General features: G+C 33.8%; 1 protein-coding gene across 1 annotated transcript; it reads right to left on the minus strand.

Moving 5' to 3' along the window:
• Positions 1-223: 223 nt before the first annotated feature.
• Positions 224-24,257, minus strand: LOC124369413. The gene is made up of 3 exons (XM_046827421.1): positions 24,153-24,257; positions 6,504-6,651; positions 224-507 (listed from the first exon to the last, which is right to left on the minus strand). Exons 1-3 carry the CDS (start codon positions 24,255-24,257, stop codon positions 338-340), a joined length of 423 nt encoding a protein of 140 aa, XP_046683377.1. The 3' UTR covers positions 224-337.
• Positions 24,258-72,089: the final 47,832 nt, after the last annotated feature.

Raw genomic sequence — 72,089 nt, forward strand, 5'->3', positions numbered from 1 at the left:
GATCTCAAAATGTAACCTGAGGTGTACAGAACTTAGAGAATAATATATGGAAAAGCTCTAGACTTAATTTTGTTTCACCTTTCCTTCTTCCCCATACTGGAAACTTATGGTCTTATTTTGTAAGATGGGTTAAAGGTATTAAAAAGGTGACAAGATTGTGTGAAGGTTAGGGTGGAATTGGGGTTGAAAGGTTAAGGTTTGACTGATTGATTGTTTAAATAAATTTGTACACTATTTTAATTATTTATTAAATATATGAGATCATTACATGAATTGATATAGTTTTAATTGAATACACAAAACTAAACTAAATGTATGAACATGCTCCTCCTAAACATTAGCTTTCTATCTGATTTATAACGAAGACCAGAGTGGACCAAGCACCCCAGGAGAGTCCTGCCAAAGTCCCAGCCAATTCCAACAAAAAGTACTTTACTGAAGACAGGAAGAGCTCACAATCAGATTCATCAGGGCAGATTCGATGTACTCTCAATATTCCATCTTCACCTGTAACAGAATCGTAGATACTTGAATAGGTTCTTCAGTTTTATGGTATCTGATTAAATATAAATGATTTGTGTTAGGATAACATGTACCGAACTCTAATTCAATTGGGCCCAGTAGTTATCCCAATGGGACATATTCATATACACATCTATCTTATATTGGACATGGTAGGAAGCCTCTCAAACAGCTGCTGAAGCCAATAGAGAGCTCAAACATAAATGGTCCAAGTAACCGTATGCATAAGTGGCAAATAACTTAAATTTAATTCCCAGAGGGCTGAATTATTTCAAGTTGATAGCCTGTGTTATTACCCAACAGTTCCCGATTCACTCCTTGTGCATTTCCTCTACCCCCTTTTGAACATAACTTACAGACCTTCGATAGAGGATGGAGGAGAAGCAAAGGAAGTATTGGGTACTTATGAGAAATTACACATCTTATCATATTCTAAGAAAATTTCTGATCTTTGGAAATTACATCCTACATAAGGCCATGACTCACCTAGAAAGGTAAGTATATCAAACAGTGAAAAGGCATTTTTCAATTTATTACTACAAGTATATTATAACCAGATACGCAATGACAATTGTTGGCAATAAGATGGAGTGAATTAGTGGAACTCACTATATTTCTTAGTCAGTTTGAACAATACATGAAAATACTACAAAAATAAACAAATCATAGAATTAGATTTGAATTCTATGGTCACTACATAACAGGAACATTAACCCAGAAAGAAAGATCTACAAAGCCCAACTTTCTGTTGTTATCGTATCTAATAAAGTACCTAATAATCTAATAAAAAATGTTGTTAACTTTCTTTAGTTTTAGGTTAGGGGTTTAAATGTCACAGAAACCGCTGGAAATATATTTACTAAAATTACATTGCATCTTCCTTATACATTGCTATAGTGTTTTGTCAACAGAATTTTAAATATTTTTATCGAGGTTCTATATAGTTTTTACTTTTGAAGTTTTCGAAATATACAGGGTGTCCTACGAGTAACCCGACAAACTTCTCAGGTTTACTCTCATCAAAATAATAAAAAAAGTTCATATAAACATTTGTCCGAAAATGCCTTTTTAGCGAGCTACGGCTAGCGAAAAGGAATAAAATACGCTTCAGACCTGTAGGACCACCCATTTCTGAGATATCATACAAAATATGCAAAATTTGGTCTTGAAAAACCGGCAAATGGATCGGTCGAGGTGGACCACCTAATTGGCTTCTTAGGTTCCCTGATTTATCCTTTAGATTATTACCTTTGGAGTCATTGAAAGCAATTTGCATACGCAGAACCAGTTAATTCCAAAGAAGAATTATTGAACAGAATTTTAAACACTTTTGAACTACCTTGAGAACGACCGAGATGCTATCAGAAAAAGCTACACATGGTTTCGTTAAAAGTACTACATTGTACATAAATTATCAAGGAAATCACTTTCAACACCATTTATAAGGTGTTGAAATTGGAATAAAAGATCAGCACTTAAAATGTTTTGGTTTTACGAAGAACGTTCCTTTAATAAACAGATATTGCATTTTTTTATTTTATTTTTGGGATGTGTTTATTTAATTAAGCATTAGTTTCTTAAACTTTGTCTTTGTTGATTATTAGCCTATTTTACATTTTTATCTTCAGAATTAAATTCTCTAAATGTTTTAGTCAAAAAGTTTGTGTGTTTATTACCCATTTATTGAAGTTATTGTATTTCAAATCTAAACAAAGCATGTTTCTCGAGACTGAATTTTGCATATTTTGTGTGGTATCTCAGAAATGGGTGGTCTTACAGGTCTGAGACGTACTTTATTAAATTGTTAAGTTCATTTGACATTAAATCCAATAAATTTAACAACTATCTCAACGCCATAAAAACATCAGTTTCGCTTTATTTCTGTCCTTTCCTAGAAAATGAGGCAAAATTTTTGCTGGCTATAGCTCGCTAACAAAATGTTTTCGGACATACGTTTGTATCAACTTACTCATGGGACACCCTGTATATGATTTTAAATTTATGTGATTTGTCTAGTATTTTGAATTTTGTAAATAAATAGCAATGGAAAGAATTTAGAAATGTAACATTTAATTAACAGTGATTCAATTTATGGTGGTAGTCCTGCAGTTGAAATTAGCATTAAAGGATGATATCTACCTATAATAAGATTATAGTATACACAAACTTAAATATAATTGCTCTTGAATAAAAGAATATATGGTAGAAACATTGGAGAAGGCTTTAAAATCTGAATGGCTGTGCTAAAATGTCTATATATTAAAACACATAAACTACCAAATAGTCATAGATACTGTCAAACTTAGATAACTAAATACCCATGGTCGGCTGAGGAGATACAGGTAAGTTTGGATGACACACCTCTTTTCTCCCATCATTAACAGATTGAGTGTATAAATTGTGCCTAGATAATTTTCTCTTTGGCATTAATACTTAGCAAGCCCAGATACTACAGCCAATTATTGCTTTCTCTAAATAACTTCTGTTACTCCTGAAGCATCCATTCTGTTTGACAATTAAGTCTGTCAGAGTGTCCACATTGAGCCTAAAACCAATCTACCTTCGAAAACCAGAAGGGTGTGTAGGATGGGAACCTCAATTATTTTCTGTAATCCTCCAGTGGTATTTTTGTATCCCAGCTGCCTAAAGGTAAGGGTATTCCTAACATTCACAACAGCCAGTTCCACCCTTGCAACCACCTTCATTGTACAGCGACCGTTTCGTTCATTGTCTGTGTTCGTCACTATTTGGCTTAGCATTGAAATTTATGGTGGTGATCAGCTCTCTACAAAAGGAGTGAAGAACATCCTCTGGATTTGTCAGCTGTCCTGGATATATTCCAAGCTTCTGTTGGTCATTAAATAGTAACTGGTGATGGTTATCTCTCTGCTGTTCACTTTAACGAAGCCCCTGGCACTACCACGACCTTTGTTGAACACCTTTTATGTTCGACAACAGTATCCAGTTTGGTACCTTCTCATATTTTAAGTAAGCGAAATGGAAAAAAGAAAAAGTAAGGATATGAGAATGAAGAGGGATTGAATGATAAGATGAGCGTTACTATATAAGAAATTTATCTTTGCCTAACTCACCTGAATTCTACATGTAAGAGAGATGGAATAATTACCTGACACCACACACAGGTGTGATTGTCATTTTATTCCACCTGCTGAAATTTATTTAGTCCCTCTGTTCTTGGTCGGATTAAACATAAGAAAAGTTGACACTGCCTGCTCCAGCCGATCCTGAGTTTCTAAGGCCTTAGCTTAATTTAGCAGATGAAATAGGATCATTATCAGAATCCAAAGAATCACAAAACAACATCCTTAATGAATCAAAACAAAAACCATGAATCTGATTACCTCACACATTGAGCCACATTATTGAAAGCTCAAGCACAAACACAGTATCCAACCAGTGGCAAGTAGTTTTGGTAACATTTGTGTATGAAATTTGACCCAAGCAAGCTACCTATTACTTGTGCATTGGCATTGGGTCCTTAATTATGATTTATTTTACTTCAGAATAAAAATTAGCAGATAGCAGCCCTACTTAAAAAATGTATATGAAACAGATTGTAATTATTATTTTGTCTAGAACAACTAAGTAATTCAATGGCTACATTTTTCTTTTGGATTTTGGTATACATTTTTATTAGAATGTGCAAAAGAAAGTAAAAACTAATGATAGTAATCAGTAAAATGTTGTAAAAAGAATTAGAAATGGCTAAAACAATGCAAAGCAAAGAGAAATATTAAAAATAAAGTAAATGTCACAAACAAAGTATAATGCAGGTATGGGAGTAAATCTGAACAGCTCTTCCACTGATACTGGACTTTCATAGTGGCTAATGGTCATATACCAAGCCATAAAGTATATGTGAAAATAATTATTGTGATTATCGAATTGATCTCTAAAAGTCATGTGTGCAATCATCTCTCATAAGTGTTAAAATTAATATAATATAATTGCATGTCTTCTTGAACTGTAGAGGAAAAACTTCTGGAAGTATTATTTGCTCTGAAGAATTGGTCTGATTAACATTTTTAATTGAGTAGCCAGTACTTTACACCAACTTGGTTCTCTAGCCTTGTAGTTATTAGTGTACAATAGGCACAATAGAAAATTCCTCATTCGTACGGTCAAGTGCAACACATCACAATAATTTCGAGCTAACTATCCTAGTGGCTGAAGTGTCAATCACATTGAATTAGTAGAATTTGAGAGGAAGCAGATGTTTGAAGGAAACGGGGTAATAATCTTCCCAAGGGCCAAGTAATATTCATGGAGGATTGGAAGGAACAATGGTGTATAAAGTCAAGAGGTCATTGATCAGCCAGGTTGATGGAAACATGTGAAAGACTGGATAGCAATCTAGAGGTAAATGTGTTCTACGTGACCCATCCTGATTGACCATGGCATTTTTTGAGATGTTCAGGAAATTCTAAATATCCTTAAGTATACTCGGGTCACAATGGCGCCAACCTTGGGAATAAGAAAAGAGAAAGCTCAAAGTAGTGGTCTGCAGATTTTCACTGGTCTATGCTCTCTGATTGGCAGGCTTGGATCAATAAGTATTTCAGCATATTTACATTTGAGTTTTTGTTGATAACCAAGAAAATAATAAAGATAGATGCGGCATCAGTGTTGCTTATCAATGACTGAACCAATTTTGTCAGGAGTCCTCTGAGGATTTAATAGGCCTTCTCATGAAGTTATGAGGAATAAGGTCCTTAGAGGGAGCAATGCTAATGCAGGTACGGTTGAGCTTGTGTGTTATCAGGTTTATTTCACTAAGGTAGATGGTGTAGTGATACATATTTTTACACCACTCAGGATTCTTATGGACATCTAACCATCTAGGTATGGGTGAACAATGATGTTCTTGTTGGAGACCATTAGTTTTTTGACCTGATGTATTGAGGTGTTATAAGTTGTGGAAGTGGGGATTTGTTACATTGCAACTTACAGGTAAGCAAAGTTACCACGGTTACAAGTATACATTTTTACTTCAATTATGAAATTCGTTTGATGTAGTCAATATTATAACCTCTGTTTTTCATTATTCTTCTTTTATCAAGACCTTTAAGATGTTATTTTACATAATGGTGTGACTGCTGAAGTTCTTTACCTACCGCTCCATTCCCATATGAGGATGTAGCGGTTTCATTTTTGTACTGAGGGGCCCCAAAAATCTCCCCCAACCTTCTCGAATAGGTGTCAATTGCAACTCAAACATTTTAAATGGTACAATCCATTGAGTAATATATACCTCATAAAGATCTCGGTGTGAAAAACCAGTAAATACTATTTTTAAGTATTCTGTGACAAAGGTGTAGTGTTTGTACAAAGGTTAAATTTTAATATCAGTTAAGTGTTTTGTTTGATTGAGTCTTATCTTAAAAATCTCTAATTTTCACCATTGTTCTTTTATAAAAAAGACCTTTAAGATAATTTTTCAGACAATGGTATCACTCATGAAGATCTGATTTTACTTATTCCTACAAATCCCCATTCCTGGGAGGTTTAAAGTGCATTAAAAATTTTAACTAGTTGGGATTTCACAGGAAGTTACATAACAAATATGAAGGTGAAAAATGTTTACCTACAAGTCTCCAACTCAACTTTAGTTTTAAATTAATTATTGTAATATTTTTAGTTAATAATTTAATCATGCAATGTTAAATCACTTTTGTTGATCACAGAATGTGGTTATTGAATGAGGTTGATGTAAATTTTCTATGTTTTATTAATATAAATAAAAGTTTTGAATGCGTTTGAAAATAAGTTGGGTTATGATTACTACCCCAAATAACAATGGGTATTAAAACCTTTTTTAGCCTATTACAATACTTCAATATATCTAGTGATCACCTAATAAGTAAGAATATGCCTCAAGTACTAAAGATATTGAAATCAGAAGTTTTTCATATAAAATTTAAAATAGGCATATGCGTACATTGGAGTAAATAATAACTTACCTTCTTCAGACAAGATATCACTGGAGGTTCTGCTGTTTGGGGTCAGATAAATTTGTATGGTAATGTTTCTGGAGAATGTTGCGTTCCCAGTAACATTAGTCTGCAGAATCAAATGTGGCTTTATTGTTATGGGCTGCCCCTGTGATTTCTGTGACAAAACAATTTTATAAGATTATTGTGATCCCTAATAATCCTTAATGAGAAATGTAATTGCTATAAGAATGTAGAGACAAAGTGGTAATTTAAATACAGTTTCATAATATTACCTTATTCATCAGAAGAATCACGAGTAATAGTAAAATATTGTTTAAAGTCTTGTTCAGTCAGTTTACTGGAGCTCTTGGCGTTGGTTGATATCAGTTTTCAGTAAAATTACTAATAATTATATCTGAGAAGTACCGAACTGAAATTATTCCAAGTGATTGGGTTTACTTGGAGTTTATAGAATTATCATAATTGGATTTTGTCTTTTCCTGTTTCAAGAAGTTTGACTTTAAGGATCAAAAAGTTAAAGGAAGAATATTGGTTGTTTGGGGTGCTGCTGTGTACTTTTTATATGGAATTTTATATTCATAAGCAAAACACCCAATCAATTGATGTTTATTTCAGCATTGGATAAACAATTGGTTGAAATTTTGAATAAGCTAAAAATTTACATGTCATATAATTTTGATTTAATTTTTAAGTTTTGAATAAACTAAGAAAAATCATTGTTTATATAAACACTTTTTTAAACAAATTGGCAGAGGGCCCATTCTATAACTGCACTTCTAACTGAACTCTAACCCAGATATATTACATTATTAAAGTTCTCCGCTTCATTTCTTCAACTTTGTGTGCTGAATTATTATGATGGAGTTGCCAATTTACTTGTTATGACATTGTGGATTTTTGTGATGAATAGTATTTCCTAAACTAACTCAAAACTAAAATGGTTAGGTTCTTTTTTTACTTAGACCCAAAGGGCCATAGAAGCGAATGTATGAGAAGCAAATAAATGAAGACTGTGCCTTTTCAAACGTTTCAGATCTGTGTTATTGTATATTGCCAGTTTCAAAACTGGAAACGAAAGTAATCACCTTCCTCAAGGATATGTATGGGAAAGGAAGGGAATGATAAGAAGGGTGCTTTTACCCACTATTTTGATTCCTGTTTATTTCACTCAACTCCCATATGTGGGAAAAACAAATGAATTACCCCACCACGTGCAGCCCCTGCAGTACTGGTGGTCAGTTTATTCTACCTACTGCTTAGGTATTTCGTTGCTTCGGATGATTCTAGTTGTAGTTTGCCTATGCTTTCGAGAAGTTGGGACCAAATTCACCGAGAACGCCATCCTCTGAAACGACTAAAATCTTGCGTAGTGTGCACAATGAAAAGACTGTGTTATTGACATCAGCATTGGCATTGCACTTCTGAGGCGGAGCTACCGTTAATGACTAGTTATTTTTATGATAATAAATCTTAATTCCTTTTAAATATTAATGTACACTTTCACACAGAGTCATGTCATGAAAATGATAATCTGTTTGTTTTATTACATTATTCTTTCAATATTTAAGCTAATTTTTATTTGGTAATTTGACAAGGTGTGGCCATGTTAATTCAAATAGTGGTTTATCCTGGCTTAGTCATTTTATTAGTTATCATAAAAATAGTACTCTATTTAATATACAAGAACTATATATTTTGTAAGTAGATATTACTTAGAAATACTAATAATACATATACGCAAAAGGCAATGTATCTCAGATACGTTTTGAGGAGATTGAGGTTTTATAATGCCCCTATATTTAATCCTAATATGGACTTATTCCTCTATTTGTAATCACATGTCCCAAAAACTGTATCATATTCTTACTAAAGGTACCTTTTATTCATTTAAAGTAACACAATGCTACTTAAATCTATAGAGAATGGCTTCCAAACTCTTATGGTGTTCTTCCAAAGATTGTCCATATACTACAGAATCATATAAAAGTGTTAAAGTACCATCCAGTCTTCAAAGTATCTTCATCATTCTTTTATAATACACTCAAATGCTCTAATATTTTCCAAAAGTCATCTGAAATGGGAATTTTGTCATCAACTATTTCTTGACTCTTATAGGAGTTTTGTTTCATAAGGCAACTTACATTATTAGGCCTTTGGTCTTACAAATTTGTGTAATTTGCGCAGTGATCCACATCAAAGCTTTACTAAATTGCCAACATTTTTGATTTTGTATTTTTTCTGGCTCTCTCTTCTTAACTACAGCATAAATATGTGAGTCACCGATGTATTCTTGCACTGCCGACTATTGCTGTGTACTAACTCTGCTCCGTCACTTGCCATAAAGTTAAATCTTCCTTATTATGAAACCTCTCAGAGAGCTTAGTGTCCTGAATTCCTTTAATAATTTTGTCATAATTAGTTCTTATTTTAAATGATCAAACTTGCAATCAAATGACATTCTGTGTAAAGTATTTATGGAAACCTCCACCGGTTCACTCTTCATTTGATTTATTGTGAATAATGTGGTCTGTTCATAAAAAAATGTTACTTGTCATGTTTATTTTTCTTTAAAATGACTTCTCAAGTATTCTTTAACCTTATCACAGTTTTTTAGATCACTTCGAGAATGGTGATACCTTATTAAAAATCTTAAGCTTCATCTCCAATGTTTAACCAATGTTTTTACTTGTTCGTAAGGTGTTTCGCTTAATCTGTTCTCCCAACTCATGTGCCAAATATCCCAGTTAGGTTGTTCCTAACCAAATTGTCTATAGGTGTTTCAGAGGGTAGTTTGAATATTCCTTGTTCTTCATTATCACCTAACACTGTGGTGATTCTTCAAGTATACATTCAATTAAACATAAAATTATTACTCCATTTAATATAAAGCAACTATATATTCTTTAAGTAGTCATTCAACTGTCAATATAAACAAAAACAAAACAACTGTTAAAAAATAAACATGTGGTTGAAACTAATGTTTTTATAAATTTAATTTATACACAAATAGTGCTTTAATCATACATTAAACTGTGTTTTTAATAGTATTTTTACTCAGAATCAAAATAACTTTACATCCACTTTTATTATTACATTAATATAAACTAATACATATAAATTTGAAGCATTACAATGCATATTATCAATAAACCAGATGTTAAACCAGACAGAAAGCAGTCCTCAATAGAATAGTAGGTCCTTTCCATGAGAAAGCATATAAATCTGGATAATGATGCATTTAAATATCAGTTTGTAAATTGTAATAAACTGTAGATACAAAATAAAGAAAATTTCACCTAAATGTATATGTGCCATTATAGCTGGGAAACATTTAAATTTCAGTGAAGTAAAATTGAAATGGATTGTAATACAGGAGGATAATACAGGGCACACCCCCTGTACCCCCTGTGTGGTGTTTACATACCTTCTTATGGGGAGAATGCTTTACAGAAGGCAATTCCCTTTAGACCACTACATTCCACAATTAATTAACCTTCTTAATAAGCATCTTAAAAGCAATTCCCCAAAATTAATGCAGAATCCTACTTGTACATTATCAAGCTGTGAAAGTATCCAAAATAAACCATTTTCAAAATAGACTTAGGAAGAAAGAGCAACACCTATTTTGATGGATCTTTCTACTTTACTCAACCAAAGTAAAGCCAGAATCCAAATCCAACCCAAAAAAAGTGTAACAGTTCATCACCGGCAGACTCAGGTAGTAACTACTAGTAAATTTATGCTTAAGTCAAAAGTATTAATGAGTCTAGTTTTGTTCAGATTTTGTAGTTGTAACCAAGAGCCTACAACCTTAAGTCTAACTCAGCATTAGTTTATTTTTTTTTAAGGGTGCTAAAGATAATACTTGTGTCATCGACTTATTAAGCAATTTCACATATAAAACTGGTATTAAGATAATTTTCATATAGCAAAAACAGGATTGGATCTAACACTGTGTGATACATCCTTCACCAAGCCTGATGTGACCCTGCCACTACATGTAGAAATGTCAACACACTGCTGTACACCCTCAAGCAATCAGCGAGTGAAAACCTACACACCGTAGAACCAAAGCGGGATCCACTGTATCACAGAAGTATGTCCAATAGGAACAGATAACATCAATCGTAAATGTCTTCTGATTGGAGTGTAATGAGTATGAGAAACAAAAAATAAAACTGCTTTGTTTAGTGGCGAGAGATTTTACGAATTTTGGTAAAATCTTTCCGAGGATGTAAACTGCTGAATTAATTTTTATAAAATAGATACCTTAAGTGTGGGCTGATAGTATTCCATCAAAGATTAGAAATTTTCTTGAAGGTATGTAAAACTTTGCCTCATTCAAATTCTTCAGGAAAGTGCTCTTAAAGACATGAATATTAGATGCAACTGACACAGATCCGTCTATAAAATCAGTTAGCCTCCTCAAACAGAAGGTTTAATCCGAACCCAAGCAATTCGCTTATTAACCCGCGTATACCTGCCGCTGTAACGACTGAGAGTGGTGTATACAAGCTTTACAATCTACTTGGCTTATTACCAGAGATGATGAAAGGCAGAGAATACTTGGTTGACTGTTACGCACGAAATCGTAGAGCACACTATACTTGGCGCATACTGCTGCATACATTGTCGAACCGAAGAAGCGGCACATCAAGCGATCTCAACTGTCTCAACGTTACACTGTTGGAATTTCAGTGAGTCTTCCTTATCAAAATACATGTAATTATGTTTGAACCCCATCTCAATCTTAAAGTCAACATCTAGGGACACGTCCGTAGAACAAATACAAATCGAGATAAAAATAAAACATTGACGATGTGACGAACCATCGTGCCAATGTTACGCAACTTCCCAATACGAAAACGCACTTCAAAAACCGCCAAACTCCGATCACAGAGGCTTGTCACGTTCTCCCTAACCCATCTTGCATTCCAACTCCACCAAAACTCTAGTGATGGCTACGCGACCCACATTGCCAAGCGCTTTAACAACAACGTGAAGCACGCACAATATTGATAACTTAACTTTTTTGATAAGTTTAAACTTAAGATTATGGCTTTCTCATCTCAAACGTCGTCAAAGCCACGCTGAAGCAATTTACACCCGTAATCCGAACCACGGTGACAGACGGTGATGCGATGGTTAGACATTCGGTTGGATTTTCCACATAATTTTGTAATTACTCATACAATCATTATCGTGTGTTAATGTTTCGTAAGCACCCTATCCCTACAGCTTTCCCGAAATTGGTCAATAGAAATTCATATTTGTATTAACCATTGATTTCTTTTTCCTCGTTTGAACACGCCCGTCGATAAAGCGCTTAGCAGAATCCACCTCTTCCAAAGAACGTTCTCGTACAAGCTCAACCAACTTTAGATGTTAGTCAGGTACAATAAACGTTCAGTTTTCACCGAGTTTTCTTTTTTTTTATCAGCGGAAATCAGTCAGGATGCTTTGACACGAGAAACTGTTCCCAATAATTTTCCGGTGCTTACAACACAGAACGTGCTCACAGTATGGCGTTAGTAGGCCTACTTAATACAGGGACACTGGGATTACTAGTTTTTGATATTTTATGGGGATACCCAGACCTCTCCGGTCAGTAGAACTCTGAAAAATCCTGAAGAAATGAGGCTTTACTAAAAATACACCGAGTAACAGAATAAGTTTCAGTCACACTTGTTATATATTTTTCATGCTATGTAATAAATTGACAAGGGTTACAAAATATGTAAATTGTTAAGTGTTTACAATTCCTGTACATCTAATTGTCGGAGTCATTAGTTGTTGGTAAGGTTGTGCTCAGTCATCCTGTCACGGGACGTCGAGCAAACTATTGTTAAGTGTTTACAATTCCTGTACATCTAATTGTCGGAGTCATTAGTTGTTGGTAAGGTTGTGCTCAGTCATCCTGTCACGGGACGTCGAGCAAACTATTGTTAAGTGTTTACAATTCCTGTACATCTAATTGTCGGAGTCATTAGTTGTTGGTAAGGTTGTGCTCAGTCATCCTGTCACGGGACGTCGAGCAAACTATTGTTAAGTGTTTACAATTCCTGTACATCTAATTGTCGGAGTCATTAGTTGTTGGTAATGTTGTGCTCAGTCATCCTGTCACGGGACGTCGAGCAAACTATTGTTAAGTGTTTACAATTCCTGTACATCTAATTGTCGGAGTCATTAGTTGTTGGTAAGGTTTGTGCTCAGTCATCCTGTCACGGGACGTCGAGCAAACTATTGTTAAGTGTTTACAATTCCTGTACATCTAATTGTCGGAGTCATTAGTTGTTGGTAAGGTTGTGCTCAGTCATCCTGTCACGGGACGTCGAGCAAACTATTGTTAAGTGTTTACAATTCCTGTACATCTAATTGTCGGAGTCATTAGTTGTTGGTAAGGTTGTGCTCAGTCATCCTGTCACGGGACGTCGAGCAAACTATTGTTAAGTGTTTACAATTCCTGTACATCTAATTGTCGGAGTCATTAGTTGTTGGTAATGTTGTGCTCAGTCATCCTGTCACGGGACGTCGAGCAAACTATTGTTAAGTGTTTACAATTCCTGTACATCTAATTGTCGGAGTCATTAGTTGTTGGTAAGGTTGTGCTCAGTCATCCTGTCACGGGACGTCGAGCAAACTATTATTAAAGATACTTACTAGAGATTCAAGGTCGAAGTGTCTTTAAATAATATTCATTTCTCTTGCGAATGAAAAAAATATTCTTGTGTCAAAACCTATAACACGGAGTCGGAATAAAATTGTAAAATTTGAAACAACTTACGAAAATTAAATTTTTAGCTGATACAGATTTTTATTTTTAGACTGTGTTTTATTTAGATCCAACAAGCCCCTATAAGGAGCCTCAGCTTATTAATACTAGAGCACAATAGTTGTGTTACGTAATAAGTATTTCGGACAGTGTTGCATAGCGTTGTTCTTTCGATTCTTACATAAAAACCATTATTTATTTATCTATAAATAAATAAAGCTAATCTTTAAATACAAAAATCGAGAGTGAGTCTACTGGAGTAATTATCGTTCTATTAACTAAAATATTATATTTTAGAGTGTATACTAAATTTAATTGGAACTGACGTAAAATTTAAATAAAGTAACTAATAATCTGTGTTCTGATTCAACTAACTTGAGTGGGACCTGTAATAAAGTTTTAGGTAAACTTCAATCAGAAAAAGCCATAAAATAACGACAAAAACGAAAAAAGTTAATACATACAGTAATAAAATTGATAATTAATACCTGTAAAAATAATAAGTCAATTTTTAAAATTACGATTTTTCATGAATGAAAAAAATGGCTGAAACTAACGTCACCATTGAAGGTAAATAACAAAAATGTTTTACTGACATACAATTTGGTAATAGTTTATAAGGCACTCTACCGTAACTTGGCCCAATCGTGAATATTGACGTTCATGTGTTTTATAAATTGAAAACTGGCGCCAGAAGTAATAGCGACGTCAGGATAATGTAAAATAGCGAAAATATTGTTTGGTGTGCTGTTGATTGAAGGCTTGAGGTGAATGCGATAGTGTTAAGTTGGTCCATCGAAAACGCGGTAGAAACTAACAAGGGAAACCGGAGCTAACGTGGAAAATGTTTAACAAATGTAAAATACTAATAGATTTTAATTAGGTGTGCTATTAGTGATGGCCTAATTCTACTGAAATAGCCTGGAGAATTACAGTGAACTTCTGAGAGTTCCTTCAAATGATGTTATAGTTAAGCACATTATTTTGTATACGGTTGTACTGTAAATAACATTGTAAAGGTGTGAACATAACACCAACTATACATACATTATTAAAAGTACTTTAACTTTTCAATATTGTAGATTAACTGGAAGGCAGTTGACTAGTTGTTTCCGCAGGATGGTTCTAGCTCGTCTATTAAGAGCTATTTAACATACTTAGTGTTAAATATTAATCATTCAACACATTAGGGGGAGTTAAAAAACAGCGGTAGATAAATACAGTATCTATTATCTTAGTGCACATGATAAATCACCCCATTCCGTCGGCCAAGAAATAAACTCAACGAAATAGTGTGTTATCAGTCAATAATTTACGACTATTATGATAATAGTCATGATTACAACACGAATTTAAGCTAACTAACGTTTCAAACAGTCGATTATTTTTACATTCAATAAACATACTGAGCAACCTACTGTGTAGTAATACATGTATATATATTAACAAAACTGTAATTGGGGTAAAATGAAAATGCTAAAACCTAATCGAATGTGAGTTTTTTAAAGATTCTGTGCTAAATACGAGTTTTCTATAGGTCTGTTATTGAGAGTTCTAAAGACTCTATAACACTGTTACATTCTGTTTATATTATAATCTGTATAATATTTATCTTTATACCCCTTTCCGTATGCTTTACAACATACCCTAATTTAATTCTACGTTAGTATGTGTGGTAACATAGATTTTATAAAATTTGGCAAGGCTAGTTAATTTATAAGAGGGAAGAAGCAAATTTCAATTAGAACCTATAATACTTTTCATAATAGTTACTAATAAAATATGACTCCAGTATTTTTTCTCCTGTCTTAGGCTTATAACATTAATTAATTGTATGAGTTAAGCTCCATCTTCTTAGCCAATGATGTTTCGCAAGCCTTAAAGCGTCACTAGAATATGGGATCACCATCCCAAATCTATTTCGCCAGCCTCAACGCTCCACTTGAATATGAGAATACCATCTCAATCATGTCTAACCAGCCTCAAGGCGCCACTAGAATGTAGAGAAACCATCCTAAACCTATTTCGCCAGCCTTAAGGCTCAACTAGGACACCATCCCATACCTACTTCACCAGCCACAGCGCTCCACTAGAATATGAGAATACCATCTCAATCCTATCTAACCAGCCTCAAGGTGCCAAGGGAATATAGGTGTACGATCCTATACCTACTTCAACAGCCACAGCGTTCCAGTAGAATATAAGAAAACTATCTCAATCCCTTTTAACCAGCCTCAAGGCGCAACGTGAATGAAGAGACACCATCCCAAACCCATTTCCCCAGCCACAGTGCTCTACTACAATATAAGAAAACGATCTCAATCCTATCTAACAAACCCTAAGGCGCCATTAGGACATTATATTAGTACTGTCTCGTCTGCATTAAGGTGCCACTAGAATGTATTTTTTTTCAATACTGTCTCGCTAGTCTCAAGGTGCCTATAGAATATCAGAACGCTATCTCAATACTGTTCGCCAGTCTTAAGGTACCACTAGAATATTAGAGAATTTGTTCAATACTGTTTCGCCACCCTCAAGACGACACTAGAACATGTGGACACGTTACTACCATATCCGCTGGCATTGTCTCCTCCAGTGCTGCTGAACAGGCTGTGAGTAGTCCTGTCACGGCGTCAAGTGTGACGCAGTAAACGTGTTAAACTGCTCAGTAGTAGCTACAGTATCTAGGTCTGATACATATAGTTAGTTTCAGATCACAAACTAATCCTCAATAAAATAAGATTTGTAATGTGAACGTATAGAATGTAAAAAACTACGAATTTAAAATAACTTCCGACAAGCAAAGTAGCACTGATTTTGTGACTAATATAAACCTGACTACCACATTTGTCAATAACTTCCATACGGTTCAACGGCAGATAGCAAATTTCCATTTTTTAAAGTAATTTTTGTGTTCGCTTTATCTTCAACCTTAGAAGATATGACCATACAACACCCTCCATCAATCAGTTACATCTATTAAAATTGAATTTACTCCGTCAGTTTTACATTCTTAGCATGTTACATTCCATTTTGTATAACGATTATTCTCCTTTTTATTTATGTGAATGGTTTTCTTTTATTTCTGAAACAAGCAATTGGAATACTCGACTTGGAGCCTCTTTGTTTTCTATTCCTGTTCATAGATCTTCTATTTACAGTAAATCATTCGCAGTCCCTGCTTCTCGACTCTGGAATAATCTCCCGGATCATATCAGACGTACTCGTAGTCGGGAACGGTTTCGGGAGGTTGTTAAGACCATCTGTTTCGGACCTCGTCGGGTTGACGATTTCGTGGCATAGGGTATGGGATGATGGCTTTGTATGAACAGTGATGGGTGAATGTCCTGTTAACTTCCTTCCAGTCTTTACATTTTACATTTATTTATGTATTTGTTAATTTCACGAAAAACCTTCTTTTCATTGTAATACGTTATAAATATTATAATTTTTTAATGTACAACAGTAGTGTAGACTATAGTGGCTCTGTTTTACACTAAAATTGTCGTTTATGAATTTATGGTCGGGTGTAAGAGAGAACTTAATAGTCCTAACTTCGCCAATAGAAAATATTGTTCTCTTTGTTCAATAAATATATTTCATTATCTATTTTTTACATTTCAGGAATCGGTCTCAATTTCAGCCCAAATGATATCGTGTGTAACATTTGATATTAAAATCACTATCAAAGGCTGAGTGGCAAGCGTGTTCTATATTAAACCTTAACGTATTTACTGCAGATATTGTATAGAATAGGCGACATACAGGATAGAGAATGATGTCTTCACCTTATGCATGTGTACCAGATAAAAGTCTGCAGCATGTAGAAGGTGGAATAAAAATGACAAATTTAAAGAATAAAGCTTTCTAAAAATGTTGATACATTTGTAGTGTGTTATATATAAAACTGAAACCTGTAATATCAATGTATCAAAGGGTTCCAAAATAACCTACTAATTCACACAGTATGTTATTGTTATTTTTGAATAGTGATAAATTATGGATTTTGTAAGAAGGAAAGAAATATATTCTATAATTGTGTCAAATTAAATATTAAAATACAGTAATTAAAACTAACTCAATCGTACATAAAGATTTAAGGATCTTACCCACAAGTGAATATTTCCAAATAGGAGGAGGACTACAGTATATCTCAAAAGCCGCATCTCAGCAAAGTCTGAGGTACACTGCGGCACTATCAACACGAAGATACGTACCTGCAGGTATTACCTTGACCCAACAAAGGCATACCAGCATAACTGCTACTAATTAGGTCAAAACTGTACCACTGTATCAGGTCAATGTGTATAGAATTTTAAATTAATTTTGCCTTGACTAATCAAACAATAAAGAATTATTATTGCTTTGTCAGAGCCAAGAAACTATTCTTTGAGACAGATCTTTGTTTTGTTTTTTTTTTAAATATTTTATATTTTCACGATAACTTACGAATTTCTCTCCAAACCGCTTATTTTTTCCTTGAAAATCCTCAAAACCCATTGCTTCTACCCTTAGAACTAGTTCTAACTCTCTTGCAGAACATACCGAACTAGTCCTAGAGTAAAGACTGTACCTTGTTAAAACATAATTGAAAAACAATAGTAATAGTAATATTAATACTTTTTTTTAGTTTAGACAGAGGAAATGTTATATATTTTATAATTCGTACATTCAAGACTTTTGAATCCCCACCTCCTCATGTTGTGATAATGCCAGGGCCAGAATTAAGGAGAGAATTAGGTGACCCACGCCGATTTTGGAGGTAATATGAGTTTTCTGGAGGCACGGAAAGTTGTAAATAAAACTGAAATATAAATTTCTGAACCAGCAAATAGTGTTATTACCTATACCTGTTTCGCCACCATCAATATTTTTGTACTTATTTAGTCCTCTTAATTCTCTGGCCACAATATTCACTTGCGTGTGTTTTATTTCTATGTATTAGGTATTGTTCCAAGGAAAAGAACCAATTGAGTCAGGCAGTATTTTATAAGCAATAGTAAAAACATTTGCTTATACAATAGAGATTTTCAGTTTCAAGATGAGCTAAGTTCGTATTTGCTTGGTAGATTTAAGCGTTAAAATGTTAAACTAAAATCGGTTAACCCTATACCAGCCTATGTGGTTGGGGAGATCTTGTCATTTTAAATGTTAAAATTGTGACAAAATGTAAACTAACGAACAATGAAACTGCTAGAAACTGTAGTGTCAGACGCAAAGGACAAAGAGAAACGTATTATACCTAAATAAAGAGATGGATATGTTGTACCATATATAATTAAATATTCAAAAGGAGTGCGTTTTATCTATGGCTGTACGTCCATCTGATCTTCTTATACATGAATGTTTTAGTAGCAGAGAATGACTCTCTACCCTCGACTGAATACACTGCAACAGAGTGATTATCTTTCAGGGTTGGTTTTTAAGCTGAGTAAAGAAGTTAATATCTCTATACCAGTTTACTTTTATCTCTATTTGATGGTGTATAATATATTATTTTTTGAGATAAGGAACCTCCTACCTGAATTCGCTACCTTTTCGTACGAGGAAAACGCCACCTTGATTCTCCAAGACAGGATAACAATGACAGATAAATCAATGCTAGACACCAGTTTCTAGTGAATAGGTGGGTAAACTTATATTAAATACATGTTATGTACTCAGAGTATTTTTGTTTTATTTACTGAAAACACTAAATTAATTTCACGATGGTTCAACACCAGGTGATATTTACTTCAAAGTAACCCACATAACTGTGGGTGTGATGCATGTCAATCTACTTGTCAATATAACGTGTGCAGTCTATAAAGTGGTCGGGGAGAGTTTAATAAAAGCGCAACCAACCGATGATTATAGTATATTAATTATTGGACACAGGGGTGTGTTAAAGGGCACATTTTAACTTAAATGGCGACTGAGATATTTCCTTAATAAGCATTGTATGTGCTACTGCCTAAGCCAACTTACTTGGGGTGCTCGTATTCGATACGAATGCTAGTGTTTACATACTTAATCATGTGCAATAAGAAGTGTTCTGTGCATGCCACAGAAAAGTGATACTATGTACTTTTGTACAGTAACGCATTTTCATTCATTCTATTTAAGAATACAAATTAGTTACATTTTACAATATCCTAGTCCTGCCGATCTCATATCGCTACTCAATAGTCTATTCCAGACTATAGAATACCGTTCCGAGTTCCGAACCTTTAAGCCCTCAGACGGTGTAATACACTGTTATTCCATTGATTGATTTAACTTGGCTAAGAATTAAATACTTTGCAACCATAGCATCATATTGAGTTTGTGCAAATGAACGTCTGAATCTGTCTGCAACAATATAAATTGTTCTACCTGGTGTTGCAGGAACAATGGAATTTACGATATTTAAAAAGCAAACAAAATGATTGGTTGTTAAACAAGAGCACTTGCAAATGTGAGGATGCCATTTGATCGGAACAGTTCTCTACAACTGTTACGATACAAAAAGTCTTATACAAGCTCTCTTATAGTGCAGAAATATTCCTTGAAAATTACTAGAGAAGGTTTACATCATGGTGGGGTGCCATATTTAATAACGATTTCATGATACCAACATAACACAGCTTGGGTATCCATATATTTGTCAATGTTGAACAGAAACAGGCCATGTAACACATATTATTAATCTGTTTGTAGAATGTTTAATTGCGAGTTTCCCAATCGCAATTAGAATTAAACTGAATGTTGTAACCCTAATTGATAGCACATTATTCAATGTTTGGTTATGTATAGAGAAGTGTATAGGGAACATTTCGTAATGTGTAGTTTTATTGTTTGTGTTTTTGTCAGATTTAAAAGCAGTAATAACATCTGGTGTGTTTAACATCGTTGTTAAGGTTTTATGAATAAATATGAAACTATAGGCTATATAACTGTTGAATGGTCAGTTGCTAAGTTCAGAATTCATAGAAAATCATTTAGGAAAGAAATAGAAGAGGGCCAAACACGACACTAGGGGTAGACCAGATTTTACATTAGATAAATTTGATTGATTACACTCTTTTTGTTGTATTAGGCATATTGAATGCGATCGTAAATGTAGGACCTAAGTAATTGAAAATAGTATCTCGGAAACCAGTGTTTTCTTATTTACCAAAGAGAATTTCGTTGTCAACTATGTTATAGGTTCTGCTAAGTCCATAGAATTAATGCGCATTATAGTCAATCCTAGACAACACGCATCTAAATAAAAGGTGTAGTAGCCATGAGATTCGTAATTTTATGACCAATTATGTAATCTACCTCGCACATTCATTGAGTAGAAATTTTACAGCTGTTATTATACTCTAGGCTTTATTCGTTGCCTTGTGGAAAGTTTCCTCTATCTCCAGGAAGTAATTAAGTTCATAAGTACACGATGACGAATCTTCAAAGGATGTAATTAATATTTCAGCTGAGGAATTTTAAACCCTCAATATGGTTTCTTAATCTGAAATGTGTGGTTTCCTCCTAACCTAATAAAACATATTATTTGAACTTAAACGTGGACAATTCATCGCGAGACAATTCATACGTGGAAACTATACCGAGTAGCGAATGAATTAAGGTACTGACACAACATCCACAAAACTGTCCTCTCCATAGTCACTCAAGAGGACACCTAAACTTGATGCAACTTAATGGTAGGTCTATTACAGTGTCGTCCATGTAGTGGCCGAGTATCTCAAAATTAAAATGAATCTACTACATTCCTCACTGACTTTCATGTAATAATCACTTTAATTAATATGTGACTACTTTATAATGATGTAAAATAAAAATAAAGGAACAAGAGTACCCACGGTACCCCAAGGAGTACTCACAAGACTATGATGTGTGTGTGCGGTAGATGGAACAAGAACAGCTGTTACGTAAGGATGATGAACTTGCACATGCGCTGAATCTATGTGGCAAGGGCAGAATAAAATTGGAGTTGAGTCAGAGGGATATAGTTTGGTGTGTTCACATTCCAAACATTTAGTTGAAGTACTATTCCGTTGATAGTGATCCCTATAAGTCAACCCCCCCCCCCCCCACCATTGATATTAGTGACCCTTACGAATAATGGTATCTTGTTATACTCTCCCAGGATAATACGGTGTGTTATTGTTAGGGACTTACTATTTAGTTTGTATTATTTTCAGAATTGTCAGTTAAATAGTCGGCTATGTCATTATTTCAAATGGAAGAAGTGTTGTATGGAGAATTTCGTTATGTGTTTTAATACTATTATGTTTATATGAGATTTTTTAAATAATTTATATGCTTCCAATTACCACCTGATGTTACAGTCATGGGACTGCGTTAGTTCGCTATATAATCTTCTGAAAACCAAAAAAGAAAACTGTTTTAAAGACACTCGATAGATATCCACAACTGTATTTATCTTTAAATCAAATTTAGTTTATATAAGAGCCAGCTGAACTGGCGGCCATCTTGTTTTTAGCCCCATATGAGCAATTAAACTTCAATTACTTTTACGACCTTATTTCTGTCGTTGAATTGTGGGAGATAATTATTACGGATCCAAATGCTATTCAGTTTTCCAAACACTCGATATATTTAAATGGTTATTCAGAAAAATCTTGAACTTTTGTGTAATTAATTCATCATTTAAATATTCGAAAATTAAACACCCCATAAGAAAAAAATACTTCTAAAATCAGGAATTTAAATGTTTTTTAAGTTTAAAATTGATTTTATGGAATAAAACTCAAGGTTTACTACACCGGTCTCTTAGGTTACTTTTCGAGCCTAATTGATTAAAACCTATAAATATATAATTTAAATGTTAGATTATGTATAATTAGGGGCATAATGTGATAAAAACTTATTCTGTTTAGGAATTTATATCATTTCAGGATAGGAAACGCAATCTCCAACTGTTAAAAATGGGTGTTGATAGAACTTGAATTAGACGGGGAAAATCACGTTAGGAAAAGTGGGATTGTTGAAGTGAAAGAACCGATACGCTATCAACGGACGGTGTCCCCATCCCAGCCGTGCTATGGTTCCTTACCAACAAACCAGGAGTTCTTTTTTAATGTCAAAACGCCTTCCACATCACCCTTGCTGGTCAAAGGCTGCCTTTTATAACCTAACCTAGTTGCTATTGAGAGTAATAAATTCTGCCGTCGCGTCGCCGTTGTTATCGTGCGGCGGTTATCGCAAGATAAACGAATGAAGCAATGTCGAGCGTGGCTGCTGTTTTTATGGGTGACCGCTGAGCGATCCTGTGCTTGCAAGCAGTCCGCTTGCCCGGCCATTCATTAGTGGTGATTCGAAAGACACCTTTAAGCCGTTGGTCCCCAGGTTAAATGTTACAGAGAGCTTCTTAGCCCTAATTTCGCCTGGTAAAATAAGACATTCTTTCACTTTTGACTTTCTTTTTAAGATTATGGGCTTTTATTATGATTTATTCTAGTTGTTAAAAGCTACTTTGCCAGTTTTAGTCTCGAGTCAACTGAGTATCCGCACTTATCCTAAAAAAATACAAAAAACGCTAGAAAGTATGCTAAATCGTCCAAGAAGGTTTCAAGAGCAATGGCAGTGAGATTAGATGTTAATAATACTGATGGATAGCGACAATGTTCCCCAGTCATTACTTAACACCTTTTTATTGTATTCAGTGTTTGTTACCTGGAGCAGTAAAAACCAGCCAGTATTCCCCAAGTATAAATACATGGTTTGAAAATACACCAAACTTTCGATCAACTATCCATGTAGGACCAAATAATATATGTACCTAGACATATTATGCAAGGACCGAATTGTAATCCAACCATTAAACTCCATTTTTAGACCTACCGTAAGGAAATACCACAGCTAGCTCTCTTTAGTGAAAGCTAACAAAATAATAAATTTACTAATACCACAACACTAATAAATTTAACAATAGCCTCAAGAGCATATATTACTTTAACAATACCGAATGGTTGAGTAATGATCACGTTTTTATGTAAATAAGGTATATGTCGATAACAATTTTAGGATATTTTGCTCAATAATGCTTTACTGAATATCGACCTGTAATTCTTCTTAGTTTACAGATCGACCCATCTGAATATTGCCGATACTATTGAACTTTCTAAAGACAGGGCAGATCAATTGGTTGAGCATCTTTCCAATGAAGACAGTTTTGACACATTAGTTACACATTATTAAGTTTTTGTAATTGTAGCAATAATTTCTTGTGTGGGTCAAAAGTTTTCTGTCGTCATTAGATCTGTAATTTAAATTATTTAAGTGACAAACGAGGTAAGGAGACGTTAAGTTAATACACTCGGCTTATGGTTTTATTATTTTTTAATAAGATCAAGGGTAAAGCGGCTGAAAATAAATATATGATTTTTTAACAGTATTCATATAAATTACTCAAAAACACTACTTATAATGATTTAAAAGTGTATATTAAGGGCATTATGTTTCTTGTGTTTCATGTGTCATAACATATATTAAAAATTCGATATGCTTAACTTAAAATTGATACCAATTATCTTAACTGTCAAAACTTCCTCGTAAAACGCAGAATGATAGTGAAATATATAAAGTAAACTTTTTTTCAAGATAAGGCGATTGACAAACAATTTTTATAAAATGCCAGGAATGAAATATCAGGTGTAAGTGAATAGGGCTTAAGCGTTGGAAAAAACAAACAGAGCATATTTTCCAGATGACCTTGATCTAGAATAAATCACATTCACCACAGAGAATTTAAAATGAGCAGGGCATATTCGGAGACTTCTTATAGAAGTGTGGCGTAATGGATCCCATCTAATTGAAAATGTTTCAGGAATTTAGTCAGTGGTGTGAGTCGAATGTACTTGATCGAGACGACTTCTCAACTTACATTGCCAACTTACAGTGTGTGAACTGAGGCGAGGGTGGCAGTTACAGTGGGGAATAGCGGTGAACATCAGCTTGGATACAGCAATCGCAACATCGCGGTCGCCGAGGCGAGGAGTCATCGCTACGGCATGTCTTGGGTATTTGTACTTCCAGTAGTCGGTTGTCAAGAGTCTGCATCATCCTCCACAATGTGCTTTATCAGATATCCTTCTTTGTCGCATTGTGTAAGTGTATGCCTTTGCTTGTAAAGATCTCCACTGAATTCTCTCATACTCTCTATACAAACTGTCCTTCGACAGCTGTCGCAAACTATATAATCTTATCAGTTTGTTTATGAAGATAAACCAACACAAGTTCTGTTCGTGTAACTGCAGAACTTAGTAGGTATGACTATTTTCCTTAATCAAGCCTCATGATTTCTCCAGACAATCAATTGTTGAATGATTTGCAATTCCTGAAAGAAGTAATTGGTTTCTACAGAAACAAGACTAATCCCTTGACAGAAACTTTGTCACTATCTCTTTTAGTCCATTTATTTGATTGTCAATATTGAACTGTATAAAAATTAATAAAAATAATGTAATTACTTCTGTTCTTAATATGACGGGTATTTTCTCAAGAATTCTCAAATCTTTTGTTTTCATTCCAGACCTCAAACTGAAATTGGTACTGAGGTGTTGTATATTATAAATCAATAATTTTGTGTTTATAATTCTCATTATTTACTAGCAAATATATAGAAAAACACTTAAAGTACAATTTGAATAGGCTGCAATTTGAATTGTATATTTTTTTTGTCTTTTTGAACAATGAAAGTAAAAAATTAGTATGAGATTATTTTCCGAATAATCAATAAAAATATCAAAAAAACAATAAACTAAACACCGAACGCTTTTAGATGCGTTTAACACATATATTTAAAATCATACATTGCCATAATTATACGTCTTACAAGTTTTGAAGTTTAAACTTGTTTTAAGGTATTAATATCAAGATGGCCTCCAGTTCAGCTGGTTCTTATATAAACAAAATGAAACGTATTGTTCACACAGTTAATTAAAAACAAAGTTTTCCATTGTAAGCCAATATTTTGTAAATTTTGACCTCATTATTAATTTTGAAAAGGTCTATTGATAAGAAGAATTATCACTACATCCATACTATCTGTAGTTGCAAATCTGAAAGAACACCTTAGTTCATTAGTCTATGAAAACAAATAAGACCAAAATCAGAAATATTTCAACTATTGGCTAAGTTAGAAAGTTCCACAACTGTACATCCCGACTAGTAATATATATTGAAACCAACTTAGGAGTTGTATGTAACTGTTTGGAGAGTCAGTTAAGTATCTATGTTCACACCTGAACACTTTCAGGCAGCCAAACTGCTCAATACTCACTTCCTTCGTCTTAACTTTCTAAGGGACATTGAATTGAATCAGTCTTTCTTTAGTGTGCAAACGTTTTATTAGACATACGCTAAATATATTAGCTTCAATATTTTCGACTTTTTATCACTCTACCTCTATGTATTCCAGCTATTCATCGACATGGACTGAAAAATATTGGCCCTTGAAGTCATTATAGGGTAACACTAAACCCAAAAATGCAGGTCTTGATCAGTACTAGATACAGTGTTGCTAATTCGGTTTAAAAGTTCAATTTTATAATACTTGCCCATTTATGCACCGATCATTTTCAAACTCTACACAATTAATAAAGTAGGGATTTAAAGCATTCTGTGAAAACTAAAGCTCCCTAACAATTGTAGAAAAAATGGTGACATTGAACATTTCACCATTTTGCTTCCTATAAAAATTCATTTCTTGAATTACCTGATTTTATTACTGCGTTACAGTTTTAAAGAACAGCTGTTTAATAACGAGTCCACCTTCTATGCAATGGCGCTGTAAATAGGCATAATTGTAATTATTACAACACCGGTAATCCACACATTCTTGAACAGACTCTACTCAAATCAAAAGGAATTACTGTTTGGGCAGCTGTCAATTGTAATGGGGTGCTATCTTACAACATTTCAGACATTACAATGACTGGGAATAGGTATGAACAGGTTTGAAATGAAGAAGTCTTGCCTCATTTTACGGTTCCAGAAATGTTTCAAGCAATCTTCCAACAAGAAGATGCTCTTCCTCATTTCGCAAATCCTGTCAAGCGATTACTAAATGGCGACCTTCATGGCCGTTAGATTGGCCGTGGAAGTGATTTTTTTTAGTTTGGCCATTATCAGTGTGCCGCTGTGGATGGATTACAGTTCGAATAATTGTGCACTGTAATGGCAGGTTTTTTAATAGGCTATGTTCTAATTTTCTGATTGAAATGCTTTATTTGTCTGGAATATGATAATAAATAATTTTACAAGACTAAAAATACTGTTTTTAAATTATAGTTTTCAAAATTACACCGTTTTGTATCCTCAATTGCTAGAGAACTGAAATTTTCGCAGAATATTTTTAAAACGTATTTAATGAGTTGTGTAGAGTTTGAACATGTTCGGTGCATAAATGGGCAAGTAATATAAATCAAACGTTTAAACATCTTCTTGGGACACCCGGTACATTTAAATGTTATCATGTAATGTTAAAGGAGTATGGAATGTGCAAGCTTCGTAGGTGACTTTAAAACTTACATAATTAATCATTATTACCTATACAATCTCAGAATACAATAAGTATACACACGGTACATTACAGTGCGTACCATTCTGTCCGGTGTCTTTTCCCATGTCCATCCTTTATGCATATGTCCCCAAATGATCTTAAACTAGCCATGGAAGTCATGGCTACAATATCGTTGTTATGTAAGTACAATAACGAAATAAATACACGACGAATGGCAGTCTATCTGAAAGACGGACGATAGAGCGGTAAACAAGTTAGTCTATCCACTGGTATAGCAAATGCAGTTAAAAAAATGTTCAGTGGAAGCTAAATTATGATGGAATTCGTTGTTTTGCCCATCAGATAAATATGCGCCTTCAGTTGTGTATCTCAGAAACTCAATAAACTCCACAGTCGTTCAGTATTATATCAGCGGTCAAAAAAATCTGAGACTGGACTGATTACTAATAATATATCGCAATAAGATCTAAATAACAATATATTCGGTAATTTCTTATAAAAAGTGTTAAATACGAAACTTTTTGCTGAAAGCATCTTTTCACGCGTAAGCACTGCCAACATGTTGGAGTTTTTACATAGGATACTCTAGTCACCAATGTAAATATATACTAATCCTTGCATCTGAATCCGTGTTACAGTTTGGCTTGTTCCCGACCGTCATAATCAACGGATGATGAACATGGCATCTAGTTAATCTGAATAAAGTTTCAAACTTTCTCAAAGTCATCATTATTGTATGTGAAATTTGTGCTGATAGTGGTGGACGACAGCCAAGACAGATCTCAAAGAAGTAATGCAACAATTTACCCATCCCAAGGACAGGTAATGCAGGGCGGAGTCCTTAATCTGCGACGTCATAAGACCTGTCCGACTACTCTAAATCATTAAATGGGAATAAGCGAGTGCCCATAACTATCAATATATTATAGTTCTACTTTTGAAACTGAATATAATTAAATACCATGTTTACTAAGGGAAATGTTACCTTTTTGAGAGTAGTTTGTTTATTAAAGCGGGTTATATTTTCTTTTAATATAAGATTTTAAAGTGGCACGGATATTTTTAAAAACTTAATAGAAAAAAGTAGCAAATAACTTTAGTAACAGATGATTTACTATTGTAATAACATATGATTCACGAGTTTATAATCAGGTATTACAAACACGTGAGTGGTATACGACGGCCGGAAGGATAGTGTGACGTAATGACTGGTGGTGGGGGCAGCACTCCTGTCTGCCTTGCTCATCCATCCTTGACTCAGGAAAGGCCTATTTTCTTATGCATAGAATTTCCACCAGAGATTCACTATTCCCACTGCTGAACACAAAGAACACAATACGAAAGTTGGGCGATCTCATAATGGATTCTGCGTTTTGTGTCTGCAAGATTTATCAAGGGTCTTAAATTCTATATGTGGGTCGTGCGTATAATAATATTAGATAAAGAGTTACATCTACCATACATTCCGAGCTGTTTCGCTAATAATGATAATGATTGTTATATTCAAATTCACTGCTTGGGGATAACGTTTCTCGCACAGTAGCTTGTGTTCTAGAATTTGCAAATAGGATTTGATTACAGTTTAGTGTGTCTGGATATAGATGCAAGAAAGATAAAACAAATAACTTCTAATAGGACAGTAACATTTCACCTAGAAATGCCAAGGTAGTGTAGTTATTAGTATAAACACCTTCTTTACTCAAGAACAGGTTTGTTGACTCTAATAGAGACTTGTTTCTGATCATCACTAAAAACACAAATATTAAATGAATCAGCCATAGTTATGGAATTAATACAAATTTCTAATTTCCAATGTTCCCTCTTGCAGTTGGGTGCCAAACCCAACAGGAGCCCCACACCAAATTCTTACTTTACTGCGAAATTTACCCTATAAAAACAGAGGTAGGTCTTAGTGATTGGATAATCGCCAAAATCTGCAACCTATTCTGTTCCAGGACATGTTTCCAAGGGCATCTTAGGCCAGCACCATTAGCGAAATGTTTCCATAAAATAATGAAATTTATGGTCACAACCTGGTATCCTAAGATATGTTGGCACATTCTCCTGTACCTGCTGGTTCGGGGATTCACGAAGGTAATTGCCAGAAACTATTTTCATCTACGTCTCTGAGATATTAAATTGTTTCCCACATACTCCAGTAGGTTCAGTAATTATTCATGAAGCGATAACAATGTAGTCACCTCCAAGAAGCAGGCATTTACATATCCAATCAGTGTGATCGAGAGACCAATAACGACAGACGACATTTTGGCTTCGGTGGACAAGAAATATTATACAGTTACGGCAACGGTACGCATTTGCATGGCCAACGATGTCCGGTCCCGCTGAAAAGAAATCAATGTCAATGACAGCTCGGACCCAATCCCAAAATGCCACAGGTTAGAATTCCAGTAGAGCTTGTATACGACGTCGGAGTCCGAATCTACCGACGTATAAAACCAATTTCAATTAATTTTATGTTTGACAAATTAAACATGTTTTAATGTGACCATTACAACCTTCTACATCAATGGCGGAAAAAGATATTGCGTAATTGGATTGTGAAAAGTGATGGTTACATATTTTCTTGGTTTATTTTTGGCTAAACAAAGACACTTTAAACCACCAGTCTCCCAGTAAATCTAACTATTCGTTTAAAAACGGTAACGCAGTAAAACTATACAAATTATTTCAAAAATGGTTTTAATCCAATCTCAATTCTACATTTTAGCACTTTATCCCTTGGTCAAACAATGGTTAGCTACATAATACATAGTACATAATACAAGTACATAACACATTTCTAATGGTTCAAACTGAATACACTTTTCTTGAACAAGTCATTAGGTAAAATCGTGCTCATTCATTTATATAGAAAACTTACTTAAACAAATATATATATATATATATATATATATATATATATATATATATATATATATACATGGTATTTTTACCCACAGTTTTAAATCCAATTCTACGTTTCTACAGCACAGACATATTTTGTTGTTATGCTTTTGATTACAGGAATACTAATTTTTATATCTTTTATCATAAATACTTCTTTGTTACCTATTATTAAACCCCAAAGAAGTTAAAGCAATGGACGTACATCTCTTTGTTAAATATAATATGATAGAAATGTTTGATACCCTGGTATTTATGAATAAGTGTAAATATTCGGGTACATACTCAATTTTTTCAATACTCGGGAATTTCTCACATCATAGCTCCATTCGTTCAAGAATTTGATGGAGGGTTATGTTAAAGATTAAAATCCAACTGTAGTAACACTACAGTAACTGTACTGTACTATAGTAACTGTAGTTCTGTTAACTGAAAATTAGCAAAGCCAATCACTCGAGAAGATATAGAAATTTCATTTTTGTCTGTCTGTCCACACGATAAAGTTCGATGATGGTGAGCGTCTCTTCAGACGACAGAGAATTTGGCTGAGCGTCAAACGAACATGTTTACATTGGTCTTATAAATAACTATGATGTGAACGAGAAAATCGTAGAAAAAAAAGCGATTCTAAGCAATTTTATTACGCCTATTTTACATTATAACATCTGATAAATAACAAATGTAAGGAGGTTACTTTGACCGATTGATACGTAAGACTTTCGTTACGTTCTTTAGGATCCCTGAGATACTCAGTTATGTCAGTGTATTTGTCATTATTTCGTGTAAAAGAGTCTTTACATCATTATAGTATACTTACAATTAAAAGAAAGCATTGCATAAAAGTATAAAAAGCAACATACTGGTTAAATATATAAATTATATGCTAAGACATATACTTGGCATAAACGAGAGACATAGGAGGATTTAACTATCGAAGTGAAAACATTTATAAATATTAAATATTACAGGAAAAGATAACAAAATTGCATAAAAATATAAAAAGTAATATACAGATTAAAAATATAAATAAAATTATTTATTTATTTTTTAATTATATAAGCTAAAACGTATGTATGGCATAAGCAAGAGACACATGAGGGTTCAACTATCACAAAACAGCGAGAAAAGTTATAAATGTTAAAATTTACCGGACAAAGTTGAAATGGTTTATTTCTACTGTTTATAGACAAGATATGGTTCGATTATGAAGAATGTCCATTCATAGGATTTGATTGAGCATTAGTAAAGTCTATAGTTCAGGGTGATATCTTGAGAATGAATCGAGCTATAAACTTTTAATTTTGTGTATTTTGCTTAGTTATTACAAAGGTTCAACGCACAATTCTTTATCTGTCTAGTCCGTATTCTTATATTTATTTCAGCGCTGGAAAAAATTTAGTAAAAATTTTGAATACAGAACAGATACTTGATTTATATTTTAAGTTTCGAGTAAGCAAATATAAATAATTGGTTGTAGAATTAAAGAACTGATTAGCCCGTACACGTTTTTATGAATGAAGTGAAAATTACATGGATAGTTAAGGTGCTCAAGATTACTCTGTGTAAAACCACAGTCAAGGTGTTGAACAACTGCTTCTAACTGTGGTCATATTGCATTATTAAAGTTCCCTGCCAAATACATATTTTAATATATTTTCCTTCTTGTCTCGTTTACATTGTCCATCAATATGTAACTTCCTCAGAATAGTTGGTCTATGGCGAAAAACCATTCTTGTAGTTTAACTTATTGTAACAAATTAACGTTGGTTAATCCAATACATCAATAGTTTATGTATGTATGTATGTGTGTGTGTGTGTGTGTGTGTGTGTGTGTGTGTGTGTGTGTGTGTGTGTGTGTTTATATATATATATATATATATATATATATATATATATATATATATATATTTATATAAATTCACTCAAATCTTCACCTCAAAGAAGATTTATGGTTGGTATTCTCAGTAAAATTTGGTAGCCGGAAGTACTTTAAATTAAAAAGAATACTTTCATCTGAGCAAGACGCGGCCATCAATAGATAATTAGCAAAGTGTACATCAACGTTCTTCTGTACTATATTCAAGACTGTACCTTTTTATTGAATTATATTATTAATTTAAGACTTTGCTGAAATAAAAATATTGTTGACACATTTTCTAATTTCAGTAAAAAGAGATGAGTTATTACAAGGACGTTTTTAGCCTGTTACAAATCACATATTGTTTGATAGCCAGTTACCTTCAAATATTTCATTCTTAAACTTTGATTCTTTCTTATACAGGAGCCAGTACAATACTTTGGTTATCACAAGAAATATTTTGATTACTTATTACGTTTACGATTAGTATAATAACAACGCAAAAAAGTGTTCTAGAATTCTTTATCATATTTAGATCCATTAATATGGTGGTTTGCATTTTAATGGGATATAATTAGATTATTTCTTAAATGATTTTTATCGTTAAAAGAATGATTTTTTATGTTTAGTCTATTGCTTGGCCATAAAAATAAAATTCGTGATCTGAATAGTTAAATGTAACCTCACATTTAAATTCATTAACATCATTAGCATATTTATTGGACATAATTTAAGTATTAGTTATGCGTCCAAGTTTAATAAAATATAACTACACTTTTCAACTCTTTATTCGGGTTACATTTGACGTAAAACATTATAAAAAGGTGTGACACCTCATATTATAGTGTTTACTCTAACCACGTTATATAAGGGTATGTTGATTTAAATTAAAACATGTGCATTGCTATAATTATTAACTGCAAGTTCAATGTGTGACAGGAATACAAAGTAGGCGATAATGTGGCACTAATTCATTTAAAATAATTAAATTCTAATACCGAAGGTTAGACAGACATTCGTTAAGATGTGCAGAATTGCAAACAGGAATGCTATCCAGTGTGAATGTTGGCCTAACCAGCAACCGTACAAGTTCATGTAACGTATATGTGAAGCCCTCGCTTAGCCGAGAGCGCTGGATCTGTTACTAGACATTCCTTAATACAGTTATTGCTCCCCATATTCGGACAGTGGTCTGTCTGTTCCGCTCGTAGCTGCATTTACTCTCTGATTTTGCTATCTCATTATATATACTGAGCTCTGATGTATCCATTTTTATAATGAATTATACGGAAGTATCGTCATTAAAATGCATAATACTAAGTTGTTTACAATGTTAAGTATGGTATGCTACGCATTTGTACTTTATATATTCGTTTAGCATAAACTCGCGTGGAAAAAATACATTGTTATTGTCCATATTGTTTATTTACCTGATTTTAAGCGTTTCCAGGCTTGGGAATGCTTTTTCATAAAGGTTGTTCATAACTGCAATACATGCATGGCTAAGACGGCAATATTTTAATACCACAATTGTTGAAACCAATCCGAAAGTCATGTGATACGTTGCCACTTTTAACAAGCCTTACAGTAGTTCTCCCCTTCTCTTCTACTGTTAGAGGTCTTGTACGAATCTGGACGTTTACTTGACTGAATAAATTCTATTTTGGCACAGATTTTTATTTAAACTTTGAAATCCAAAGCGATTTTAAAATGACGATAATATACCTTATTATGTGAAAAAATGTCGTAATAACACTCGTAGTCTACTACGTTATAGTAATAGCCAGATATTAACTTGTCTCAAATTATTAATACAAGTCTTTGTATTAGTCTTACAGCACATTCATACTTGTTTTCATTTTTGTGTAACAAGTTTTGTATCCCTTTATCAGAATGATTGATTAAAATATATGTTACCTTACAAATTCGATCGTTGATAAAAGAAATCGCTGGATAAATACATGCACATTTGTGAATACGAAATAATGAACGCAATTTAATATTTCGGCTAGACAGTCATCCGGATATAACAGGATAATATACTCGTGCAGTTCGCGATAAACTTATTCGCTCTTTTATTACGTTTTAAATTACTCACACAATGGTTCTTAACCTGTTGAGGAGTACTGACGGCTGAAACGGTCAATCTGTCAAGGGTCTACTGGAGTAAGCAAAAATATCATTATAATAATTTCTTAGATTTTAAACTAGTACATTCTGTTTTCTTTTTAAAATTTTGGCAAAGTATGATAACTTTTAAAACACAGGTACATGTGAAGTGCTACTTCACATTTAATGCACTCATAAGCAGTTTCTTTTCTACTCTCTCCTTGTTGTATTTGAGGATAATCATTCTATCACTATGAGTCAGCACCGTACACCAATGAACAATGAATTGCAATAACCGAGAACAGCATATCAATGGACTTAGTGCGAGTAAAGTACAGGACATTAGCTGCACTAGGAGTCAGCACCGTACACCAATGAACAATGAATTGCAATAATCGAGAACAGCATATCAATGGACTTAGTGCGAGTAAAGTACAGGACATTAGCTGCACTAGGAGCCAGAACCTAGTACATCAAAAATTAATTGAGAATTTCACAGTCGAAATAGTAATGAAGCAGCCATAGTATATTATTTAAAACCCCATGATGGACGGTTAAAACCGTCATTAATCTTTTGGGATAAAACGGCTATAACCGTAAGTACTTTTTTGAAACAGTTTTCAGCTACTCATGAACAGGTTAAACATGTCAACATTTTTGATAAAAAACTTTATTAAGTTATAGATCTTAGTTCAAAATATCATTTCCAAGAATAAAAATATATAAAAATGTTGTTTTATATAAAATATTACAGGGAAATATAGGTGTTTCCAGCAGAAATATTTAATTAAGTTGTCATTATGAAAAATAGCGGAAAATATGATAATCATACATTAAGGTGAAGTCAATAAGTGAAGTTCTTATTTAAACATTTCTGTAAATCTTTTAGTTTTATCATATAACGGTGGTGGCATAGCTGAATGATCACCCTATACATAATACATATGTTACTGATATAATTAGACCATGTATAAGAAATGTGATAGTAATAATAGTAAATAACAAGGACGATGTTTAATTCACATTTAAACACATTATATAATAGACTGTATGTAGGGCGACCTCATAGATATTTATTTTTACGCAAGGCAAACTCATTGTGTGCTACATATCAGCAAGCACGTTCATTAATATTCTGACTGCGTTGGTGTTGTTAAAAAGACGTTGCGCTGTTCTTTTACACTAGTTTCAATTAAGGACACACGTTCGAAAGAAGATCTAATGTACCAACTGGTAAGGCAATTGTCATACTTGGCCAACTGAAGTTTGAGCCTGCTTTGAAACTAAATGCTTAATATTTCTAATAGGTGAAGACACTAATTTGGAAGATTAAAGATTTAATTTTAACAAACTCAGCAGGGATCACGTTTGGCTGGTTTATACAGTCCAGTTGAGCCTACCACTGAGCACAACAAAAACCGATGTGTCAGTTAAATCTGAGCAAGCTTATGGATGTCCAGAAGCGGCACATCACTAACCGCAAATGTTGAGATTCTGGGGAGCAAGGGTAATTTGATAGGTCTAGTCTACTGCGGGATGTGACTGTTGGAGTTGGTGGGGTTCATTCCATAAGTATCATAGGTTCTTGCTAGCCTCAAAAAGGGTGTGCCACCCTCCTGCCTACTTTGACTGGAGAGGCTAGTTCAGAGCTAGCCTCCTTTTCTTCCTAGGGGAAATGACTTTGAGATTAGTGCCCTAATTCTTCCTCTTTGGTCTCGGTAGGAGGTGGCCCCTACCCCCTAACCTTACCCCTCCTGAATATTATATCTCTCCATAAGCAGCGCTAAGGTCCTTATAGGACTAAATGTAATTACAAGCTTTTTTTTCCTCAGCTAAGAAAAAAAAAATTAACTAAGAATGAATGCTGCACAAAAAATATTCTAAATCTAAGTGCCCGTTGGTCATAACCGACTTTTTGGAAGTGCTATATTTTCTTTTACAGTTTGTACACATTTTTAGTTTTCTTTACTAAATCAAAAGTATTGTAGTTTGCAATTTTTATACAGACCCAGTTATAAAATGAAGCCAATCGATTATGTTTTAATCATATCCTTATTAATATATTTATTTGTATTAGATGAATAAATATTGCAATTTTCATAGAAAGAGTTAAAAGTGTACTATATCAATGATTCCATATCGACTAAGAAAACTGAATAACAAAATTGTATTTTAACGGGAAATAGATGTTTTATTAATGCTGACGTGTATAAATTGTGTTTCATATTGCGCAGTTGTAAATTTGCTGCAGATTACAGCAATATCATTAACAATTAACACATGACTGGTAACTAATTGTTGATATTTTGTTTGTCTTAGTCGTGTTTTAGTTGTGTTCCTAGACTTTGATGTGTTTCTTGATTTATGACGTTTATGAATCTCTGATTTGACGCTATATGCTGTTGACATCTGAAGCAAAGGACAGATTCAGTTCTAGAAATGTCGGGAAAGTGTTAATCTGTAACTACCGAAATGTTATCCTCGATCATGTTTCTGTGTTATAATCCAGTCGAACATAATTAGCATTATATAAAATAATCAAAGTCAAGTAATTTGTCTGGAAATTCACAAATCTTCATTAAGTAAAGTTCAATCATTAAACGGTCTCATTCCGTATGGCCATAGATAACGTAAGATCCTTTGCTACCCATATGAAATAGAATATTACGATTTACGAACTTACTATTCAATACACTAGTACTAATTGTTTGTAAAAAGGAATTTCCAGTAGTTACAATGTCGAACACCTATATCATCTATAGAAATCACATTGGTTTGGACTTTCATCAAGATTATATTGTTCGTTAAGTGATTTTCAGATATTTAACTACCCTATACTGCGAGAAATAATACTGCCATACGACTGGGACATTAATCTTACTAAATAGATGTTGCAGGGCTTCAGTAACTTAACCTGTGATGGATGTGTGTGTAATCCTGCAAAAGAGAAAGATTGAGAGGGAGCATATATTATTAAACTTATTTAAGATTTTTATACTTTAAGAGGAGTATACGTTGCACATTATCGGTGTATACCACATTCAATATCATTAACTTGTACTTTTGAACACCGCGTAGTTTTATTTAAGCAGAAACAAAATTTATGTCGAAATTACTTTAACACTTGCTTTGCAAATGCAAGCATGTCCTAAGATATATTTGAGGTGACCTCTGAACTAAAATGAGGTCTATCACGATTTCAGACTATAATGTTACATTAAAGTTTCACTAAAATTTAAATGTGCTCTGTACGTGAATGCTGAAGCTAAATATAGTGTTGTTAGTAATTACTAATTGAGCCTTAGAATTGTGTTGTAACTTCAAAACCCTTTCTCTACTTATCTCAGGACTGTTGTAGGCAACCCTTTTAAAAATACTGGTCCAAATATTCTTGACCTTTGTCATTGTAAGATATTCAAGTCTTTGAAACTATTTCTATATTTGAATAATTAAATCTAATCTAGAGATTCTTTGAGAATATTGGAGTTTTATTTTCTTGTTCATGCAAATAAATAACAAGATATATTTTCATAGTAAAGTGATTTCATGTAGTGTATGCCTAAACTAACTTGTTATAATGATTTTGTTTGCTTATACAGACTTTCATATTAAGAACTGTTTTTGCTAGTTAAAAAATATATTTAGCACATAATTTAAATCTGATATTATAAGATATATCAAGATGAAGTTACCATGTGGAGATTTACTTTTAAAGAAAGATGTTTTTTATAAAATTCGTACTCAGGGGTCCTAAGTAGTTAAGTCTATTGGTGAAATGAGTCATTATTGGTGGGTGAAAACTATTGGAATTAAATATAAAACTAAACTTTTTCAACATTAGGGAAATTGTATAAGCTAAAAGAAAAGATTTTCTTAGGGTTTAATGCAAACGTCAACACATAGGTTTGAGGATTGAAACGTTGGTCCCTTTATTTAAATGGGAAAGTGCTTCGGTTTATTTAATATAAACAATTTAAACGGAATTAACTTCTATTAAAGTAAAGCTTTATCAAGTGTTAAGCGAGCGAAGAGGAAAAGGTGATTTTGGAAACTAGTTTCGGAAATATAATGGAAAAGGATTGGCGAAGTTAAGGTTGGTAAAAAACTGTCAACCATAACTAATTAGGTGCCGATCAACGCATAAGGAAATGTTGAGCCACATGTAGGTGCATTGAAGTTTGCAAAGCTACCGATTCCCATTGAAAGTTATTGAAGAATGTTTAGGGTATGTTTAAGGTAATCCAGATTAAATGTACTATATGGATTAAATGCAAGAGAGTTGTTAGACCACTTAGAAATATAAATAAAATTAAGTGAAGAAACAAAATTGAGTCATTTGGAAATAATAAACATTAGTTTGGTGTATGCAAGTGGTCCATTGTAGAACAGAATTTCACAAAGCAAAATAAACGGTGGTACATTTGCAAGTTATTTTATTTCTATTGGACACAGGGAAAAACTCAAAATGGAAATGGTAACTAGATAACAAAAACCCGTAAGAATGTTTGAGTACCTATATTTATAGTATTACACAATGTGCGCGCCTGTTAATGTTATTTTGAGGAAGAACTTGCTAATATAATAAATCAAGGGATTCACCTCATTTTAGAGGCATGCTCGTGTTTTTTAACAACCCAAGAAGCTTCAGTTACCTACCTATAACAATTCTGTTAAAATTTCAAGATTGTTTTTTATGTTAGTGTATGTATGGCCGGTGTTATTTAAGTGGTCTGCATATTTTGAATTTGATGACGTTTCTAATGCTTTTATGTGTTCATCAAATCTAAAAAAAAATAAATTCATAAAAAATGTTCATAACGAAAAAACGAAGTTTCAACAACGACAACAAGTTGCCAAATTCAATCAAAAATGCCCCAACGCCCAAGGCGTTAAAAGCTCGTTTAAAACGCTTTTTAGCGTCTCAAGCATTTTATAGTGCTGACGAGATCCCCTGTTTTTTTTTTCAAAATGATTATCTTCTTCCATTGGGGGCGCATAACATGTTTTAATTAATTTAAAGAATGTGTAAAATTAAAGATTTCAAGTCTTTGCCATAGCGTTCTCACGATATCTATGAATTATTAAAGACTTTTACTTACTTTGTGAACTAATATGTTTCAAATTAAAGTGTAGAAGTGTGGAAGGCAAGCTTTTCGTTATAACTTTTAGAAATATTAAAGCTTAATGTTTCTAAATTTTTTTAGTTTTGTTGAAAGAGACATTGAATTAAAAGAGCAGCTTTTTCGGTTTATTTGGTTTTTTAAAATAACGTTTGTGGAAACAACTTTTATTTTCATTTTAAAATTTAATATGGCATTTAAATATCAGATCAGATTGTTTTTAGCTCGTGAGAGTTAAGTGTAAACCGCTTTTATAACCTTTTTTTTAAAACTTTGTGAATGATTAATATAGCTTGAAAAACAAAAAAAATTTTCACGAATTGTTGGAAAAATGGAAACCCCAATTAATATTAAGCCATTCGTAAAATGTTTAAGCTATTAGCTCATTTTGTACAGACACTATTACGTCGTCACAGGAGCAAACAAGAACATAAACATGCAAATGTAATTTAATTTTTCCATATTAGAGATGTCGCCTCGAAAAGTTTTTGATAAATATGTATGGCTTTCAAAACCTCGAACAACCTCGGACTTTTAACCAAAAACAAAAGCAAATCAACAAACCAAAATCAAAATTAAAAATTCAACAATAGTGGAGTTTACAAATGAAATTGCAACGATTGTCAATCCCACTATATTGGACAAACCGGCCGATCCTTCAAAATTAGATTTAATGAACACATAAAAGCATTAGAAACGTCATCAAATTCAAAATATGCAGACCACTTAAATAACACCGGCCATACATACACTAACATCAAAAACAATCTTGAAATTTTACACACAAGCAAAAAAGTAGCTTTAGAACATTTTGAAATTTGCAAAAGTTCCAAAATCAATCATAATATATTATTAAATGACGAAGATTTTCTAACAAAAAATGTATTGTTCGATAGACTTTTAAACAATATACATTGATCACACATAAAATTAAATACAACAAATTTAGCCACCAAAGTAGTGAAAAACATATGACAATTTGGTTTTAATTATTTATTTCATAATTAACTTAACCTTAGTACCTGAAGATGAATTCCCAGAATTCGAAATGTACATAGTATGAAAATAAAAGTTAAAAAAAGTGTTGAAAGGTTTATACATATTGTGTTATACATATTAATTTTTCCCTCAAATTTTTGAAACAGGGTGATCGTAAGTGATTACAATACTATGTTATGTATAAATATAATAATTAGGACCAGAGGTATGATATCCTAGCAATAAGTAGTCTATATGCTTATTTAAAAATAGGACATTTCTAGAGAGAGAGTGTTCCAACTGTTCCTTATTTATTTAATTTATTCAATATGATAATTAAGTAAAAAATAAATAATTTTTATTTCTCGAAAGTTGGTGAATAGTTTCCTTTGAAATGTTTTCCTGTCGATACACCGTTAATAGACGATGCAGCAATTAAAGCTACAACACTTCTTCTGGCTGGAACCGGTTACTGACGACCATGTGAGGAAGTGTGTACGTAATATGTCTGCCTGGAGATTTATAATATCTCTAGCTCTTTACATAAAAACAATATGCACGTCTTGGCAGCCTCATTGGCATATACTGTAAAAAGCATAAAAATCAATTTGTTGGTTTTCCCGATGATTTAACTTATGTCGAAATTATCACATCGCTTAACGCTGATGATAAATTACGCTTTAATAACTATCAGAGTGTTAGCCATAGTATCTAAAATTCTGGAGAAACGTGTAAAAAAACCAACTCCAATCGTATCTTGAAATAAAATTACACTATCAATTTGTATTGATAAAACATAACATTCTTCTGAGGCATTTCTCCAGATTAAGACTTAAGGAGTCACGTCTAACATTTTACTGCCGGTAATAATAATTGTACATTATAGCAAAAGTAATTTTTAAGGTAAAAATGTTGGATCTCATACCACAATAACACATTCAAAGGTACAATTTTGCATTCGTACAACCCATGTATTCTCAAAATTATTTCCATTTCCAACACCAGTGTCAGTTTTCAATAATGGTATTCAAATTATCAGCCAAAGTTTTGCTTACACTATAAAATGCATTTGACGCCAAAAACGTTTTAGACGAATTTTAACGCCTTGAACGTTGGAGAATTCTTTGTGAATCTGGTAATCTGTTGATAAAGTGGACACTAGCCTGGGAGGGCAAGTGTTCATAAATTACCGTTCTGTGTCTTCCAGTTCAGTAGTTGTCCCTGCCTCTTGTTTCATATCTATAAATGTCAGGGCACATTTCAACATACAAAATAATATTGTTTCAAAAATGTATATACTTAGCAGTGTCGACAGTTGCATCTTTTGCAAGCTGGTCTGAATGACTCTGAAATTCACGTTTGCTACTATTCGAACTGTTTTTTTAAGCTTGAGATCTCTCAGAAATTGATTATTTGCACTAGTCACCATAACACCACTCCATAGGAGGTAAATTAGTGGGTAAATTAGTCCTTATTATGCCGTCATCAGTACTTGACTTGGGAAATATTTGCCTACAGACCTCAAAACATAAGTGCCCGGGGCTAATTTTGTGCAAACTAACTCGACGTGATCATTCCATGTCAAGCCCCTATGTATACCAAGAAATTTATATGAATATACATACTCTATTGTGGAGTCTGACAGAATCACAGCACACATTACAGGTAAACTGGTCGTAAACCTGTATTCACAAATTGATATTTAGAAGGATTTCTTGGGAGATTGATGACTGTAGAATTGTTGGACACATTTATTGATATCGACAGAAACGTTTTGTTCCAAATCCTCCTTTGATGTACCATTAAGAGACGTATCATCAGCATACTGCACGAGGCTCCAGTGGTGTTGAACTAATGTCATTGGCATACACCAGAAAAAGAATAGGACTGAGTATGGAACTTTGGGGGACCCTGAATCTCATTTTAATTAGAACGGAATATTGATTTGAAATCAGAAAAATTTGGGATTTGTGCCTCAGAAATGAACCAACCCACGATAGGGGCACACATACTGTCATGGGATTCCAGTTTGTCAAGCAGAAACTTATGATGAACAAAACTTTTAACTCTGGTGCGGTACGTATAAATCGTACCAAAATACCGCTATTGCTGTTTGTATACCTCTCCAAAGCATTTAAATGTACAGATTGGGCAAATTTATATCAAATATTGGAACAATAGTAGGTGCCCTAAATTGGTTTAAAAGTCACCTCAATAAGTGGAACAGGTTGCATCTGTTTGATGTCAGTTCTGTGAAGCAGAACAGTAGATAAGTGAGTAGTACAAGAAAAAAATCCCTGCCCTTTGTCAATATAATTTTATAAATAAATTTAGCAAATATAATATATGTATTAAACCTTTTACTTTGCTGAGAACATGGCTGTATTGTTTCCTGGTAACAATTCGAATGACAGGCGTGCAATTATTTATGCGTGACTATAGATGCCCGGTTATGTGTTGAGAACCATGTTGCTTTGTTAAAATAACATGCAAACGTTTACTTTTAAATTATGCCACTTGAGAGACAAAATGCATAAGAGAGAAATAAAAATTGCATAATTTTGATGCATGCGTAATCTTTGGGATATTAACCTCGGGACTGAATTACAGACTCATATACATGTGTAAGGAGTGATGACAGAATTACAACCAAAATTGTTTTTGTATGAATATACGATATTATTTTTAGATTTCAGTTTTTTTTTATTTAACCAAAATAATGTTGTAAGATTATCTATGTATTAAACATTTCCTTTATTGTCTCTTTAACTTAAAGAACCTTATTTTTCCCTACGCTTTTGCACATACGATTGGAAAATGGTACAGATTTCCCAGTTATATAAAAATATTGTTAAACCAATTGTAACTGCATAGCCAAGAATATTTATAGAAATTTACTTTAACAGGTTAACGAGACAAAATATTAAGAATTTTAGCACATATAAGAGAGGAGTGCACGTTAGGTCGAGTGGTAAATTAACCTGCAGACAGCTGTCGCGGGAAGGCGCTAACGACTGTTATATAAATTGATTTGCTTTTATGATTCCATAAAACTTCAGACCTGTCTGATTTAATTGCACCACTAACCTGACTTACTATCATATCAACGTTGTAATTCCTTGTATGGATTTGCTTTCATTTGTTTTTGTTTAACTCTAACCTATAACTATGAACTGTTTTCCCAGTTTTCCAAGTTATAATACTTATTTATTTTAGTTTCATTACTCTAAAAACTGTTAAGTGGTGTGCGAAAATAAAAATAAACCTCTGTCATATTAGAGCCAGCTAGTTACTTATACGAAAAGATCTTTCTGCGTTCTTTCCTATCTGCGTGGTATATCTAATTTGAGTTTTATTTTGTCGCTCGCATGGTTTTGTCTAATGATCCGACACAACAAGATAGAAGAAAGAATCAAACACACACAAGACATTTCATGGAAATAATAGTATAGATAGTGATCCAGTTTTAAGACGAGTAACATTATAAATTCTTTAAATTTAATGGAACTTAATGCAAGTAAAAAATAAAAACTGGTAAAAAAGGAAACAATAAGCAAGTGGGTAAAAACAGATGATAGGTTTAATAAAACAATGATGGAAAAAGAATAACTTATATTCCGAGAGAATACAAGATTTCAAACACTGGAAAACAATCGGAAACTATACTATCTTTTTGTTGGCTATATCAACACAAGGTCTAAAAATAATTGCAATCAGCAGATAATAATTTCACTCTTATTACAGTGGCTCACCGCATCATGTTGGCCAATTAAAGGTCACCGTAACTTCACGCTAGGTCAATATGCTGATAGAATAGTTTACATTAGATCAACTAGAGATGGGTATATGACAATGATAAATCACTTCAAGGAGTAAAAAAATGGTCTCGGGAAGGGGTGGGCTCTACTGCAATTTCACTTTTACATTCTGGTGGAATAGAGTGTAAATGTGAATCAAACCGTCGAATTAAAAGGGGGTGGTTTACACGATAACGGTACGCTATGGAGTCAGCAAGATACTCTCGAGAAGAGCTGGGCTACACGGCAAATTCACTTTCACATTCTGATGGAATGCTTTACATAAAGTCAAAAAGGGGGTGGTTACACAATAACGTACGCCATAGAGTCGGGCAGGTGTTCTCGAGAATATCCAAACTAGACGAACGTTTTACCTCCATTTCTAAATCATGCCATCAAAATTTAGAAAACACATGACGTGCAGGATGTTATGTCATCATGTACCCTCCTCTTATCATTACAAACTGTTTAGCTATTGATCACAATGCTGTGGTTATATGCATTTCTAAATTTAATTGAATATACAAACCTATCACTAACTTTAAACTAAATTTCATTTTTATTCAAGTCTTAGTATGCGTATGAAGTAGTATAAATACAATAACTAACACTAAAGAAAAATAGAATATTATAACTAACTAAAACCCAACTTCTCTACTTGAATGAATTGAAGCATTTTCTTTTTTTACTCTTTACAGTTCAAATATTTTAGAATAAATTACACAATATTTAATCATTTATTTCTTTATTGCATTATTTGAATAAAATATTACTATATTATGTAAGCGAATCGGTTCCCAGGACATTTCTTAAGTTGAGATTAAAATAGAAGCTTTACGTGCTGTATTTGAAAGCCTGAGTGTCAAGGACGATGGGGAAAATATCACATATAACACACATTGCACGAGCTCCGCCCCATTGGCCTCTAATGTTGACGAAATATCCATAAGAAATGCATTGGTGAAAGTAAACTGCATAATACAGTGCATTAATTAATAATTTGTTTTGAATACATTAGACGGTGTGAACAGAAGCTGATATAAACATTAAGCCTACTATTGTTTATTGGTTTTAGTGTTATGTTGAATTGAAATGTTTTAGTGTTATGTTTAATTGAAATGTATGGATAGCGAGTTCATGTAAGAGTATCTTTATATTTTCATCATACATAAACTTAGTTTAAAAGAGATGTGAAATCAGTATAAATGAAAATCACTAATAATGACAAAAATCAATATTTGGAACCAAATCATCCTTCAAACTAAATGCTAACAAAATAGTTAATTTATAAGAAACAAAAAACTAATAGGAAAATTCTAAAAAAAAATATTTTTTTTAGGAGAAGCAGATCCCCTTTTAAGCCTTATTCTGTTCGTCCTCATCGGCCACTGACCTGTGCGAAGATGTTATCAAACAGAATAATGGGAAGAGTTGATACAGTACAAGGTCGATCGTACCGATAAAAAGTGCTGAGGTCACAGACAGGACTTCAACCAGAGCTATCTCTAACTCTGACCCAAAGTCCAACAACGTCTTAGATCACTCGGCCATCGGCACTCATAATTAATAAATATCCAATTTTAGTATCCCATTAACAAAAACCTTCTTAATATTAACTTATTAAATATTAAATACTAAAGATTTTATATTTAATCTTTCCAAAATTATATACTTATCTCAGTGCACATGATACCAAAGATACCATCTTTTGTTCAGTTTGATTAATTAGAGTTACTTTTATTAAATGCATCCATTAGAGATAGTGTGTATGGAGTAGACACACAACATGGTCGCTGTGATTTCTGACTTATGCGTGCCACAAAGTTATGATATGATTGCTTTATTTTAACCTAGACTGAAGTTATGCTTAAGGTTAGTTATTAACCTGAAGAAGATATCATATTACAGATCTCGAAACGTAGTATTATTGATTTTTACTGAACGATGGAAAATGCCGAAAAATCCTATTTCCTTCACAAACCCCTCCATCGCCAAATACAAACTTCAAACAAAGATGTTACCTACTATACCATGGACAGTTACGTTTATTAAATGGATATCCCAAGTGAATGTACATTATTTTAAACAGTTACTAACTTTTGACTGCATTATTGTACCAAAAAGATAAGTATATTTTAAATGATAATTGTAATGGCTAAAATCTAGTGTTGAACAAGAATAAGTTAAAAGCTATATTAAAACTTGAGAAAGGAGACTGATTAATATATCACCGAAGTGCTATAAAAATGGCTATTTATATAAAAGTTTGTATCCGAAATTACGTTCGAACCGTAAACTATTAAGTCCACTTTTCCAAATTAAGTCATATGAACAAAAGCTGATGAACATATTGCTTAGCCAGTATTATTGCTTATTGGTTTTAGTGTTGGTTTTATTGAAATGTATATACCGTGAGTTCGCGTATTTAAAAACAGTGCGCAAAAAGCAGCAATTCCTGCTTACGAACCACTAGTTGAGTATAAATGCTGCATATCACGATGTAAGTGTATATTGAAAAACGCTAATGTTGTTACTCGTATATTAAGTTTAAAATATTAGGTCGAAAAATAAAATGACTTACTTTGGCCTCATCAATAAACCTTGTTCTACAGTTTGATTTGTACATGGTTCGTATGTTGGCTGTGAGGTAGTCTATCACAATTTTACTAACCCCAGCCAAATCACTAACAACGGCTAGATGGGTAGGCCTAATGGCCGACCCCCGTCCTCTACGTTGTCTGACGTTACTGAGTATATAACGCCATCAAGAAGAGGAAACACGAAATGGATACAGAGAAATGAGTCCATGGTTTAGGTTATATTACGACTATCGTATGACCGTGTATTAGTTTTTATAATATTGGAACTAAGTGTTATTTAATTCCTGTTACCACTATGGCCAACATAATCTTTCTCACGTGCGCGGACCGCAACGCGTTACGTGGAGGCCTCCGTCACTTCGGCAGTATCTTGTTGCCACTAAGACGGGTAACGCCACGCCAAGCCGGCCACGCCGTTACCTTGTGAGTTGTATTGCTTCTTTCAGCTGATACTGCTCCACATTGAGGAGTATCGTTTTCGCAGTTACATAAAATTGAGCGGAATTGAATATCAAGTCTTTTACGTATATGGCAAGGCCGACTGATCTACGCTGTTCCACATTCCCCTGTACCGCAATAGTAGTTTACGTTCTAATAACAGTTCTCTGGCTGTATCGCATTGTAATTTGTAATTAGGAATAGAAAAACACATCTTTCTAACCATAATATACATGGAAACATTATACAACAGTGCAGGTAACACTTTAGTGTGTTTAAATTATGTGTTTTTTTCCAATTTTGACAAGAAAATGAGGAACCCACCCCTATTGCACTGAGCCCTAAGTGGACCTTTGCGCTACTTCAGGAGTGACTGGATAATCAGGATGGGTAAGGTTGGGAGTAGGGAAGGATGGGTTCGGATAACAAGAACTATTTCTGTTATGTCACCTTGGAAGAAGTGGAGGCTAGCTCTGTTCCAGCCTCTTCCAGTCAAAGCGGGCAGGAAAAGGTACTTCCTCATGTTTACATTTGGAAAATGTCATTGGGGCTCCAACCACTTCAAAAGGCATCCGCGGTATTAATCCCCAAACGAAAATTGGAACGAGTTGGCTTCAAAATTGTTTTTGCAGGTATATTTAAAGAATAGCTTTTTAAATTTTAATCAATTGGGTCAAGCACTGAGGAAGACCATCATACCGTCACATAGTTTCAATTCCAAATGAGTGAACAATATTCTCAGCTCCTGTAAAATAATTAGTGAGTATTTTTTACAAAAAGTCCCAGATTCCAATCTCATCAAAGGGATTTCCGTTTTTATTAAGGAAATTGTATGACAATTATTGTATTTATCACTCCGAATGAAATTCCACTGGTGTAAACAGGAAAATATATTAAAAGACTAGGTACGCCTTTCTTGCCTTCAGTACCATCTTAGATTTTGATGCTAACACGGACTAAATCTGACTGTGTAAATGATCGTTACTAAGTTAGAAAAGGAAACGCTACTTATACTTGTATATTTTCTAGAGTAGAAAAGTAAACACTACTTATACTTGTATATTTCCTAGAGTAGAGAAGATCACTGAGAGAGTTTTACGTATACTGCAAATGAAATAACATTATACTGAGCATTCTGTATCAAAACTCAGGAGCCCTCTGCTCACTGTATAATTCGCACGTGCTGGACTCCACACTTCTATGACTTTCTATGTTTCGTTCTTTTTAACATATCAAAATAGTAATCCGTCTCATTTGGTCCTTATCACCTTATACAATTCTTCTTTAAAGTAATATATTTTTGCGGTTCTATCCACAACCCAAAGAATCTACATTGTACAGTTGTTATATGTTATTTATTTATGTTACACATGTTATTATACACGTTTAAAATAACTACACGTATGCAAGTTGTTTACGAACCCTGAGGTAATATTTTGGGGATTTGTTCTTCGGGTCAAGGCAAAAAAATATAATATAAACAGACCAAAAATGCTTCGTTTCACGATTGTTTGTCTATATGAGTTTTAATTTTTTTAAATTTATTTCAGTAACTAGTAGCGATATTAAATTAAAATCTTTACACTTATATATCGTCCAGTCTCAATTCAAGATAAAAAAAATATTATACTACCATAACACATTTAAAAATGGTGGACAGTTCGTATTTTTTATGTTATACACTATTCAATAGTTACAAATACTGTCTAGTGTTCCGTAAATTGATATATCCTCAAAAGAAATCTATCGTCATATCCATCATTTATGATGGAAGTCGAAATTTGAGGGTAAAAAAGAGCTAAAAAGATACTATTTTCTCATATGATATATTTTTAAATTAAAAATCAACCAAAAAGCGCGTCAATAAAAGTTAAATCAGCGCAGCGCCGGAAAACCTACTAAGAAACTCTCTCTCTACTATTTACTCTCAGAATATTGATGTATTTTGAAACAAAACTTATTGTAAATACTTAAAAAGATCGTAAATCTAATTAAATTTATCATAATAGCCATAATTCAATAATACAAACATTAATATATTGCGGGCTACTTAGGATTATCATTTGATTATTTGTAGGTATTTTAATCCAAGTAGACAATTTGTTATAAATGCGAATAGATATTTTCAAACTTATTAATAACACAGTTTTGATTTATAGTTAACACAGCTTCTTAACTTGGATATCCTATATATCAAGATTTATAAATCTATGAAAACATATGTAAATGTATATGTATGTATTTTTTGTATCTAGTGAAAAATGTATTGTAATTTATTCATAATTACGTGCCTCTGCAACATAAATGTTGATAAGACGCATTTGTTTCGATGCATTCTCATAGAAACACTGTCAATTATTTTATTTAAATGTACTTAATATTCAATAACATGTAAATCCTTATTTATTTTTAAGACCAGCCGTTTTCTTGATTTCATTGAATGACAACGTTTACACGAATGATTTAATACTACTATATTCAGTACAGAGAGCAAATAATAAAACAGAATGTTTTTGATTGATTACTTACTATTCCTAAATACTAAAATTAAATGGACAAATGGCTACGATCACAAGGAAAACTAAGTATGACCTTTCAAATTGGAGCCACGAAAAATGTGTCACGCGACACGATATAGAACACATAATACCACCATTGATACGTGAATGCATTCTTAACTCAACATTCACATTCACTGAACTCTTCACACAACAGCAACTTTATGTGTACCCATAGGGGTTTGAATGGTGTTGCAACGTCTAGAAGCTGTCCTAGAAAGGTGAAAACTGACGCATATGTGTATTATGCTCTCAATAGATTACCGGCACCGCAAATACCTTGGGTAGGAAGTAGAACAATAGCCGGAAATAGTTGTTTTTTCAATCAAGTGAACTTTTCGGTGTAACGGTTTTATACTTTCTTGATCAGGACAAGGCAAACGCTACTACGGAACCGGAAATACTTTACACCGGAGGAAGAATAAAATGGCCGAAAGTACATGCTTTTTGCATAAGTAGCCGTGCACCTTTGCGAGTGTATGTTGGTGTGTGTGTGTGTGTGTGTGTGTGTGTGTGTGTGTGTGTGTGTGTGTGTGTGTGTGTGTGTGTGTGTGTGTGTGTGTGTGTGTTTTGTATGCATGATGTCGGCCTTCCTGCATGTACCTGCCTGCATGTCTGATTGTGCCTGTCTGTTTTCGTGTCTGTCCAACTCTCTGCCTGCCTGCCTATCTATATACCTGTCTGGCTATATGTCTTTCTGTTTGTCTATCTGTTTAATGTCTGTCCAACTCTCTGCCTGCCTGCCTATCTATATACCTGTATGGCTATATGTCTTTCTGTGTGTCTATCTGTTTAATGTCTGTCCAACTCTATGCCTGCCTGCCTATCTATATACCTGTCTGGCTATATGTCTTTCTGTGTGTCTATCTGTTTAATGTCTGTCCAACTCTCTGCCTGTCTGCCTATCTATATACCTGTCTGTCTCCTGCCTGTCCAACTGTCTGTATGTCTGCCTGCCTTATTATCTGTTTGTATGCCTGCTTGTTTGTCTGGCTTCTGTCTACCTATCTGTCTGTCTGTATGTACTTTCTTCCAGAGCGAGTGCGTGCAACTGGTGTAATCTTCAAGAATGAGTGTGTATGACCTGTTTAGGTTGAAAGAAAGAGTGTGTATGATCTGTGTAGGTTTCAGGAATGAGTGTGAATGATCAGTGTAGGTTTCAGGAATGAGTGTGAATGATCAGTGCAGGTTTCAGGAATGAGTGTGAATGATCAGTGCAGGTTTCAGGAAAGGGTGTAATAAATCTATGAAAATAATGGTGCGTAGCCTGTGTAGTCTCGTGAACAGTGACTGGCAGAGGCAGAATTTACATTTTATATATTATTTAGTTATTATCGACTGTATTAATTCACAATTATCTTATACATCATTCAATGAAATCAATATTAAATGAAACTCGTTGAAAACATATAGATTATCAAGCAGAGGATCCAGACACTTTGATTTTTTTTCTAATCAAAACATATGCAAATAAAAATAAATAATCTGATTCCACTAACATGAAAATTGTAACTTTGACTTAGCCGTAATCTAGAATTACGTGTAAACGCGATTACTACGCCCTCACCTGTTTTAACTAACTTAACACCCTTGTCTACAATCTGATATTGTATAGAATTCCATTTCAGTTATGACATTATACATTCGTTTGTTCTCTTCGTTCCTTACTTAACCCTGTTTTTAAAACAGTTAAGAACCAAATCGAAAGATGGGAAGATCACATCTGATTGAGAAAATTGGCTGTATCGTGTTTTGTTATTTTATTATGATATGTATATCAACTTTTGGAAATTGTTTCATTGAACAAGAAAAGCCTAAAATAAAAATTCAGAAACTCTATTTTAGTTTACCATCTGTCTATATGTATGTGTTATTAAAAACTACATAAATAGTATTTGAGCTCGTACTATATATGCCAATGGCGTAGCCTAGGGGGTACCGCAAGGTAACCGAGTTAAGCACACCGACACCGAGGCTACTCCGCGCGGGACTGATGAGCGCTCCATGGCATTAGTCCGCCCACGCGGTCACCGTTGGTGGTTCTTTAACCCGTTGGCCCCCAGGATAATGCTATGTTTACACTAGCGAAAAAGTTGCGAGACAACTTGGAAAACTGCTGTAGCGTAGTGTGAATAGTGTACAGGCCTTTTAATAAATATCTCAGTAATTGTGAAAAACTATCTCTACAATCTAGATTGTAAGATTTAACTTGAAAGATGTTAGACGTAACTTGTGCTTACCTACAATATACAGTCTGACAATACAATAAAAGTCAGGACCCCCTCTCTATTAGTTTTTCTAAAGATTATATAAGGATATATCCTTTGGGTAGTGGTATATGGAAAGAAAGTTTCATTTGATGATTTTGAACATTTTTGTGTCACAAAAAATGCGGGATTTGGAGGCAACTCAAAAATGTCAAATGTTAACCTCCCTCAATTTTGACCTCATATTGTAGAGCGTAAACAATGGTGAAAACCAGAGATAGTTATCTATTTCCCATCGAAAATAATAGGTCATCAAAAGTTTTACACTAACATTTACAAAACACTAGTAGAGAACGTTGAAGGTTTAAGAAACAGGATTTATGAGGCCTGCAACCAAATTCCACTTCAGACTTTCCAAAACGTGAGAGAGGAGCTCACCTTACGCTTGTCTCACTGCCAGATAGTAAAAGGCCTTCAGTGTGAACATGTGATTTGACTTGGCAAATTAAAAATATTTTTCTGTTAATACTGGCTATTACTTTGTATGGGAAAGGGATAACGATCTCTGGTTTTCACCATTGTTTAAGTTTGTTTATGATCTTCAAAATGAAGGGTCACTTGAGAGAGGTTTGCATTTGATATTTTTGAATGTCCGCGTAAACTCTGCATATTTGGAAGACACACATTTTCAAAATCATCAAATGAAACTTCCTTTCCACATCACATCACTATCCAAAGGATATCTCCTTATATTAACTTTAGAAAAGTAGAAGAGACTCCTGATTTTTTATTCACCCTGTATACATTATCCATATAACCAGTTGATAAAGGGCCATGCTGCTTCTTATCGCAAGAGGTTGAGGTGCTACTTGCTCTGAGGTTTATTTTTATATAGTAACTCTTGGGATTTTATATTTATTTTACAAGCAGTACGGGGTCGCCACCAAACCCCTCACTGGTGGCCAGAGGAAATTGTGATAGGTACTTTCCGTGATCAGATTACACGGAATAATCCGGCACGAGAAAGTATCAATCAAAAATATATAACAATCACGTCAAATTCACAACATGACTCAACTTGCAGACAAATATCGTACAATATATTCCGTTCCTAGATAATGCGACAGTGCTTACGCAAGAACTTCCGTTTAGATTCGACTGCTTTATTATCCGATACTAATTTCCCGTTTTTGCAAACTATCCGACACTGAACAAGACACTACTCATGCACCTGTCTAGGGTTTCTTCCTGTCAGATACTAAACCTGAACAATTTATTGGCAGTGCAAACGTAACTTTAGAGCCTCTTAGGCCTAATTTCGCCAGATAAAATAACATATACTTTAACTTAAAAGAAAATAACACCATGTTTTATATTATGACTCTAAATAAAAAAGAAAGATGAAAAACGTTGGAACGAGATTAATAACAAGTTTGTTATTTTGAATAGTATTGTTTAATTAGTAGAATAACACATTAAATACAACAATACTAACGGTGTTCGGAATTTTGCGTATTATTACTTACATGTTCTTTTATTACCCTCTTCGTTTTACTACCTAAACGTATAGTCATTTTTTAACTGTAGATAGGTAATCACCTTCAACATAAATACACAATTGCAAAGTAAATACTTACATGTCGAATATTTTATTAAATAACTCAAACACGATAAGGTCTGAAACTGGAGAAGGAGAGGGGTGTTACCTACTCGCGGTATATTATATGGGGATTAGCCGGCCGCAGAGGCACAAATGATAGGGTATTATAAAGGTAAGATTTACCGTTTAGTTGTGAGAGAATGAAGAGGCGGTGCTTTGTACGTAAGTTTAATTCAGAATATAAAATTGTTTTTGTTAGCCTGTTAGCTTGGACATTTATACTACTGCAATGTACAAACTTAATGCAGTAGTATAAAAGAGGGGACACGATGTTTTGGTTGGTGAATTGAATCAGTAAATACAATCATGGAATACATATATTTTTTGTGTGGTGTTGCACAAAATGAATTATTTTTGCAGCAAACGACTTACAACATTCAATATAGATATGTATTTTTCGTATACTTTTGTAAAAAAGGTGAATCTTGTGAGACCGTCTATCCTACAGCGCGCAAGTGTCCCATTGTTTGTCTGACCGTTGTCATTGTTGGAAATGGATGATTCTAGTTAAAGGAATTTGCCATGTTGGCATTTCCAGACCATTATTTCATATTTTAGGTGCCGTTTCTATTTCAGAGTTGTATTGTAAAAAATATTATATTAAAATATCTTAAAAACGAACCCAGCTATCAAAAGGTATATTTTAACTATTGATATAGATCAAATGAATACAGATGTATATCTTCCTGAAAAAAAACCTTCCGATCCCCTATTAATTATTATATTATATTACTAGTTTTATAATGCTTGTAAATGTTTTTATTGACCTCTTTTTACTAAATGAATTTTACAAACCGATTTCCAAAAATAAAAAACCAACCGGTTTTGGTCAACTAACATTTGAAGTGAGAATATACTTTACGGGCAATATAACGACGAATGATATAATTTTAATATCGTATTTCTGGGTAAAACATAAATTAAAGGCCTTAGGAAAGCGCGATAATTATAACTTTACATAAGTGATTGTAATAATCTGACCATTATCGTTAGTCACTACTTAGTTCACAACCAGTGTTTAGTTGCACATAAATCAGCGAGCAGGTATAAATCTTGATTCTAAGTTTATCTCTTCTATTCCATAAAAATACAAAAACAAGTTTTGTTGAAACTATTGACTTTTAAGAAATTATTTTAACTTTCGTTTTAGAGATTAATTCTATTCAAACATAAAACTACACATTATTCACAACCTGTAGGCTACACAAGTTAAAATTCTAATAAAATCAATTGCTAAAACGAGGTTTTACTTTATTCTTGAATGCCAGGATGCTCGTACTTGGTGCCAGGGGGGGGGGGTCATTAGAGACAGTAGGGGCAAAAAATAGGGGAAACTTATAATCGTATTGTCTATGAATCTGTGTTCTGATACAAATGAAACATATGTATTTAGTCCATTACAAAACATACATTGGTCTTCAAATTTATTGGACGCATACCGTACGATTTAGTTAATAATTTCGAATTTTGAGTTTTTTCTTTCGATTGTTTTTTTTTTTATTTTCCATGAGACTATCTCTATTGCTTGACATTTTTCAGAAGGAAAGGAAGGGTTTGATTGGGATCACGCATGCCAAACTGCGTTTGAGACACTTAAGCAGTAGTTAATGTCATCTCCAGACTTTGTCTTCCCTGAATTTTGTAAGCCATTTATCTTAGTATTTATGTTCTGGGGGCTGAGTTGCAAATCCGGGGAAAACATCCTAATACCAAATGTTCTCAATAGAGCTGTGCGCAGATACTCGCCAGGACGAGCTTCCCGCGGTTGAGCTTTCCATACTCCCTGAGCATCAGAAGAACGACCCTCATGTCAGGAGTTAAGGAAGGCCAAGAGGTTGAAGTTAAGCTCGGAGAAGATCCTGTACAGAGTTAATGGGGGTGAAAAGAAGATGGTGGTACCCCTAGTATCTAACTCATGAGATTATCTGATTGAATCATGACCTGCCAGCTACAGGGCATGCAGCAGTGGCTAAGAAATTAGATCGTATCAAGGCAATTCTTTTGTTGCTGAGTATGATAAGAATGTATTACACAATGTGCGTTCATGGAACAGCTTTTCCATGCCAAAAAATCGACTAAGAGAAAACAAAGTCTCCCTTTGGAACGTTGATTAACGAGCCCATGGTCCCTTTAGAAATAATAGGATCCTTGCCTATCAGTGAGTCGAGAAACGTGTACATTTTGAGTACGATGGATCACTTCACACAACTATCACAGAAGACAATGAGATTTTGTGTATACCTTCGCATTAAGTTGAAGGAAACCTATTAGATTTTAGGATTAGGACCTGTAAAATCATCACGGGGATTAGTTAGGACGCTTATGGGAATGGCGATTTATGTTGTAAATGTAAAACATATGAACTGGAAGTTCTCTTGTAGGATTATTTTTCAATTCCTAGGGGTAGTAAGGTGCTTTGGGGGGTGAAGTTGTTCGCGTCCGTAGCTTGCTAGTCGTGCTCCCTGGGTAACGCTAAACGAACAGCAATTTTTGGTAGCTGGACCGTCACTCTTGTGATCTCCCAGTTATGGCAGCTATCGAAGACCAAACAAACGGTCCTTCTCAGGGCCAAACAAATACTGATTTTTTAAATATTGGCTCTCTTTTAAATATATGTTATTTTAACGCCGAGGGTCTGAGCAGATCTAAATGTGAGTGCCTAAGCAAAATTATGATAAAGAACAACGTCGATGTCCTAGCACTCCAGGAGACTCACATTGAGAATTCTAACACCTGTGCAAGAGGCAATATCCCTGGATATACACTTGTAGAAGCCATTGGCCACAGAAAATACGGAGTGGCAACTTATGTTAGGCAGGGCATCGATGATGTGTCCCCGATTTACAACAGCTGTGATGACGATATTTTTGTACTGGTGGTGAAAGTGTCAGAAACAACTATAGTAAATGTCTACAAACCACCTAATAGACAATGGTCTGACACAGTACTTCCCATATTTGGACACCCCGTCCTTTACATTGGGGACTTTAACAGTCATCACAGCTCGTGGGGATACTCATCGGATGACGACAATGGTACGAGTTTAACTAGTTGGGCTGAAAATAACAACTTAATATTAATACATGATGCCAAAGACGCCCACACTTTTTATTCAGCCCGCTGGCGTCGTGGTTATACTCCAGACCTATGTTTTTGCTCTTGTGCCCGCTCTCTTAAGCCTTTAGCAGTTGGGAGGAAAGTTCTTGGTGCCTTTCCTCATTCTCAGCATAGGCCTGTGCTTATTTCAGTCGGAATCAAGATTCCTCTTGTAAGATCCTTCCCTCGGCCTCGCTGGAATTTTAACAAAGCTGATTGGAAAGCCTTTACATCTAGACTTGATGATGGCATCAGGTTCATCCCTCCCACGATAAGAAACTATGACCGGTTCACAAAGCTAGTCCTGGCTACTGCTAAACTGTGCATTCCACGAGGATTTCGAAAGAGCTATGTGCCAGGTTGGAGTCAAGAGTGTGAGGACCTTTACAGTGAGTTCAATGACACCGGGAACACAGAAACAGCTGATCGGCTGCTACAATCTCTTGACAAAGCAAGAAGAGAAAAGTGGGTACACACAATGGAAAATCTTAACTTCACCCATAGTAGCCGTAAAGCTTGGTCCCTCTTGAGAAAGCTCTCCACCGGCAAGCCTTCGACGAACAGTTCTTTGTCACATCCGAAACCCTGTGCAATAGCAAAGCGTATTGTTGCTTTGTCCAAGTCAGTTCGCCACCCATCTGACAAGCTGGTTAACTACAAGTTAAACGAATTTAAAAGCAGTCGGCAAGCTCCGTTGGAAATATCGAGAGCATTTGAACTTGATGAAATTGAAGTGGCCATCTCCGCTCTGTCAGTTGGGAAGGCAGCCGGTATCGATAATGTCTTCCCAGAATTCCTAAAGTACTCAGGAATCAAAGTTAAATACTGGCTTCTTACAGTGTTCAACGAAATACTGGCTACAGGTAACCTGCCTGCAGCATTTAAAAGATCTAAAATAATCGCAGTTTTGAAGCCCAACAAAGACCCAGAGCGTATTGAGAGCTATAGGCCCATAGCCCTGTTGAGTGTGTGTTATAAGCTGCTGGAGAGGTTGATCTATAATAGAATATTTCCCATTCTCAATGCCAGCATTCCTATAGATCAAGCTGGCTTTAGACCTGGTCGTAACTGCTGTGACCAGGTGCTTGCGCTAACAACTTTTATTGAGAATGGTTTTGAAAGGAGAGCAAAAACCTCTACAGCCTTTATAGACCTTACTGCAGCTTACGACACTGTCTGGAGAAAAGGCCTTTTAGTAAAGCTCTATAATCTAATTCCTTGCCCTTTCCTTCTGCGGCTTCTTAATTCAATGATTAGCGACAGGCTTATAAAAGTATGCCTTGGCCGTGAGGAAAGTTCTTTCAGGCAACTTAAAAACGGCCTTCCACAGGGCTCAGTACTTGCTCCTTTGTTGTTCAACGTGTACTCTGCCGACATCCCAACAACGTTATCCAGAAAGTTTATTTATGCGGATGATATTGCCTTAGCCTACCAACATAATGACATAAAGAAAACAGAACAGGCACTCACTGATGATCTTTCAGTCCTCGCAGATTATTTTAGAGCCTGGAAGCTAAATCCAAATCCTAATAAAACTGAAGTATCATGTTTCCACCTAAATAACAGACTGGCGAACTACAAGTTAAATATAACTCTTGATGGTGCTTGGCTCCCAGTGCTGAGCAATATAGCACCACCTGAGATTAGACGCAAAGAGGCTCTTCTGAGAGAGTTCAATAAGATCGTGTCCAATCCCGAATTGCCCGTTACGCGCGACCTTCCTCAGCAAGATAGCCGGCTCAAATCACGCAAGCCATCACTACGAACAGCATCCCAGTTGATAGAGGAGAACTTTACGCCTAATGCTAACTGGGCGTCATCCTGGGAATCATTCGATGGACGGAACAAGTTCTTGATATCCGATCCTACGAAAGCAGCGGGTGGCTTGGAAATTCCTCGAAAGGAATGGGTTTTATTGAATCGTTTTCGAACTGGGGTTGGGAGAAGCAATCACTGGAAATTCAAGTGGGGTATTACTGACGACCAGACGTGTGATTGTGGCGCAAACTCTCAGACAATTGAGCACATTGTAAACGACTGCCCTTTGCGATTGTTTTCTGGTGGTCTGGCTGGTCTGAGTGGTTTAGAGGTTGGGTCTCTAAACTGGCTCAGTAATTTGGATTTAGCTTTGTGACGGGAGATTTTAATATTATTTTTAATTTATGACTCAAGAACTTTGTTCTTACGTACTTTTTAATAATTGTAATTTTTAATTTATTTATTTATGGATAGCTGCCTTTGTCCCCCATACGATATATATATATATATATATATATATATATATATATATATATATATAGTAAGGTGCTTTTAGCATAGGGTAATGTTTGAAGAAAGCAGCAATTCGAGGGTAACGTTCCAGTAATACTTGACACAAACAGAAGAGGAATTTCATAACTTGAGTATTTTGGTAAAATATAAAAAAATCATGTTAATACATTTCGAGGAATTACTTCATGACACTGTAAGAGTAAATTCGCTTTTACTTCAGTTAGAAGCCGGATTCCTGTATAAGTTTGTATAAGTTTGAGTTCTTACAGCAATTTGTTAGTGAATATCGAAATCAAATTGATGATCTAGTAAAATATTTACAGCAAAACACGTGGTTTAATCGATCCAGGAGACCATGTGTTAAATTATCAGTTTGGTACACTTGAGAATTGCGATCTGAAATTATTGATAACAAATGAATTATTTGTATAGCACCAGTTAATAAACAATACATCAAACTAAAGATCAGGTAAACAATACAACGTAATTTCAGTGTTACAAGAATATCAATCTAATAGGCAAGAGCAAATGGTTACAAATTTTGAACGAGTAGATACTGCTCATTATCAGTTAAATAATTTTTTTAATACTTCAAGCTATATTCTGAACTTTCTGATACAAATGGATTTGTAAGTAGCGTAAGACAAAAGATATCTAAATTCATCAGGCAATTGAGAGCTTAGCAGCTGGAAGGGATAACCTTTAAGACACATTAGTATCTCAGAGTTTTAAAAGAAATTGTAAAGGTTATAACACTACTATTAAGTTGTAATTACCTGCAAAATTAGAAAATGTTCATCAGTTTCATTCTGTTGCTGTTGTTCATAGCTATAAAACGAGTGACGCCTGAAGGTAGTAATGAGATTGACCCTGGCAAATGATAACAAAATTTTCCAACTATATGATATTTTTTACATATCCGGTATATGATGTCCAAAATCTGCTGATCGGTTAATGTACTACATGTATAACGAATTGCAATCCGACTTTAAGCGCCAAGAATAAGTTGTTAGTTGATTATACAAATTACTGTAAAGCGTAAGTAAGCGGCCAAATTGTGCGATTGGGATGTTCCACTAGGAGCAAGTATAACTTTGTCTGTGGGCTATAGTTGATATAAGGATTAAAATCCCCGGTACTGAGAAAAACTCCGAAAAGGTTAGTATATAGTGCCTTTGAGGAGTACAGACCGATTTTGAACTGACTCACACGTCATGGATCACTAGATATGAGTATATGAGTGTGGCCCCTGGAGAGATGAGCCCTGTGGCGAAGCGCTGAGGCAGTCGAGACTGTTAACCTCAATCGATTACGGAATGTGATGAAAACTTTCCAGCTGTGAGAACTGTTAATACCGGAACTGAATTACTAGAACCTTAGTCGATATCGTAAGAAAACAGTTGTGAGACACTCGCTGTGATATAGTGAGACAATTTTTACCTTGAAAGTTTGATTAACTTGAAGGATCAGACATTCTTGGTAATGTTTTCTTCATACTGTTTTAAATGACTAGGCGATTGTGTTTGGAATATGTGTGCACATAGCATATGTGATAAGGAAGATTTATATCACTTCTCGTATATACGATCAATGCATGTTCGCGCTAAGTGATCCATTATTATTTCTTATCTTGCACTGGAAAATATTCATCTTTGCGGATCCGATGCGTATAAAATAATTTCGTACTGCAACTTCCTGGACGTTTCAATATCTAGATACACCAATAAATATCACATTGATGTATAAGCATAATTGAGTAAGTACTTTATAAAATCCACTCAATGTTACAACACCAGAACTGAAAGTTGGTGGCTTATATAAAGCTTTGATGCAGATTGTAGTCAAATCATTAAGGCCTCAAAGCTTTAAATCCATTGTTTTACATTTATGAATTCGTATGTAGGTCAACTGATACGTACTATACTTTTTTTGTAATGCAAAAATCATAAACCCACGTTCTTCTTTAACAGGTTTTAACTCATAAATGTTTTGTAACAATAACGATCTAAACAAAATGGTTCTGCTTCAGTTTCATTAAAAAAACTTTCTGCTAGAACTATTAAATCAAACATTATCCAAGCAGAAGTGAAATTTTATTTCCAGTAGTAGATTAAACCAATATCTTTTAATAACCTCACATTTAAGTACACTATACGTAAATTTCTCTTCCCAGACAACCCACGTTTAATGTAAAAATTAAAGGAACAATTCATCAACATCATGAACAGAACTATATACATTTTAGGTATTCATAGTATCCTGAAAAGCATTTACAAAAATTGCAGAAACAACCAAAAATCGCCTAGGCCTATAGCTAGAGAAGATAAACTAAAAGACATTTTTCGATGAATTTTAACAAGCCACTGAGGTATTCAATAGACATAAACATAAGATTTGGCCTAAGTTCTATTAAGTAACATAAATAAACTTGTTTAATAGTAGCCTCATAACAGCAATAATATAAAAATATACTATTTAATATTTTGAGATCCTCACGGCTTCTTATACTAGTAATATTTTTGTCACCTGTGTCTTCTTTCTGACCAACACCCGGTCACCCTGACACCATACAAAAGCAAAATTATATGGTTCGGTTATTTCCTAGCATCATTTAAAAAGAGCACAGCTTTTCATTGAAAGCATTCCATTAAACCTCTTCTCATGCCTAGCCCACAACCAAGTATCTCTAACTTCTCCAGAAAAAAAACTGCATCAGCAGTGCAGTGTGGGAGGCTGTCCATTCGGTCTAGGCTTTAGAAGTGCGCACGTGTAATTATCACGAGGCATTTAAATGGATTTCCTTACTCGCAAAGTAGTTTTACAACATTTTATTTTCTTGGATCACCATCAAACCAAAGTGTATGTATATATCAAGGTTAAACCTCCGCCCATACTGACCAACTACTTCAGCTTCTAGTCTTGATGTGTCTCGGTCTATATCAGTAGCCTTTTTGAGAGATTCAGCGTTATTATTAAGTTAAATTTTCCTTTCTAAGCCCCTTGATTTTCTCCAACAATAGATCATATTTATAGGAGAGAAATGAAATAGATTTCTTAATGGTACTCAAGCTTGTCTGGGCGCTACGAAGGTTGTTCACTTCTCCAGGATCGCCCTAGACACTCCAAAGACTAGTAACGACTTTGAGGTAATGACTTTTGAGGTTATGTCAAACTGATCATCCAGAGTTAATGTTTGTAGCTATAGATTAGATTGTCTTCCTTGGTTTTCTGTATGACTGGCAATTTTAATTCTACCGCATTACTCTGTTCATATCCGTCCATGGTTGAATTTTTGCAGAGCAATAACCAAATTTATAACCCTTGCTTCAAAATCTGCAGGGAGGGGGCATGGTCCCCTTCCTTGGGTAAATTCAATTCACATACGCCACACTTATCCGCAATATTAGCTGAAATTTCGTTTACTACATATTACTTAACAGTTTAAAAATAGAAGGAATAAAAAAAAAAAAACTAAAATTATAATGCAAAACACCGTTATAATAGATATATATATCTTTATTGATCTTTAAAGATTTAAATACACTAGAACTAGTCACAATAGGATACAATTTCAATTTGAAATTTAAAGCTCAAGAAATGCATTCAAATGTATACATTATATACAGACAATGATCAATCAATCATGCAAAAAACTCATACAGTTGGATAAAAGTATAGCTAAAATAAATAGTTAATACGTTTAAAAAAGTTTTAAATAATAAATTAGAATATAAGCCTAGTGGAGGCATTCTTTTTAACTTAACATGTGAACTTGATACCTTTAAAAGAGCAACATAGGTAAAACATGACGAAACACAGTTATAGTATAGGTTGAAGGTAAAAATGAATATGCACTTGCAATATACAACTCCCCAAACTTTATCATGCTAGTATCAGAACTGTAAAATTCATTGAGTTTGTAAAAGGGTATTTTAATAAACCAGTCATGCATGACTTTCTTAAATCGTTTTACACTGACATTCTGAGCACTTAAATGTAGTTTGTTAAAAAAATGATATACCAACAAACTCATAGAAAGACAAGATCATACTCAATCTTTTGCATGGCCTATTAATGAAAGTAAATCTCTATTTCTTGTAATATTATTATGTACATGTTTGTTAAGCATGATGCTGCTAAAATTATTCTTAACTTGAGACAAATCTAAACGTATGTAAAGATTTACTACTATTAGGCCATAATATTCTTAATTTTACAAAGATAGGTGTGAAGTGAGCTCTGGGACCAGCACCATCTCAAATTCTCATGGCCTTCTTTAGTGTGATCAAAACACTGTCTACGCCACTGGAGTTGCCTCAAAAGAGCAAACCAAGGAGCTACTGTGCTATGAAAAGAAGCAAAATAAACCATTTTTAAGATATCATTCGGTATGCATTGTTTAAGATGTCTTAGGAGGTAAATCATTCTATGCAACCTTTTACACACAGCATGTAAACAGCTGTTCCACTGCATGAATGTGTGCAGATTTACGCTTTTTCTTAATATGGTGATACATTAGTCTCTGTACTGTCTTAGTTTACAGCTACATAATTTATAATCAAAGTAGTGGCAAAACACACCTAGTTGGATAGCCATTTGAAATAAAATGCAGCCATGAAATCAGTTTATTTACGTTGTGATCCCAAAACACGGTAGACCGATCTCGGTAGCGATTGTCAGTTTGGTGTTTTTTGTAGTAAGGCAAATACATTGATCTCGTTGTGGTCGAATTGATCAACAGTAATTAATCAAGTGATTTGATAGAATTGGCTCAACAGTCTTTGAAAGAGCGAACAGTCTTTTATTTACAGAATCTTGTACACTTTGACCTTGCTAATACAACAGCGCCTTCACTATGGCCCAGTAGATAGACGGGAATCGACATGACACCACCCATCTCTGTATCGTTGTAGTTTACGAAAAAAAATCAGTGTGTACTCCGCCGTTGAGGTGACATTGGATGTAGATCATTGCAACCACTGTTGCCCAGAAGACGAGATTGAGACTTAGAGCATGATGTAAGATAAATCAAATACATACAAATGGTATAAATTGCAAAACCTTAAAAGATAATAATATTTTAACTTTTTCATAAAACAACGAATTTTCTTTACGAGTTGCTGTGAGAATAATAAATCGTACCGTAGCGTCACGGTCGTTATTATACAGCGATTATAGTAAGATAAACGAATCAAGCAACGTCGAGCGTGGCTGCTGCTTGGATAGGTGACCGCTGAGCGACCCTGTGCTTGGAAGCAGCCCGCTTACATTGGTGGAGTTCAGAAGTCACCCGTAAAGGTTGGGACACACATAACCGCACCGCGCCCGACACGTCAGTCGGCCGTATGCTGGCCGTCATACGGTGAAAGAATTGCAGCGCAGTTTTCAACCTGCAAGTCCACACATGTCCGCACCGACACCAGACCGTCGTGGCCGCACCGTGCCCGCACCGTCACCGATATGTTTAGTTTGAATTTTGACGGGCACGGTGCGGTCTACGAGCGGCATCATATGTTGTTTATTGTTGCGTTCTTCTTTTTAAAACTATTTAAGTAGTCTACACGTTCTATTTTAGTGAATTGTTTAGTATAGCCTACTAACTCTACATCCTGTGTTCGCGTACAAAATCATATTTATTATTAAAAGTATTACATTTTCTTACCTTAGAGTAAACTAGTCATATTTTCTTATTGTGCATATTTTATTACAACAAATTTGAAAACCATGTTGTACCTTAAGTGATTTTAAACAACTAAATTCGAATTATGAAAAATCTATAAACATTTTTCATTAATTAAAAAATAACAAGCATGTAATTATTTGCGCGAAAATCTATTTTTCTTTGATGTATTGAAGTTACTTGATACATTTATTCCGGTATTTTGTAAGGGTCATATTTAGAATGTTTCTATGACATTTTTATTTTTTTATTCTTTTCACTTCAATAAAGTAAAAATAAAAATATTTTATTTACAATAAGATTTTCAAGCAAGAAACCCCATGTTAAAAATAAATAATAATAATAATAAATCATTTATTTCCCCATAATAACAAACTGAATATTACAAATAAATATTACTGCCAGTGCTTAGTAATAAATGATACTATGACATAACGTATTTACAATAGCAGTAAATAACAAATAAAAAAAATGTTTTCTACTTACTTTATTTCAATTTTATGTACTTAGAGTAATAAAATATAAACAGTAGGTTACATCCTTTTAGATTTTTTTTCTTTTTTTAAACTAATAATTAGGCCAATAGATTTACAAAATAAGGGAAATTTAGGTACCCCATAAGAGGCTGTGCCTGTGTTGGGGATACTATATACAAAAAAGGTAAAAAATAAAAATAGCGGAATCGAGCAACAATGAAATGATAAAAATGAGTTATTGTAGCTTATGTAGTAAATAATGTACTCTTACGTTTCAAAGTTTAAATTTAGTATAACTAGTGTGCTGTATTAAACAAAAAAGATTTATGCATGATTTACAATTCAAATATTAGGCTTTACGCATGTAACATTAAATATTATATTATAAATAATTATTTTATAATGCTCTAAAGTGTCTATTTAAATATTATTATAACTTAGCAGACAAGACTAACCATACACTAATGTATTATCTTAAACAAATACTCAATATCATTTTGACCGATCAAACATACTCTAATTTTTGTAGAAAATATATTTATGTTTCTACTATTTTTGACTAATTCTGGCAATAAATTATTTGTCCTTGGAGCTATAAAAGAAAAACATTTTGTAAAATCTGTTTTTTGTAAGTTCTCCAGTATACATTTTACAAATATTTACTATGTTTTACAAATTATTATAAAAGGGCTTGCAACATGTCAAACTCTCTGGCATCACACTATAGCTCTTGGGTTTAATACAAAAAACACTAAATATACCGTTTATAGTGTATTTGACCGAAATTCATTGCAATGAAACACAATGAACAAGAATTATAGGGATAAAAAATATAACCAAGATAATGATATTTACAAATTTTATATACTAGCTGATTGTACAAAGCTTTACTGTAGCATTGCAATATTTCATTCACCACAGCGATTAATAAAAATAACAACAATGAAATTAACAATTATCTCAAGCAATACTTAATCTTCCGAATATTTTTTAAGTATCTGTCACTTCGAATTTAAAAGAAACATGTTCTAGTACAAACAGTGACATTGTTGCGCTCGGACTGCATACGGACATGTGTGGCCTCACGGTAACCGAGCCGAGCCCGCACCGACAATCGGCCGACTCACGTGTCGGGCACGGTGCGGTTATGTGTGTCCCAACCTTTAGTCGTTAGTCACCAGTTTAAGCGTTCAAGTGGGCTTCTTCGCCGGAAAAAATAAGACATTCTTTACTTTACTGTTTACTTTTAATATTACATGGTAGAAAAGCGTAAGCTTCCTGCAGGCAATAATAGATTTGTTTACATTATCAAAAACTTGAACTAAATAATTGTTACTTTACTTGTTACTTACGTTTATCAGGAAAATAGATTATTTCAACGGTAACTATATCCTTCATATTCTAATGTTATTCTTAAAATGGTTACGTTACTTACAGACTCATAAAAATCGTACACCGACGATGATGGCCTAGCATTTGTGTGTAATTATTAATTGTTCAAAATCTCCAACTTTATTATTTTGGATAGTAAATCGGTCACGTTACGTCACTTGTGTATTGATAACTATAGGTCCAAGGTTTCATAAAACTGTTGTTATCTCTTTAATAATGGTACAGTGGCACTTTCTGGTCCTAAAGGAAGTAAATGTATTATAATATAAAATATTAGCAGATATAAAGTTATAGAACTTTGGAATAAATCAACCTATGTTGACTGTAAAAGATGCCAATGTTTGTAAAAATGAAATGTTTGAAACTTATTTGTGTTAGATACCAAATTAAATGTGTTTTCATTGTCACCAACCACAAATGTACATAAAACAATACAAAAATTATAATTCAAACTAAATAGTTGAGTAAAGGCTATATTGACTTTATGGAAATAAAATCAATAAAAAGAGTATATATACACAATTAAACTTAACTAAACTATGAAATATAAATAAATATCGATTGTCTAGAACACCCACACAACAAGACTTTGTGGGTAATATTTACAAGTTTCAAAAATGGAAGCTGCTGTGCTGTAAGGGTAAACCGTAGCTCGAGTTTATCACGAAGAGAAGTGAGATGGGGCAGACTCAGATGTCAAAGCATATTGAAAGCAGTGTAAAAGAAGTTGCGGAAGATTATGTTCCTACGTTTTCTTACGTACCTTCGCGATTACACTGTTGAGGCAGGAACCTCAAAATACTACCAACATGGCTTTAATCCTGGTATCCAACTAAAAGTCAGGATCTTCATAAAAGTCAACATTGATTAGTATTACCTCATGAGTCATTAATAAAACTTCTCTGCTAGCGTTATGTATCTGGAAGAAACAGGAAAGGCAATCATTAAAGGATAATTGAAATATACTTACACGAGGGTGAATGTTTGAATGTGTAAGTTCCAACTCACTGCTACACCTAACCAATCATCACATTGGCACCCGACCAGTTGAACTTTCATATAACCAGTGTCTGAACAGGTCTGAATCCCAAGTAAATCCAAGTGAATCCCATATCATGTCATTGTAATGTTTTGGAAGAATAGGTATTAGGATAAGGATAAGGTTGAATTTATTTGGCTTATAAAGTTTTGTTACTGTGTTTTTTCGTCTCGTTCGATATTTCGCCTGCAGCTCTGGTGGTTGTTTCGGTATACTAGAATTTAGTATTTATTAATGTTGATTTTTATTTGAAAGGATAGTATTCATACATTTGCCATTTTTATATGTTAAAAACATAAAATATTAAATTTAGAAAACTCTAACATATTTTCTTCACCAGGCACAAGGTTATGCATGATACATAGTGAAAGTAAATTCTAGTTCTGATATTGAAAGTGATGTCCAAAGCCTTATTGTTGGAATCATAATTATTAACATAGTTATAGTTATAGTAGTACTGACGTATAGCATGCGTCATAGATTATCTAATGTAATTTTCCGCTCATTCGAAATGTTTAGTTTTGTTTCAGATGTTGACCCACGGTATACGGAATGTGCCAGTATTGTTTTTCCTTGATTTCTTATTTAAAATTGTTGTAACATATAACGATGTTAAATGTCCAAAACCGTGTTTACCTTTAACAGCACTAGCTTATTTCAAAATTCAGCTTAAGCGTTCCATTCCATTGCATCCGTCCGTGAGACGAGGGAAAGGACTATACCGATGGTTCTTCTACCAGGTTCAGGCAAAGTGAGAAAAAAAGGGAAAGGAGGAATGGGGCAGCGAGTGTAAGGTATTGTGTTTCATTACAGTTGATTTATCAGAGTATGCTTTAAGGTACAATGTTTTGACTAGCAGAAGGATTTTAATTTTTTTCTTCCTATTCTTTTAACAAAGAGAGATTTTTGTGGGTTTATCAGCAACGTGTTACCTCATATCGAAAGTGTTAAACTTTAAGCATCTTACAGATGTGATATTTTACTTTGATATCAGTAAGGTTTATTGGAACCCCCGTTCTTTAGAAACATTACCCACTTACCTAATAGTATCCAAAGTTTCCTCAGAACACATTTAAACTGCAGTAAGTTTCATAACATATTAAACGACGTTTTGGTAAGTTGACGGTCCTATATAACACGTAAAAGACAAAATAATATAAAGATATGAGCGGGTTTCAGATTATCTAGTCGATTTAATCAACTTCAAGAATAATTTATTTAAGGCTTATTCACAAGATGAGAAAAATATCTGCTTGAAAAATGAGTATAAAAATTGCATGGATAATTTATTATTCAGGGCTAATCTAGGAATGGAGAGGAGATTCAATAAAGTACTGGAGTGTTGTTAGAAAGTTGATCAATAGTAAAGTAAGGGTTTTGAATGTGTTATGAAATGCGTTAAAAATGCATAATCGATAGACAAAACGATGATTTAATAGTTGAAAATGCATTTAATAAGTATTATAGGGACATTGTGTCCAATTTAAGGTATGATGGATTCGGAGAGGACCTATTTTATGAGAATCGCACTGAACACGACGTTTTGTTAAACAATATTGATGTTGACTTAGCTGATGTTGTGAATACAATAGAAAAATACAAAATAAGTTTAGCACTGGATTTTATAACATCAGTAATATTGTATTAAGGAGAGCGTAAATGTGTTTATACCGGTGCTTTTTGAAATTTTTAAGAACTCACTAGTCAAAGAAATAGTAGCAAGTACATTGTAAGAAGACAAAATTACACCTTTAACAGCAATATGTGTGGTGATTTAAAAAACATGTCTCCATAAAGGGAAATTTTATTGATCAGCACAACATTAAAAATCTGTGAGCGTTTTGTTACAGAAAACTTATTAAAATATTTTAAAGATAAGCCCGTTTACCCCCTAACCATTTTGGTTTTGTACCCCGGAGAAGTACAGATATGGCGATTGATAAGCACATCAGTGCTAGTGTTACCAGCACAGATGATCTTAAATACACATTGGCTCGATATCTTGAATCCTGGAATGCATTTGAAGTCTTGAATATAAACTTGTTAGTTATAAAATAGAAAATGGAATTGGTGGAATGGCTTTATTATGGTTAGAATCATCCAGCAGGAAGTCGAAAGAGAATAAGGAAAGTAAAAAATAATAATGTATTTAGCTAAATAGTTCAGCCACAACATGATACAACCCAGGTGGGATTCTAGTACCAATAATGTTTCTGATATTTATATATTTTTGTAACTATATTATACAGATATACTATAATTAGTATTGAAATGTTTGTGATTGTTGTGATATTTATTAATTACTGTTGTTTTGGTCACTACTGGTCGTAATATGCTATTTATTATATTTTTATTTCTAGTAATAAATCAATAATATACTTAAATTGTAGGACTATTTCATCAAATCGTCCTGAATTATCTAACTAAGCATAAACGTTTTTCCTACTACATTTATTTATGTTTTTTTTCTAAATTTAGTTATGTACTTCATAACTTCTATAAACATGTGTACTTTGGTATTATTCGGAGACCACTATTTTTGGACGAGTTTTCCTTATCGGGGACCAAATTACACTGCTTTATCAAAAAGAGCAGGCTTCATTTAACCTATTTTTAATTTTACAAGTCACTACGAGGAACGGTTATCATGTTCTGCTTTTTACCAGGAAGCGATATCGGCGAGAATTGAGTTTGAATGCATCGCCACCAGTCAGCGCTACTCCCGATCGCACACGTATACTGCCAATAAAAACTTTCCTCTTCAATTCGAGGTAAATCCTAGAGGCGAAAAATTATTTATGATGAAAATAATATAAAACAAAATTGATCAAGGACACGAAAATCAATGAAAACAAAAACTAAAAGAACAACGAATAATGACAGGTGATTCGTGCGCCTAGGCCTTGAAGGGTCACTCGTCTACGCATATTTAGAGACGATTTGGCGACAATATGATTCTTCGGGTATTTTTCGGTTTATTATAAAACAAGGTACTAGTAACATATATTGAAGTTATTTTGGTCCCCGATAAGGAAAACTCATCCAAACATGTGGCCACCGGATAATACTACAGTACCTAAAAACATAAATTACTTTCTATTGTCATGTTTGTTTGTTGTATACTTTAGCATGTGGACTGTCATCCAGTATCAGGCCATGAACTCTGTTAATTATAGGAACTTCTTAATATACATATTTATTTACTTATGATTTATAATGATAATTTTAATAAAATATTAATAATTTTTATTATTTATTTAATTAAAGAAACTGAATATATTATAGTTTATCATTTATAACACACTTGTTATTAAGCATACCATAGAAAGAGGAACATTTACGGAACAAACCAGCCGCCTTTTCACGGAGACTAAGGAAACTCGTCTTTAAAAACAAAGGAAGAAACTGTACAAACTTTCCTTATGTTAGAACAACAGAATCTACATAATAGTAACAGTCGTTCTACTCCAGCAAGCCGGCCCTAATAAACCTGCAATAACATTTTACTGTTGCAAATTTCATATATGTATACATATATATTTACATACTATATTTGTATATATATATATAATCCTGTACAACAGGGAATCCCTTTTTATGTCTCAATATGTTTAGACAAAATTTTGGGCGTTTAAATGTATAAAAACGTTACAGTGGCACACATAAATGTCTATGAACTATTGATAACATGATCTAAAAACTCTTGATAAGAATTAATAAAGAAATACAAGCGGATTTTCAAGTGAGTACAGCTTAAAGAAATACAGTAAAATGGAAAATCCTAAATTTGAAAAACATTTGACAGAAAGAAATCCGAGTCCCTCGCTAAGCAGCAAGACCTAATAAAAATATGTATAACACAAATTTTTGCCCTTTGTCGAACTTAATAACACACGATTTATTGAAGGTAACAATTTACAACTGAATAACAATTATTGTGTATGACGCATTTATCTTCTGACTCATACAGTGTGTACATCTGTCAAAAAGAACATAAACAATAAAAGGAAGTCTCTGTTTCAGTTTAGGAATGGATAAACTGACCAGAACAACGTGACTGAAATCAAGTTTATTATTGGTTACTTCGAACCGAGCAGAAATTAGATGACAATAAAAACAAAAATTCCGATGAGAGGTTATAAACAATGTAACAGCCATTATGCAGAGGCAAAGCACTCAGAATGCACAGCTTGTAACAACGTCATACCGCAACTGTCAACTGTCTCAAGAACTGCGTCTGCATCTTGATCAGTTGATAATTTCACAATTCGTGAACTGTATATATTTTTAAAACAAAATATAAAATTTGCCATGTGGTAGTTTTGTAACAATAAACTTATATGCTGTACTAAAACCTATTCATAATAAGACATTTGGTCACATAATTCATCATATCTATTAGAGTACCTACATTAGGAAAAATTAAAATAAATTTCATTTATAACAATCAATTCCCGTAATTGATAGTTATAAATGAACGTTTCTTTTTTTACATTATCGAATAGCTCCAAAAATATATCATAAAAATGATGATTACTTATTAGCGGAAAATTGGTGTATGGGCGTGGATTCTCTACAACACTAAAGTTCATATAGAGATAGCGGGCAGGATACCACGGAGTTGAGACTATGAAGGGGAAAGGAATTCATATAAAAACCTAGGATCGCCAATTTTGCCTTTTGTGTTTATGTCTTCGATGAAGTTTGTGTCCGTAGTCTTGAAAGAAGTTTTGGAGTTAAATGAGTATTTAGTAGCATGAAAATAACTTTGGAATTTCAGATGGAAACTATTAATTGTTTCAAAAATATTAGCAATATCCTCTATTTTGCAGGGGCATATCATTCAGCTTATATTATATTCAAATCAACTTTACATCATCAATTCGTATTAAATAAAAATACTCGATTTATTGGGAATTGAGTTTTATGAAGACACTTTTTGACAAATAAAATACCGAGGCTTTAATAAAAAGTGCATATTTAGGTAAGTTATTTCATTGTATGTGAAGAATTATTATAGTTCATTTAACTGTTTTTAAGAAAAAACTTATATTTTTCAGTTTATTTCTTTTCTTTAAGTTGAATTTCACAATTTTCGTCTAGAAAAGCTCTCGCCTTGAACTA

This window comes from Homalodisca vitripennis, chromosome X (genome assembly GCF_021130785.1).
Source record: "Homalodisca vitripennis isolate AUS2020 chromosome X, UT_GWSS_2.1, whole genome shotgun sequence".
Taxonomy (NCBI): domain Eukaryota; kingdom Metazoa; phylum Arthropoda; class Insecta; order Hemiptera; family Cicadellidae; genus Homalodisca; species Homalodisca vitripennis.

Bases quoted from the DNA above. Each gene is read 5' to 3' on its own strand.
- LOC124369413 (XM_046827421.1), bottom strand. From the start codon at position 24,257: ATGACTCCTCGCCTCGGCGACCGCGATGTTGCGATTGCTGTATCCAAG. The intron at 6,652-24,152 runs GTAAGTTGGCAA...GTTTTGTCACAG, and splicing joins CTCGCCTCAGTTCACACACT to AAATCACAGGGGCAGCCCAT. The intron at 508-6,503 runs GTAAGTTATTAT...ATTCTGTTACAG, and splicing joins TGATATCTTGTCTGAAGAAG to GTGAAGATGGAATATTGAGA.